Source organism: Lactuca serriola, chromosome 1 (assembly GCF_051521515.1).
Source record: "Lactuca serriola cultivar US96UC23 chromosome 1, Lser_US96UC23_V15, whole genome shotgun sequence".
Classification (NCBI taxonomy): Eukaryota; Viridiplantae; Streptophyta; class Magnoliopsida; order Asterales; family Asteraceae; genus Lactuca; species Lactuca serriola.
This window is the reverse complement of record NC_136408.1, coordinates 64,526,129-64,598,217: the sequence shown is the minus strand read 5'-3', so window position 1 is coordinate 64,598,217 and position 72,089 is coordinate 64,526,129. Positions and strand designations below refer to the sequence as shown.

The 72,089-nt window shown below is 36.6% G+C and overlaps 1 protein-coding gene and 1 pseudogene across 1 annotated transcript; one reads left to right on the top strand and one right to left on the bottom strand.

Moving 5' to 3' along the window:
* Nucleotides 1–4,420: 4,420 nt before the first annotated feature.
* LOC145056450 (putative pectinesterase 14) lies at nt 4,421–6,159 on the bottom strand. Its single transcript, XM_079004199.1, has 5 exons — nt 5,786–6,159; nt 5,529–5,700; nt 5,225–5,431; nt 4,910–5,154; nt 4,421–4,565 (listed from the first exon to the last, which is right to left on the bottom strand). Exons 1-5 carry the CDS (start codon nt 6,157–6,159, stop codon nt 4,421–4,423), a joined length of 1,143 nt encoding a protein of 380 aa, XP_078860325.1.
* Nucleotides 6,160–52,668: 46,509 nt separating this feature from the next.
* LOC145056434 (uncharacterized) lies at nt 52,669–54,678 on the top strand (annotated as a pseudogene).
* The last annotated feature ends 17,411 nt before the right edge of the window (nt 54,679–72,089 follow it).

Genomic DNA, 72,089 nt, shown 5'->3' with positions numbered 1-72,089 from the left:
ACTAAAGGCCAAGACATCCAGGCGGCCCAAATAGACTAAGGTCTTGCGAGGCAGTATGGTCAATCCAAAGGCCCTGAGAGCGGTCCAAATGGTTTGTAGGCCTGCGAGGCGGTCCAGTCATGCTGAAGGCTCATGTATGCATGTTGTTGTTTGTATGGTCGTGTGTGGTATTTTTGGGGAACTCACTAAGCTTTGACTTACAGTTTCAATTTGTTGTCAGGTACTTCAGAGGACCAGAGGGAGGCAAAGGTGTGATTGTGCACATTCCTTCGGATTCTATGTTATTGGATTTTGCGATACCCTAATTTATGACTTATACTTTTAAAACAATGCTTTGTAAACAATTATGGTGTTTGGGTTGTTTTTGAAAAATGAAAAATTTACTCTGATTTTTAGGATGTTACAAAACTGAACTAGTGTTCTTTTATAACAAGCATACATGGTTTACAATCTTTTTGTATTGGATTTTCTCAAAAAAATTTTGCTACAACCCTTTTGTGATAATCCAAGGGTACCTCTAGATGATTTCTCAATATCGTAACTCCTAATGTAAAATAGGCGTCACCAAGATCTTCGATCTTGAATTTCTTTGTCAAATGTTTTTGGTTTCATGAAATAAAGTTATATATTTACTAGCGAGAAGAATAAAACTGACATATAATACCATAAACACATAGTTATTCTCACTTAACTTGTGATATACACAATCAATTATAACAAATATATATATGAGGTAATGACTAGGCGAAACTTATGATATTAGAAAACAAGCTTGAGACCATAGATGGATTCCTATAAATTGAAAACTTGCCGTAAATCTTTGATATCATGACATAATGTTTCCTGGTTAAGCTATATGAATCATTTCATCAGCATCTCCATTTAGAAACACATTATGTCCATCTGACTTAACTATAGATCAAAATGAAAAATTTACTCTGATTTTTGGAATGTTACAAGACTGAACTAGTCTTCTTTTATAACAAGCATATCTCATGGTTTACTATCTTTTTATATTGTATTTGCTCAAAATTTGTTTGCAACAACTCTCTTGTGACAATCCAAGGGTTCCTCAAGATGATTTCTCAATATCATAACTCCTAATGTAAAATAGTGTCACCAAGATCTTCGATCTTGAATTTGTATGTCAATTTTTTTTGGTTTCGTGAAATAAAGCTATATATTTACCAGCGAGAAGAATATAATTGACATATAATACCATAAAAGCATATTTATTCTCACTTAACTTATGATATACACAATAAATTATAACATTTACTAAAATATATGAGGTAATGACTAGGTGAAACTTATGATATTGGAAAACAAACTTGAGACCATAGATGGATTTCTATAAATTGCAAACTGGCCGTAAATCTTAAATATAATGACACAATGTTTTGTTGTTAAGCTATATGAATCATTTCGTCAACAACTCCATTTAGAAATACATTATGTCCGTCTGGTTTAACTATAGATCAAAATGAAAATTTTACTCTGATTTTTGGGATGTTACAAGACTAAACTAGTCTTCTTTTATAACTAGCATATCTCATGGTTTACTATCTTTTTATATTGGATTTGCCCAATTCGTTTGCAACAACTCTTTTGTGACAATCCAAGGGTACATCTAGATGATTTCTCAATATCATAACTCCTAATGTAAAATAGGTGTAACCAAGATCTTCGATCTTGAATTTCTTTGTCAAATTTTTTTGGTTTCGTGAAATAAAGCTATATATTTACTAGTGAGAAGTATATAATTGAAATATAATACCATAAACACATATTTATTCTCACTTAACTTGTGATATACACATTCAATTATAACATTTAAAAAATATATGAGGTAATGGCTAGGTGAAACTTATGATATTGGAAAATAATCTTGAGACCATAGATGGATTTCTATAAACTACAAACTGGCCGTAAATCTTCGATATCATGACATAATGTTTTTTGGTTAAGCTATATGAATCATTTCATCAACATCTCCTTTTAGAAACACATTATGTCCGTCTGATTTAACTATAGATCAAAAAGAGGTATAAGTTCCATTAGCATTCCAAAAGAGTCTTTCAATGATATCATATTTAAGGCCTCTTTCCTTCATTTTGACTTAATCCCTTTGAGATTAGACGGTTCTTATATATCTCAATGTTACCATTTAAATACCTTTTGGATTTAGAGATCCATTAGAAACCAATAGGTTTCTTACTCGTTGGCAACTGCATGACATCCCAATCATCATCTTCTGTTACTGACTTCATTTCACCATAAATGACATTAATCCATTATTGAGAGTTAAAACAACACATTGCTTGATGAAAGTTGATTGGATCATCATTCATTACGCTAATCTCATCCTCATGTTCTTGGATTAAAATGACACAATCATATAAAATGGTTTTTTTCCACGCCATATTGGATCTACTGAATGACATACCTTAAGGTTGTTAATGTTGATTTTATAGTTGGTGCTTCATAAAAATCTTAATGGCTCTTGCTTAGGGACAATGTTAGGAATGTTTTCCTCTAAAATTGTGTCTTGAGCGACTATAAGTACAACACCCTAGTACAAAACTATAACGATAAAACCTCGGTAACCTAAAATAGCATATTCTTCTTAAATAATGAACAACTATATGTATGAAACATTCGCCATCGACTATAGTTATCAAACATTTGTCACCAAAATAATGTATTCTTCTCTAAAACAACACCTCTAATGTTTTATTCTTCTACAAACTCAACATTTTTAAGGAATCTTACATTTCATATTTAAAAAAAATTAAAGAGACAAGGGATTATAGAACTTGTAGCTCCGAAGGGTAATAAAATAATATACCAACCAACAATTCTTAAGTCTAGTTTCTCCATATATGGCTTATTATAAGTCCTAGCTTCGGCTGGACAACCTGAATATGTAATTATATAATGCTTGGTCTTTTATTATTAGTTCAAAGATTGTAAATGAATTTTGTAGCTATTGTATTTAGGGCTTCTCTCAAAAGAGACTCTAGTAAGAAATAAAGATTAATCATATTTCATATCATATCTTTAAATGTTGGGTTTCGTTGTTCAACTACAACATTCCTTTAGGTCTGGCTAACATGTTTATCATACATCCACATTATTCACCATGGTCAACCTTAATTTTCTTTCCATATTGTAAGATTCTTCTCACTCATCACATAAATATTATTCGCTTGGCTAGATATGTTTGACAAGTATCAGTAAATACTAAATCCATAAACGAAATATAAAAAAACAAATATATCCCCATTAAAATTTTATTTTATATTAATGTATCTCAAATTATCTAAGACAACATTAATCAACAATCTTTTCCGGAAAAAAAACATTAAAACTCTTAAAGGAGAGAAGCCCAAATGCTCCAATGATCTTTTTATGTGGGATTTGACAAGACTAGAAGGAAACTCTATATTATTTCTCTACCAACCAATAAGGACACTCATTAAGTGTTTTGCCTTTGACGTGGGAATTGAGAAATATTAGAAGGAAACTTATGGCCCAATTGATTGTTGTCTAGGAAAGTGCTTTTGGAAAAATGTTGTCTGGAAAAGTTTAACGACTGGGAAAGAAACCATGATGTTTGATTGAACATTTGATGAACTGTGCTAAATGATAAAAAATGTTCATTCAACCAGAAAGATATGGTTTTGGGGCTTTTTGGGAAAGAGATATCTTACCGGGAAAGACCTTTTTTATGTAAATCAACCAGTCTTTTCAGCCCACTCAGCTAGAATAATCTCCTTGGACCTGGAAAGATGTCTATCAAAAGGGGCTTTATGCTATATCCTGACCATAAAATAAGTCCATGCAATATGTGTTTTACCTTTTATTTAGTACTTTCAAAATTAGAAGGAAAGTCTTTGGTGCTTTTCTAACTAACAAGTGCATTCCATATGCATGTTACCTTTCAGATGATTAATTAACAAGTGATTTTTAATGAGATGGTTTGCAGGACGTACCCTTAATTATATAAATAGTTTTCATATTTGAGTATGCTACAAGTAACTTTTTTATTATTTAAATAGTTGATGTACATCATAACTATTACACAGTTATTTTTGATTCGATGCTAAATCTAGTTCTTTGATGCTAACATTTTTTCATTAATGTTATATTAAAGGAAAAAAAAATTGTATTACTCTTTTTCATTATGTTATATCAAAGAAAAATAAAGGATATGGAACATCTTATGGAATTTAAAGTACTCATACTTTTTCAGTTTTCATTTTCTTTGTATTAGAAACGATATCTTCTCACAGTAACTTATGAACATGTGATAAAAGACATTCATTAATCTGATAGATTTTGACTTCATACAAGCTTCTCGCAAATCATGTCAAGGAATGCCATGTTTTTGAATTTTTGTTTTTGAATGTTCTTACTACTATTTAATCCACGTACTTCCATCAACATAAGAGATATCCATGAACGGAGCTGCTTCAGCTTTGGTCAGTTTCTTTGCGTATTTAACCCTAAGAAGGTTTACTGCTCCTGGACCAGAGCACCCATACTCTCCAAAGTAAACTAACCTGGAAACACATTTAAACATTAGACAAGAAATGTTAGTAACATTGACCAGTTACATAAAATACAAATGTCGTAGTAGAATAATAAAATGTAGTGTTATATTGCACTTTTTGATGGTTGAACAATAGAATCACCAAATATCGTAGTATAATAATAAAATGTAGTGTTACATAAAATACAAATGTCATAGTTGATATGGATCTTTGAGGATTTCAAATTAATGTGAGAATGCATGCATGCAAATAAGCATGTAACATAGATGGTTAACATGAGAATGCATGCACGCAAAGAAAATTTGAACTTTTATGATTGAAGTAAGGGGTAGAAAGACTAAAATAGCCATAACTGATCTCTTTTGGGGTCTCTCCAGTCATTCCAGCCATCTGGAGTAATAACTGCAGACATGAAAGTGTTTAAGTAGACGATAGTTGAATATACACCCCAAGCCCTTCCAAGCCACACCTTGCCACTTCCTCCTATCTTATAGTTCACAAAAGAAAACCCCGTTTTCTCTTTAGTTGAGGCTCTTTGTTGTGCTGCTATTGCTCCAATGGCCTTAGCACCACTGGGTACCGAGTTAATCTCACAATCCTGAAAGAAAAAGGTGGTTAAAAACATATACTTCTCTTTATCTAGGTTTTCTTGAAAGAGTGATAATTACTTGGTAGAGTGATCTAGCATTCCCAAAGATAAAATCTACCGTTCCTTCAATGTGACATTTTTTAAAATAATGCCTTCCTTCAGCATCGTTAAGAGTGTCCTGAAATCCAAAAAACCCGCAGTTATAGAAAGCTGATTGATCTCCTCTGACTCTCAGTGCTACAGCTTGTCCTCCAATTGCACCGGGCGCTGGACGAGGAGCTGTGTTCTTTGCCATTCGAGAACAAAGCAGCAAGCATGTCAATATTCAATGGAAAAAATATGTTATTTTTTGAACTTTCGTATGTATGAGTTACTTGCATTACCTTAAAGCCAATGTCGTAAGCAATGAAATTTTTAGCATCAATGCAAACTGTGTAGCTGTAGATAGTGCCTTTAGATGAAGCTGCAGTGTCATTCCAAGCTATCGTTGTCTTTTGAGAACCTTGACCTTGAATTATCAAATTGATTTTCTTTACGCCCACCAACACTTTCTCCCTGCCATAACAATAACATGTTTGGTTTTTACATGTGTTCAACACAACTTATAAGTCAAGTAGATTGCATGATCATGAAACATTACTTGTATGTGCCTGCATCAAGAATGATTAGTGTTGGTTTCGGGCTATTATCAGGAACAGCGGCCACTGCCTTCTGTAATGTATTGAACTTCCCACAACCATTTTGATCAACAGTCAAGACAAGCTCAACTTTGTATTTTGCTACGAGTGCAGACTTCCACTTACTGGCATCACAAGTGACCCCACTCCTCGTCAGACCGAGACTTTTTCCTATAAAAGAGAAGAACTCATAAATTCCGCTTTGCTCAAAGATCCTTTTGATAAATATGACTTCAATGCCCGTTATAGAGATATTAGTGGTGTAAAAGGAGAGTACAAAGGAAAGGAGAGCAATGGCCGTAACAGACGACCAAAACCATAATCTGTTGGTATTCATGGCATTGGATTAAAGGATTGCGGTACTTTGCCCATAACTATGAGAGTTTTATTTTGTATTAGTAGGCTTGTTTCTAAAAGGCGGTTAGTTTGATAATGCGTTGTAATAGGTTGGTTTTAAGTGGGACCCATCACCTTTATCATTTCTTACCGTGTATTGCAAAACAGAAAAATATATTTTCATGATAAATTAAATATCTTATTATATTTTATTCCTACTTATCTTCATACAATATCAAATCTTGACATGTGTCACATTTAATGAAATTGATAATATTTTAGTCCGCTTATCACTATTTAATATGAGTAAGAGGATAGTAAGAATAAAATATAGGAGGATTTTTGATCTCTCTGTTTTCATTTATAACTCTTACATGTTACAATTTTAGCTCTTCAAAAAAAAAAATTATCTCATTTTTATTTGTTTCTTTGATTATTAAATGACTCAAATTTTATCCCCAATAAAATTCAATATTTTCAGCCAAATGATACATTACATGACTTGAATCAATTTATATGACGTTTTTTCAACTCCAATATATGCATAGCAAAAATCTTTAAATTCCTTGTACCCCATTTTATGTCTAACAATATTTGAATTAGTAAAATTTAATGGATGATCTAGAGTCATAGTGATAAATATACCAAAATCTACCAGCATAATAAATTATAAGATAAAAAAAACAAATCAGTATACATGCTACATGTGATATTTATTATTAAATACATGAACGATATATAGATAATAATACTTACCTTGTTATGGATAATGAAAAGAAGAAAGAAATAACGCACAATCAAATATTATGAGATAATTTATTTAGCTTGAAGGGATAATAAACAAAATTTATAATACAAAAAGTGAATTGATTTGAAAGGTAATTCAGTTATTTGTATTTGTTTGAGTTTTCAAAAACAATGAAAATTGGGTCAACAAAAATCCGAACCCGACTTGACCCAAACTTGAATAGGAAAAATAGGGTCGGTTATAATCGGGTCTAAAGCTGAAATTGGGTTTATCTTGTCAACCCAAATAACCCGTAATATAGGGTCGAGTTTCGAGTTTACATAATTTCGTATAATCGGTTTCGGGATAACCCGGTTAACCCTTTTAAGCCTATAATTAATAACCCTGCTTGTAGTGTATAATGTTGTTTCAGCTTATATATTCACATTCACTTGTCATTCATGCAAAAGGAATAAGCCTAATCATAAACCCTCACAAGTTATTCTTTTGTCACCGAGTTCTCTATCCTCTTCAAGAAGATCACAATAAGAATAAGAAACTGACAAAATTTATGTAATTATAGTAACTTTTATTGTGTAAAAAATGACCACAAAATAACTAATTACAAGTTAAAGCAATGAAATTTTATTTTGACCATAAAATAACTTTTATTGTGTCAAACACCACTGTTAATGTTAACAGAGAGCAGGCCAAACTAACCAAATATAATTTCTGCTATTCAAGTATTCAACCCTTTTGGAAATGTATTGCACGATTGCATATACAAACTCCACAAACTCCACAAACAAAATGAACTTTTTAATATTTTACACTTTCGATCCCTATACTTATAAGTTATTTGCTAAAATAACAAATTTATTTTGTTTCATATTTAACTTGACTAATCCGACCCGGATAACCCGAACTCTAACAGGGTCGGGTTTATGGTTAATTTTTTAAGATGAAAAACTCGACTAATGTGACTTGATTAATCTGAAACCCGATATGGTTGACCCGATTAACAACCCTAGGTCTACAAAAGAGTCTGCTTTTGTAGTTGTGTTATCATGAACAGTGAGATAAGCATACTAACAAAAATATATTTTGAACTATTTCAGATAAGCATAACAACAAAAATTACCTTTAGAAATAGATTTAACGAATGAATCATTTCAAACGGTATATTAATCTCCAACATTTTGGATTATACACATCGGCATTTCAGATTAAAAATTTTCTAAAACTAAATGATATCTAAAAAAACTACCATAAATTTATGATTTAGTGTTTAACTGTATTTTTAAGCTTAATTTATAATATAATATAATTTTCAATTGATTTTTTAATTCTGTGATTTTTAATATATTCAACATTTGTATATGTTTGAAGGTATTTGTAACATATATTTAATGATATAACTTATTAAAAATAATACATAAATTATAATTATATATTTTAGAATAAGTTAATCTATATGTGAGATATAATAAAGGTAAAAAAATAATTTATGTGATAATAAAAGATGTAAACAAAGATAAAATAAAAATTGGAGGGCTAATATTAACATATAAAGAGTTAGAAATGAAATGTATTCAAATTCTCTAGAATGAATTGATCTCGTTGAAGAAAATGGTACTTTATCAAAACTAATCTATTTGTACAATAACCTATTTGTATGATTGACACTTTTTATAAAAACTCAAATAAAGTTGGGTCAATAGAAAAGTTTACTTTTGTAGTTGTTATGGTGAACATTAACATAAGCAAATTGATAAAAATATATTTTGAACTAGAAAAGATTCTTCGGCGTTGTCGGGGTCAGAAGGTACTGTTTTATAAAGTAAAATAGCATGTTGAAATGCATTGAGATAATCTAGTAAATGAAGATAAACAATGTCATCTAGTTAATAAGTAAGAAATCTAAATCATTATTTCTTGCAATAAATGAGGAAAATAAAGAAATGGTCTCACAAATTGAACTTTATTGTCATGTATGATAGCGGTCAGAAAACCAATTTGGAAAATATATACGGTTGCTTTTTGTCTATTAATGTGAGGGTAATTTGGTCTTTTCAGGTAGTAGGGACTGAATTTTTCACCATGGGTAAACCATATGGACCATTTATGTAATTTTGGTGGTGGTGATGGTGGTCGTGATGGCACATGGTGGGTGGGTTTATGATATTGGGTGGATATTTTCTAATAAATAAAAGATTAATTTAAAACCAAAAAGAGAGTGTTAAATCTGGTAATCATAGGGACCAATCGTGTAATTTTGTCTAACAATAATAATGATGATGATGAGAGACCATTTCTGCCCAAAAGACTAAATACTAATAATATGTAAGAAAATATGAGGGTTATGAAAAACTCAAACCAAAATGAAAGGGTTGTTTGTGAACAAAAACATAAAAGTGAAGGGTCAATATTGTAAGTTAGAGGGTCAATATTGTAAGTTAGAGGAACAAAATTGACAAAAAAAGATATCACTTGTTAAAATCTTTCATAACTTTAATATATATATATATATATATATATATATATATATATATATATATATATATATATATATATATATTATACATTTTGGAAATAAGATTATCGAAAAAAAATTGCACTAAGAAATATATTTAACTGATGACCCACTTCAAACAGTACATTAATTTTAGACTTTATATTTTGTGCATTTCAGACAAAAGAATTCCTCATATTTACGAATAGACGATAATTAAAGAAAATACTACCCTTATAAATGTTATGATTTAGTGTTTAACATAATTTGTAACTATGCGTTTAACTTATATTATAATATTATTTTTAATTGATCTTTTAAGACATTGTAATATGTTCAATATTAATATTTATTTGAAGGTATTCATAAGTTCTATTTAATGATATAAAAATAATACATAACTTGTAATTATATAATTTGGAATAAGTTAGTCTATATGTGAGATATAATAAAGTTAAAAAAGATTAATTATTCAATAATGAAAGATATAAACTAAGAAAAAGATAAAAGTTTAAGGGCTAATATTTTAACATATAAGAGGTTAAAAATGAAATATATTCAAATTCTCCAGAATGAATTGATCCGGAAAGAAGAAAATGATGAACCATTTCTCAAACCAACCTATTTCTAAAAAACTTTATCAAATTAACCAACCTATTTCTACAATTGTCACAGTTTGTTTTTACAACACTTTATCAAACTAATATATTTCTACAATCGCCATTTTACATACATATATGTGTATATATTCCATTTGATATAGATTACAAGATCTGACCACTTAATTCCGAATATAAAATCCATATCTTATTATAACAAATAAAATGAGGAGTTTTTTTTACCATAATATAGTAGTTAGAGAAAGTGGTACTTTTAAATACTTTTAAATTTATTTACTATTTAGTTGTATATATAATATTATTAAAATAATAACAAAAGAAATCCTCTTAAACGCAAACCACCCGCAATCCTTATCACCTGTAAACAACCAGCGTTCCTTAGCATCATTATAAACTCCCCATTTACCGGTCCATGGGTGCACATGCATGTGCAAACTCCTTTGCCATATCGTTGAATGGTTGAAGTCGTCGTAGGTCCTGCTACGGCTATGTTGGGTGACCTGTGGGAGTCCTTCTTGGGTCCGAGAAGATGAATGACACTCACAAAGTTTAATTCACCCTAAGGTTGAGACGTGTTTACAGGATTTAGTTTTTCGTTCTCACAAGCAGTCGACCCTTTAGGCATTTTGCCAGTGTGGGGACTTAGAGAACACCTGTTGCACAACCATCGGCCACCGTCAACTTCCTTTTGCTCCACCGACCATGCCATGGTTCTTTTTCTCCGTCCTCTTTCACTCCTTCGTCGTATTCCATAATCTGACTGTTGCACCGATCGATTGCTTGCCCAGTGGAGTGATCTTCTTGATGGGTTTGAGCCATAAGAACTTTCCTATGTGCACATGCAAACCCTAATGCTTGGATCTAGGTTTCTCTAATTGAACATGCAATGTATCCAAGTCTTATATTGATAGATCTAGTGTAAACATTCAAATCATGACATATGAAATCAGATCTAAAAGAATACCTTGAGTTGTTTGCTTGAATCTTCTTGTCTTTGGAGCTTAGAGTCACAATTGTCACTCCTCTAATGGCTTACAAATACCAACTAGCAAGAGGATGATAATAGAGAGAGAGGAGGGTGAGAAAATCGGCTCTAGGGTTTCTTGAGATGAATGAGTGCCGATTTCCTCCACCCAATGGGTCTATATATACTATGAGCTACTAGGGTTACACCTTAAACCCTAATTGAATAACTTAGGCCCTAAGCAATCCAATAATCCCTATAGACCAGGCCTTGGACGATTTTAGGTTTCTCCAAACCCTAAAATCGTCCACCCTCTTATCCATAAAGATTCATAGCCCAAAATACAAATATCACACATTTGACAGTTTATGCCCCTTTATTCAATTAACCTCTTTAAGTCACCAAATTAATTCCTAATTAATTTATGACTTATTTTAATCAAATAATAATATTATTATTCCTTATATTATTCTCATAATATATTAATAATATTTCTTCTCTCATTACAAATCATCCTGTCAAGTTGCTATGGTGAAGGCAACCCAAAAGGACTATGCTCAACCGGGTCAAATAATTGCCTAGTATAGTTACAGCCTTAGACACTATTCCAACAGTCTCCCACTTGGATAAGTCCAATAACTATCTACATAAGCACAATCCGATTAGCAACCATAGCTCTCAAAGATGCTGTCAAACTCTGATCTTATCAGTCATGTCCTTTAGATAAGGGATCGTATAGTCCTCTGTTCAGATATCATGCGGACACAATCATAGTCCAGCGTTTAGTTTCTCGATCTCAGATTTATTCGACATAGAACTTAATCGAACACATCAATTCAGTTCTGACCGGGCCCGACACATAAGTCAAATCAAATCATCGAGCGGCCGAGATATCGCTTTTACCCTCTTAGGATAAAAGTAACAGATAAACTTCGACTTATATGCATTTACTTATTTGTCAATCAATCACACACAACAATGTGTTTTATAACATCAATTTACTGATGCGGTTTTGCATCATCAATGTACAACCAATTAACAAATAATAAACCATATATCTAGGTTCTAAGACCATATGATATTATCATCTTGCGATCACTTACAATATACATATGTACCTTAAAGTGATTCCAGCAAACGCGGGTTTGTTCCAATGCTCAAAACTAGTTCATAAGCACTCATGAACGTTGTAGTAAACCTTTTCTATGTCTAATACCATTTAGACAATCTACATACCAATTCATGACAATCTTCTTTCATATCTACTTCCAACATATGAACGATTGTGGACCATTTGAATAATTCGATTATTCTTAATAACTCAATTATTCAGGAAGTCAAAACATGCAAAGTGAAACAATAGTTAAACAATTAACATAAGACAGTAACTTTACCTATAAATAATACTCCTTTATTTAATCATCAAATGTCAATTACATTTATCTATTATAAGTTTCTAAAACTATTTAATCTAAACTAATATCATCCTTCAGCCCAATACTCCTAGCATGCTGCATGTGCTTAACCCTACTCAGTCCCTTCGTAAGCGGATCTACTGGGTTATCTTCTGATGATATCCTCTTAACCATGAGATGTCCCTCTTTTACTCGATGTCTAATAAAGTGATATTTTCTGTCGATATGACGAGATCTACCATGATCCCTCGGTTCCTTGGTCAAGGCAACCGCTCCTTCATTATCATAGAAAATTTCCATAGGCTCCTTTATGGCAGGTACAACTCCAAGATCACCAATGAAGTTCTTCAACCATATTGCCTCCTTCGATGCTTCGCTTGCTGCAATGTACTCTGATTTGCACATTGAATCAGCTACGGTTTCCTGTTTGGAACTTTTCCAAGTTACTGCTCCTCCATTAAGGGTAAAGACCCAGCCCGACTATGAACGGTAGTTGTCCCTGTCGGTCTGAAAGCTGGCGTCACTATAACCTCGCACCTTTAAGTCATCACTCCCTCCGAGGACTAAAAACCATTCATTGGTCCTCCGAAGGTACTTAAGGATATTCTTGACCGCAATCCAATGGGCTCTGCCAGGGTTCCCTTGATATCTACTGACCATGCTCAAAGCAAAGGCTACATCAGGGCGAGTACAAGTCATAGCATACATGATTGAGCGAACTGCGGAAGCGTAAGGTATTCGGCTCATTTCTGCTATCTCGGCTTCGGTACTCGGACTTTGAGTCTTACTCAATTTGGCATTACTTTGTATCGGTAATTCTCCCTTCTTCGAATTCTCCATACTAAAACGTTTCAGTACTTTATCTAAGTAAGTGTTCTGACTAAGTCCTATTAGTCTCTTATTTCGTTCTCTCACTATCCTTATTCCCAAGATATAGGAAGCCTCTCCGAGGTCCTTCATAGCGAAGCACTTCCCGAGCCAGGACTTAACCTCCTGCAGTGTCGGGACGTCGTTTCCTATGAGTAGTATGTCATCGACATACAAAACGAGGAAGCTGACTCTACTCCCACTGGCTTTGACATATACACATGATTCATCTTCACTTCGTACAAATCCAAACTCTTTGACTTTTTCATCGAAGCAAAGATTCCATCTGCGAGACGCTTGTTTAAGCCCATAAATGGACTTTTCAAGTTTGCACACTCTATTTGGATGCTTTGTATTAACAAAACCCTCTGGCTGAGCCATGTACACATCCTCAGCCAACTTCCCAATAAGGAAAGCAGTCTTGACATCCATCTATCATATTTCATAATCATGAAATGCAGCTATGGCCAGCATCACCCTAATAGACTTTATTTTCGCAACTGGTGAGAAGGTCTCATCATAGTCAACTCCGGGAGTTTGAGTAAAGCCTTTCGCAACCAATCAAGCCTTATATGTGTGTACATTCCCATCCACGTCGGTCTTCTTCTTGAAGATCCATTTGCACCCAACGGTCTTAAGTCCGGGCACATTATCAACCAAATTCCAAACTTGGTTGTCATACATGGATTGAATCTCGCTGTCCATTGCCTCTTTCCATTTTGCAGACTCCGGGCCTGCCATGGCTTCCTTATAGCTATTAGGTTCATCTAGATTTATTAGTGTACCATCACTAATATACGTGTCCCCTTCGGTAGTAATATGAAAACCATAAAACTGGGGTTGAACTCTAACTCTTTCGGAACGTCTAAGAGGTAAGGACTCGTCAATTGGTTCAATCGGAGTTTCCTCCTCGGGTTGAGTGCCAGCGGTCGAGGTTCCTTCATCACTCGATTCTTTAATCTCTTCAAGTTCGATCTGCCTCCTACTGTCTCCTTGGCTTATGAGTTCTCGCTCTCGGAAAACCCCTCCCCTCGCAACGAAGACAACATTGTCATTCGGTCTATAGAAAAGATATCTAAAGGATTTCTGTGGGTAGCCGATGAAAATACATCGCTCACTACGAGGTTCGAGCTTGTCGTGAGTATCTCGTCTTACGAAAGCCTCGCAACCCCAAACCTTGATATGTGCCAATGAGGGAGCTTTCCCCGTCCACATCTCGTGAGGTGTTTTGGCAACCTTCTTAGTAGGGACTCGGTTAAGGATATGGGCGGCAGTCTCTAAGGCATACCCCCAGAATGAGATAGGTAGTGAAGCACGAATCATCATAGAACGAACCATGTCTAACAAGGTTCGATTATGCCTTTCTGCCACACCATTCAACTGCGGTGTCCTAGGTGGCGTCAATTGCGAAACTATTCCACATTCTTTGAGATAGTCGTGGAATTCAAGACTTAGGTACTCTCCTCCTCGATCGGATTGAAGCATCTTGATTTTCCTGCCCAATTGATTCTCCACTTCATGTTTGAATTCTTTGAACTTTTCAAACGTTTCTAACATGTGCTTGATTAAGTAAATATACCCATATCTACTATAATCATCGGTGAAAGTCACATAGAAGCGGTTCGCATCCTTTGTGGTGGATCTAAAGGGTCCACATACATCGGTATGTATGAGATCCAATAAACCCTCACCCCTCTCACAAGTACTAGTGAAGGGTGACTTGGTCATCTTTCCAAGCAAACAAGATTCACACGTGTCATCTTCCCTAAGGTCGAATGACTCCAACACTCCATCCTTTTGGAGTTGGGCTATGCGTTTCTTGTTGACATGTCCAAGACGACAATGCCACAAACATGCTTTATCCATACTATTGGAAGAATCCATGCATAAAACATCATTTACTAGGTTATCTACAATCATAATAGTCTCATAAATTCCATTACAAGGCATTGCTTCAAAATATAAAACACCATTTAGATAAGCATAAATCAAACCATTCTCATTATTAAACGAATATCTAAATCCTTGTCTAAACAAACCATGAAATGAAATGATGTTTCTTGCCATATCTGGCGAGTAGCAATAATTATTCAAATCTAAACTTAATCCATTACTAAGCACTAAATAATACACTCCAATCTTGGTGACAGGCGACAATCTTCTGTTTCCCATGATTAGATTTATTCTTCCATGCTCCACATCCCTATTTCTTCTTAGTCCCTGCAATTCAGAACAAATGTGGTAACCACACCCGGTATCAAGAACCCAAGAAATAGCATGAGACGAATCATTAGATTTTATTGTGTAAATACCTGCGAAAGACGGCTTGATCTTTCCATCCTTGATGGCTTGCAGATATTCTGGGCAGCTTCTCTTCCAATGCCCTATTTTGTGGCAATGGTGGCACTCTGCCTTCTTTGGGTTAGGGTTGGGTTTAGCCAGATCAACCTTGGTCCCACTAGAAGAGGAACCATCTCGGGACTTTCCCTTGCGGTGGCTCTTTGACGGAGCCTTCCTCTTTTTTCCTCTTCCCTGCCCTATAGCCAAAACAGGAGCAGCGGTTGGATTTGGAGTTTGTGCAACAGACTTGTCCTTAAGGTTGCTCTCAGCAACCCTTAGGAGCCCTTGGAGCTTGCTTAGGGTGACCTCTTCCTTGTTCATGTGGTAGGTCATCCTAAATTGGTTGTAACAGGGAGGCAAGGAGTGAAGGACCATGTCGATAGCCAAGTCTTCCCCAAAGTCGACATTCAACTTGCGAAGACGATCGACATACCTTTGCATCTTTTGCGAGTGAACGGTTAGAGATTCTCCATTACCCATTTTAGTAGTGATCATGTTAGTGAAGATCTCGTAACGTTCCTGCCTCGCGTTTTGATGGTATCTCTCCAATAAGTCTTGATGCATCTCGTACGGATACATGTCCTCATAGGAATTTTGGAATTCGGCGTTCATTGTGGCTATCATGATGCAATGAACCTTCGTTGCATCACGCTCATGAGTCTCAAAAGCAGTCATTTCAGACGGAGTAGCGATTTCTGGATTGATCTTTTCGAGCTTCTCGTCAAGGACATACTCCTTGTCCTCGTAGCGAGCAATCGTGCGAATGTATCTTATCCATTCGCTAAAGTTCGTTCCATCGAAAGTCACCTTTTGGCAAAGGCTCATTAACGTGAACGAGCTAGCAGCAGCGTTGTTTGCGTTCGACATCTACAAGTAGAAAAGGACAAAGTTGATTAGAATTGAATCCCTAATTATCACCCAATATGAAAAATAAGGGCTAGGATCCAACAACATTATTTCCATATTAGAAAAGGGATGCCGTAATCCAACATGCAAACAATTTGAAGGTAAGTGAATAACGATTCACTATTTCTCCACCATGAAAACATAACCTTAAGTTTTAAATGCATTTAGAATTCCTAGATTTCGATGAGATTCATTGAACTTTTCAATGACATGTTTAAATCTCGATATTCCCCTCTTGTTTGTGACTGGGATGCCGAGGATCACAAAGTGGGTGTGAATAACCATGCAAATCTACATGGTGCCTTCATTGTTACAATCACCTATTCGATGTGCCGGTAAACCACACACGCTCCACCAAACTATGATAAACAATAAATCACCCTTTGCCACCTTTTCTTAGAACCAATTAGTGTGCCGGTAAACCACACACGCTCCACTAACTTCTTAGCAAGGATGCAAAGTGTAATTTCATGGGTTTGGATCAATTCACTTTTCCTAAAGTGACTAGGATTAGGAATTTGAAAAACATGTAGTTACTTTGTATTTTAATATTATACTTTTAATGAGGAGATAGGGTTGCCCTATCCTACCCGTTCGGCTAACGACCCTCCACCGATCAAGCAAGCGGTGGGTGTGAGTGTACACCCATTAAGCGTCATTTTATAGGCAGCAACCTTATACCTACCTTATAGACCGACTTCGTGAATGAGACCTACTAACGGTAAGACTAGCATTTTAATTTTATATATATATATATATATATATATATATATATATATATATATATATATTAAGATTGTAATTATATAATAGTATAGGGTTGAATTTTAAACTTGTAAAATTCTAGGGTTTGAAATTTAAATTGTCCAAATTAAACTTTTAATCACAAAACTTAAATTTCAAAACTTGAGGACAAGTTTTAAACTTTTCAAAACATAAGGGATCAAATAAAAAATAATTTAAATTAACCATTTAATCTCATAATTATCCATATTTGATTTATTTAAATGTTTCTTGCAAAACAGTTTACCAATTTAATTAAAATAATCAATTAATATCATATAAGGAAATTACTATTCAATTAATTGGTAATTATCTTTTGTTAGGTCAAGAATATACTCACATATATGTTAAAATTCGAATTTTATTGACCCATAAAGATTAAGGCAAGTTTCCATAAGAAAAACAGCAAGAAATCTCGAAACTAGCTCCATCTGACGCTCGAACTCGCCGAGTACCACAATGGACACGCCGAGTTGAGGCCTACTCGCCGAGTTCACCATGGAACTTGTCGAGTTCATCAGGCAGATGGACAATCGAATTTTGCAATCAACAAGCAATCAACCAATGCATCAATTCAATAGAAACCAATCAAGGCTCTGATACCACTGATGGGTTTGAGCCATAAGAACTTTCATGTGTGCACATGCAAACCGTAATGCTTGGATCTAGGTTTCTCTAATTGAACATGCAATGTATCCAAGTCTTATATTGATAGATCTAGTGTAAACATTCAAATCATGACATATGAAATCAGATCTAAAAGCATACCTTGAGTTGCTTGTTTGAATCTTCTTATCTTTGGATCTTAGAGTCACAATTGTCACTCCTCTAATGGCTTACAAACACCAACTAGCAAGAGGATGATAATAGAGAGAGAGAGGAGGGTGAGAAAATCGGCTCTAGGGTTTTTTTGAGATGCATGAGTGCCGATTTCCTCCACCCAATGGGTCTATATATACTATGAGCTACTAGGGTTACACCTTAAACCCTAATTGAATAACTTAGGCCCTAAGCAATCCAATAATCCCTATAGACTACGCCTTGGATGATTTCTAGGTTTCTCCAAACCCTAAAATCGTCCACCCTCTTATCCATAAAGATTCATAGCCAAAATACAACTATCACACATTTGACAGTTTATGCCCCTTTATTCAATTAACCTCTTTAAGTCACCAAATTAATTCCTAATTAATTTATGACTTATTTTAATTAAATAATAATATTATTATTCCTTATATTATTCTCATAATATATTGATAATATTTCTTCTCTCATTATAAATCATCCTGTCAAGTTGCTATGGTGAAGGCAACCCAAAAGGACCATGCTCAACCGGGTCTAATAATTGCCTAATATAGTTACAGCCTTAGACACTATTACAACACTTCTTAGGTAAAACCAGAAACCTTTGACCGACTTCTGCTCCATCATTGTGCACATTGCCATGATACCAATTTACCTAATTTAACTCTCATTTACATCTTATGAAGCAATCTCCTGGGATTTAGTTATATTTGACAAGTCCCTTAGATTTCTCGGGATTTTGTGAAATCATATTGTATCAAGTTTTAAAACTATAAGTTCGAGGAAACAGAGCATTGAATGGTATGCCATGACTGGTTAAGTATGTGATAAACATACCATAAATTATATGTGTAGTAAATTATGAGAATATACAAAGAAATGGAGGTTTAAAAACTGGGTCGGAGTATGATAGTAGTGTAAAAAACTCAAAAAATTTAGCATGCTCTATAATAAGCACTGTTGTAAAAATCCCGACTAGGTCCCGATTAATCTCCGATTAATCCATTGGCGCTACTCGACCGATTAGAGGGTGCCTAAAGATTAATCCTTGCATACATAATGAGTGAAACATTATAAAACAATGAAACTTTAACATTTTGAAGAAGTTTTATCTCAATGGAAACTATTTGAGACATGATTAGTGTTGTATTAATCATATTAACCTATTTTGTTATCATATTAGTGTTATTTACGAACTTTGATATGATATTAGTCATATTTATTTTTTTAAAATTCAACAAATTAGCAATTAATGGTACCCGATTAATCCCCCGATTATTCTCCGCCTAGCCAATTAATCCCTTGACCCCAGTCCACCGACTAGCTAACGTAGAACGTTTTTTCCATCCTTGATAATAAGCTAAATGAAACCTAGAAATAGAAGTAAAAGTTGCAGGTGTGTTTAAGAAGATTAAGTGGCGCTCCAGTGAATTTCATGGAAAAAACGAGAAACGATGGAACCAAAAGAAAAAAAGGAATTTGTTTTTTTTTTCTTAACATAAATTTGGTGGGAATCACAACTAAAGTTTAAAAACCAATTTAACTATCTTTTTGAAAATATTTTTGAAAGTACAAGATAATGGTAAATATTTTTTTAAAACACCACACTCGTGTACAAAACTCTAAAATTAGACAAACAACAAAAAGGTAGTGACTTATTAGCACTCTAAAAATCTCGAAGGAAGTTGGAATACCAAAGGAAAAGTAAACGAGACTATAACACTTCCAAATTTATGATCATTTTAAAAAATTTTAATTTTGTTTATTTTAAAAAAATATATTTTTTGTTGCGGAATTGGTCTAAAAAATATTATTTCAATGCGGGATAATATTAACATTATACATTTCCGAAGAAACATTCTATACTGATATACTTTCAAAACTTTGGATTTCATAACTGATACAAACATAAGCATAAAAACACATTACATTAAATTACACTAATGATCTACATCTCCTTTAATCTCTTAGTGTAATGTATCTTCGTATCAATACCTGTGATACAAATTAACTGAGTGGGCCAGGTTGGGAAACTTGGTGAGATACATATGGTTTACAAGCGGAAACTGATTCGTATACAACAAATTTTTTTCATACACAACAATTTGTGCATTAAACTATTGTGTTGTACAACTCCATAAAACATAAATTGTTGTGTATGGAAAAAAATTGTTGTGTACGGATAACTTCCCTTTTTAACCCACAATATTATAATCTTTAATTATATATTCTTCATCATTCAAATTACCCCGTTACCCTAAAGCAAAATGACTTTTATCATATCATCATATCAAAACCATAGCCACCAACATCGCACAAGACAATCCATTTTGAGCCTCTCCATTACATCAAGACCACAATCCATGTATTTGTGTCTAAATCCTAATTACCCCAAGTCCTAAATACTTACGATCTTCATAAACATTGTAACATCCGGATTCCCAGGTATATTATATTATTCATTATTTTGAGTTTGGGGAGGAACTCGGCGAGTTGATGCTTAGACTCGCCGAGTAGGATCGCGAGTTCATATCCAGATTAGTGACCGGACTCGACGAGTCGACTCGTAGACTCGGCGAGTCCACACTGTTAAGTGAAACCCTAGTTCTTGGGTTTGGGACCTATTTAAAGGCCCTTATATTCTTCAGTTGCGGCTACGAGACCCTAGATAGAGACCCTAAGAGAGCTAGAGAGTTTGTGAGAAAGGAGAGGCCATTTTTGATCCTTGTGTTGGTGTTCTTGCAAGAAGAAGGTGACCAAGGTAAGAGGGAGCTGAAGAGGGTGCTATTCTGTAGATTTCAGAGCCCAGGGACTTCATATTTGAGGTATAGATTCGATCCTTCTTCAGTTTTGGTGTTAACCCTTGGAGTTAGGGTTTTCTAGACCCTTTTAGAGGCTCGAATTGATGAGCATTTGGTCCCTTCTCGTATTATGGCTTTTGATCTAGATCCAAAGAGGTCTAGAGACCTTAACCCTTTGATCTTTATGATTCATATTGGGAGACATGAGCTTAGGATGTCATATTTGAGGTCATTTCTTCAAATAGAGTCTTTGGGCCTTTGCATGAGCACCAAGTTCTAAACTTTACGTGATTATCATGCTTGGTAAGGTCAGATCTATGGATTAGAGGAACAGATCTGACCTCAGGAGGTCATTTGAGTTTGAGCATGGCATGAACTCACCGAGTCCAAGAACGGACTCGACGAGTAGGAGTAGGTTCCCCGTAAATCACACAGTTGGTGACTCGCTGAGTTGGGGAAATGAGTCGGTGAGTCAGAGGGGATCTAGAGGACTTGAGTTCACGACTGAACTCACCGAGTCAAGAGCCGAACTCGACGAGTTAGGACTGGTTGTCCTGCGATTCACGATCAGTGATGATTTGAAGAGTGGAGGGTTGACTCAGTAAGTCAAGTGAGGATCAGGAGTGTGAAGGATACGCATGGACTCGCCGAGTCACATTTGTGCACTCAACGAGTCTGGTCAAGGTTTAACCGTTGACTTTTGTTGACTTTTAGGGATTGGTCAACAATTGGACTTGTGGACCGTTTGAAGGGTAAAATAGTCTTTTAGCCTTCTTAGAGGACATGAGAGAGAGTCTAGCCTAGCCTGGAGAGCCGTTATTAATTGAGACGATTGTTTATGTTTTAGGCAGAGGCTATGTAACAACCCAAAGTTGTTCATCGCCTAAAACCCATTCTACCTGTATAACTCGCCGTATATCAATCGTTCCGATGTCGTTTTTGGATTAAATTAATTAAACTTATATGTTTAATTGATGCTAATGAGTGTCCAAACCTATTAGGAACTCACGAAATTAGCCCAAAATGCTTATTCCAAAAAATTTAGAAACGTCCCCGCCGAGTTACGGAAACTTAATTGGGTGCGACCAAAAGCCCCGTTTAGTGCCGGTATCGGGTAGAATTCCATCGTGTCCAAGTTTTGGGACCTATTTAAACGTGTTCAAGCTTTCATTTGAAGCTTTTGCTTCATCTCTCTACTCTCTCTCTAACCTCTCTCCTAAATCCAAGTTTAAGGGTCCAAATCTCAAGTTTAAGGCTTCTAATCACCAAGGTACCTTCCTTAACTCATTGTGTATCATATTTGACCTTCAAATTCGAGATTTAATCATGAAATGGGACATTACATATGAGTTTACGGCCCAGGAAGGTGCCTAGGCCGTAAACACTAAGTTAAAAGGGGTTTTAAGCCCTTAAACCCTTCCTAGACTCAAACAAGGCTTAGATATGACTTTTAAAATAATGTTATTTGCCTTAGAACATCATGAACATAATTTTTGAGGAGTAAATAGGAGTTTACGGCCAAGGCTCATGCTTAGGCCGTAAACCCCTCAAATATAGAGAGTAAACTCCTTTTAACATGTCAAAATGCCTTGAAACTCAACCAATAGCCTTGTGGTAAATCCTAGGACCATCTAAAAATAGTTTGGGGGTCTTAAACATATCAAAATGCAACATATAAGAGTTTACGGCCATAGCTCATACCCTTAGGCCATAAACTCCCAAATATGTGTTAAATGATGCCCTAAAATCACCCTAAGGCTTGGAAAAATTACTAGAATCACATGTGATTGTCCTAAGTGTCCTAAATCAATTATTCAAGACCATGAGAGAGTTTATGGCCGTAAACTCCAAGTTTACAGCCGTGAACTCCCTTAAACATGGTATAAGTCCCCTTAATTCCTTCCAAGGCATTTTAGAAATCCATTCCAATATTCCCCAAGTCCAAACAAGCCATTAAACACTCAAAATTACACCAACATGAGTTCACGGCCGTGAACTCATGTATGTATGTGTTTTATGGTTGTAAACTCCTTAAAATGTTTACCCTTGGGGAGTAAACTCAAATCCCAAGTCCCTAGTATCATTACACGTCCGTAGATGTCACCCGGGTCACTCCAAACACTCGTTTTGAGGTGTTTAATCTCATTGGAGTATAATGTTCCATATAATTAGTGATTGTAAATCTAATTAGATATATATATGGACATTATTTCATTTTACATAGGGACATCGCGAGTAATCAGGCCCCGAACCGACGTTTAGTGTCCGAAATTGTCGCATTTCCGAGTTCGGTGAGTTCATACCCCTACCCTTTTTCCGTGTTTTCAATGGTTTTTCAATGTTTTCAGGGGGGAATACAAGCAAAAAGTACAAGTGTATTTTGTACTTAAACTGATTTTCAACTCAATGGTTTTACTTACTAAATGTCTTGATTTCCAAAGATTTGTGATAACTGATGTTTCGAATTGCAGGTTAAATATAGATTTCTTTTAAAAGTGTTATAACTATATTCTCTTTGAATAAGAAGTCATACTAATCATATTTAAGATCAATACGAATACGAATACGAATACGAATACGAATACGAATACGAATACGAATACGAATACGAATACGAATACGAATACGAATACGAATACGAATGTAACCTAGTACGAATACGAATACGAATGTAACCTAGTACGAATAAGAATACGAATGCGAATACTAATACGAATACGAATACGACTACGAATACGAGTATGACTACGAATACGAATACGATTACGAATGCGAATACGAATGCGAAATGACGCCTTTGGTTGACACTAAGACTTCGAATATACAGTTAGTGTACCCCTTGAGTGTCACCAGAGTTTCGAATTGAATGCGAAAATATGCCTCTGGACCTCTACTGAGTTTCGAATATATCCGCCTCAGAATGTCGACAGGGCTTCGAATATACAATTAATGTACTCTTTTGGAACTCAACAGAACTTCAAAAATACTGTAATGTACGCTTCTGTGTGATTCCAAATATTCGAAAATACAACTAAGTTAGTAGATAATAGTTATTCGAATGTAGAATAACTAAGGGTTTAGAACACGCAACTAATACTACTCACATGGTAATTACTAGTACTTCGAAATCAGACCAAAGAACCAACCACCACACATAGGAAAATATGGGATTTTCCTGGGATAACATAACAACCAGTAACGAAATTAGATACAAATAGGCAACTCAACACATAGGAAAATATGGGATTTTCCTGGGTAGCTCATCAACTCATAAACGGATAAAGTAACAAACGAATAACTAAAACTATAAGGAAAATATGGGATTTTCCTGGAATGACATAACCAACCGTTTTCGAAATTGTAACAAAGGATAACCAAACTGTTTTCATAAGAAAATATGGGATTTTCTTGAACAACAACTTTTTCAGAAAGCAAAGGAAACTCGTTCTTTTCAAAACTAAACCGCTTATGAACTCACCAGCTTTATGCTGATTTTCAAACTGCTTGTATTCTCAGGTCAGCGATAGATAGGTACATCGCAACCTTTTGAAGAAGACGGAGCGTTCCGAAGACTCGTCTTTACTTTTGTTCATATTACATATGTAAAACACTTGTACAACTTTACTTTCAAACAGATGTAAACAATATTATGTAATGTAATGTTTTGTGATTACTGCTTTACTATGTGCATTGGATTTGATACTCAACGTGGAGTCAACCCCGGAAATGTTTCCGCCTTTGGTTTTCGGGGTGTGACAGGCTAGATCAGTGTATACGCGAGCGATCCGAGGTGAGTCTTCTCACTATACCTTACCTTGATTGGTAATTAGAGTTATGGGACAGAGTTATTGCATGCTATTTATGTGATGTGTTGCACTGCAATATTTCTATATGATTTATGATGTGTGTATATCAGAGTTAGAATCGAAAGGTTCACAGAGCTAGGACCAGAGGGTCCACACAGTTAGGGCCCAAGGGCCCACAGAGTTATAGCCTCGAGTGGCTAGTATGTGTTATGTGTGGTATTTTGGGGAACTCACTAAGCTTCGTGCTTACAGTGTTTTGTGTTATGTGTTTCAAGTACTAGTGAGGATCACGGGAAGGCGTCGGCATGATCAGTACACACACACGTGGAGTTTTATATATGTTATGATCTTGGGATTTTGACTTATGTTTGGATACATGAAACAATGAGTTTTATAATATTGTCAAATAAAGTGTTTTTAAAATGTGAAAATTTGTTGAAATTTTACGGTGTTACAAACGTTTTCCACTGATTTTGAACAACACTCATTTTATGCATCCCTCCGAATCTATCTCCAGTAAACTTTCTTAACGCTAATGTATTTTTGGTTAAGCTCCGAAACATACATATGGAAGATATAACCTAGAAAGAAAAATTACAATATAAAATAACTTGGCAAATTGCCTTATTCTTCGCTTCTTCAAAATCTTCATACTTTGATAGCTCTTATTCACTCAACAACTTTGCAACTTTTTTTTCTATTTACTTTTATTTTTATTTTCATTTTTTTAAAAAAATTTTCACATTTTTCTCTCGAACTAAAAACCCTAAAAAGAAAAACATATATTCTTACACAAGGGAACTTAACTTCAACATTTATTGGTTATAGGTATTAGTCTAAAGTGCAATGACTACATAAGTTATCCTAGACACATTTTAAGTACACAATGATAAACATATTATGTCCCTCTAACTAAGCAAGTCTGCGTTTTTGTCCTATGATTTTACTAAGACTGGGAAGCCACAAATACACTAGAACATATATTAGCTCAATTAAGTATCAAAGTTCGCTTCAGATCGTCCCAAACAACACTAGCAACCTATGTCTCAACATAACAATATAATTTTTTTAACTAGATTCAATTTTAGATTATTGTTTCAAAATTTTCTAATAATTTCTTAAATCCTAGTCATTTTAATTTTTATCATCAGTAAGCTTGCATTCCTAAATTCAACCCCCTAAAATACCCTACACTTGTATTTTTCTTACCCTCAAGCAAAATTGATTTTTATCATATAATCACATCAAAACCCTATTCACCAACATCGCACAAGAAAATTCATTTTGATCATCTCCATTACATCAACACTGCAATGCATATATTTGTTTCTAAATCCTAATTACCTCCTAGTCCTAAATACTTACAATCCTCATAAACGCTTCCCATTTATTTTGAACAACAATCATTTTATGCATCCCTCCAAATCCATCCCCATAATACTTTCTTAACCTCAAGGTATTTTTGGTTAAGCTCCCAAGCATACATATGGAAAAAATAATCTAGAAAGAAAAATTACAATATAAAATAATGTAACATACCAAAAATTTCAACAAATTTAAACCTTTCAAGACAACCCATTTACTAATAAAAGTGTTTACAAAACCATCGTTTCCAAAACATGATTTACAATATGAGTCTTTCAATATCTAATCAGTTATAAAACCAAGGATGTGTACGGTTACGCCTTGCCACAACCATCTGAAACACCTGAAATAATAAACTGGAACTGTAAGCACAAAGCTTAGTGAATTCCCCCAAAGTACCACCACATACACATAACAAACAAATCACATGCACAAATACTCATGCCTGGCCCAATCAGACTCAGGCTGGAATGCCAGGCATGTTTACGATGTGCTTAATCATCCTCGAGATGGAATACCCTTGTATCATAAACGTGTTTGCTCCAATCAACCATTGGGTTGGACTACCAAAAATGTAAGGTCCAATCAACCATCGGGTTGGATTACCCCCGACCTGTTGACTGACGTACAAAGTAGTCCGGTCTCACCATATACCATAAGAATAATGTCGAGTCCAATTAACCATCGGGTTGGAATACCCCAGGCCCAGTCAATCATAGGGTCCAATCATCATTGGGATGGAATACCCTAGATTGGAATGCTAATATATACATAACTCGGTTGCAGTCAGACATCGGGTTGGAATACCCTCGGTATGTTGTCTCATACACAAAGCAGTAAAGCGTCAATCACCAACCAAATATGTGCACATATACAGATAAACATATAATCAATCAGCAGACAATTAGGTAGATCTACAAATCACTAAGCATAACATCATACCATCACATATCAGGATATCTAATCCAATGGGTCGGCCTTCGTGCCTTCAACCTGTAAGTACAGTGAGGAAGACTCACCTCAATCCATTGATAATCAAGTAACTCCTCGGACCGCCGAATAAGATAACCTCACGCCAACTAACTATAAATACAATCTTCATCAATAGTTAACCCGATAACCCAAAATACCCTTAGGTCAAACTTGGTCAACCCTAGTAAAAGTCAAAGTCAACGGTCATGGTCCAAAAGTCAATATTTCTACCCAGCGGAGTACACTATACGTACCAAGAGAGTACGCCCAGTGTACTATGATGTTGACCAATAGCGGGGCGATGACCGCGTATGCGCAGTGTACCACCAGGTATGCCCATCGTACTCAGCCTAGTCCCAAAACTGCATTAAGAGCTTATTCCATTAAGTTATTACATCCAAAACTCAGATCCAAGCACAAAATGATGTACTATGTCAGAAAGTTTCCAACTTTATGACTTTGCATGGCTATAAAGTGCTTAATGTCCAAAACCATAAGTTCTTAACCCACTTAGACATCATAACTCTTGCATGGAAGGGATAGAAGGGCCAAGATCACATTATTATAGTTCATAATAGCTTAACAATGGATAAAGTTTCCAACTTTATCCATTAGAATGGTCCCAACAAACAAGATCTAGTCTTTAAGCCTTAAAGGGACCCAAAAGTTCATCTTTTTCAACTTAATCCATTAAGTATAAGTCTCCAACTTTCAGATCTGAATCAAAATGACGTTTAGATGGATAAAGTTTCCAACCTTATCCATAACAAGGTCACAAACTTTCAAGATCTAAACTTTATGCACTAAAATGACCAAAAGCTCATAACATCCAAAACTAGTTAGATCTAACAAATGCATCATCAAGATTCAAAGTTTATACCTCTAGAAGATAGATCAAAGTGAACAAAGTGCAGATCTACAAGATCTAATGCAACCAACACTTCTCCAAGAAGTTCCTTCTTCTCCAAGGTGCACCATGCATACTCCAAAGCACTCAAAAACACCTTCTTTTAGCACACAAGGATCAACTAGGGTTAGGGTTTCATGGAAGGGGTGGAGTCTGAGAATGGAGTGGGTTTGGGGGGTTAAGGAGCTTAAATAGGGCTCAAACAACGAAAATAATATTTGGGCACTAATTGCGTATGCCCAACGTACCCAGGCTGCCTCAATACGCCCAACATACTCATCACAACCCAAAACCAACCAAACTTCAAACAGGCATAACTTCTTCGTTCTAACTCCAATTTTGACGTTCTTTATATCCACAGAAAGCTAATGAGAATCTCTACACTTCTATCAACTCATACTTTCCTTAAAACTTTCCGAACAAAAATCCAAAATTCATACAAGCCCGAGCTGACACTTTACCGAAATACCCCTTGGCGCCAAAACACAGACCGAACTATCAGATCATCCAAATCACATTACCCACACCCAAATGGGTCTAAATCTCTTTTTCTTAAAGGACTTAAGCCTGATGATACTCGGTCTTCGGGTCACCACCCCTACATAGGAAACGATTCAGAATAGGGCGTTACGAATAATTTGGCAAATTGATTTATTCTTCACTTCTTCGAAATCTTCATACTTTGATAGCTCTTATTCATTCAACAACTTTGCAGGTTTTTTTTTTTACTTTTTCTATTTATTTATTTTTATTTTTTCTTTATTTTTTGCACAAAATTTTCACTTTTTTTTAAAATTTTTCCACTTTTTTCTCTCAAACTAAAAACCCTAAAAACAAAAACATATGCTTACACAAAGGAACTTAACTTCAACCTTTATTCGTTAAAGGTACTAGTATAAAGTGCAATGACTACATAAGTTCTCCTAGATACATTTCAAGTACACGATGCTAAACATATTATGTACCTCAAACTAAGCAAGTCTACGTTTTTGTCACATGCTTTCTTAGACTAAGAAGCCACAAATAGAGTAGAACATATATTGTCTCAATTAAGCATCAAAGCTTGCATCAGATCATCTCACACAACACTAGCAACCTAGGTCTCAACATAAAAATATAAAAAAAACTTAACTCGATTCAATTTTAGATTATTGTTTCAAATCTTTCTAATGATTTCTTAAATCCTAGCTAGATTATAAAAAAAAAGCTTGCATTCCAAAATTCAACCGCTACCCCACACTTAATTGATGAAATGTCCCCATTGCATTCTTAAGTAGTTAAAGAACATAAAAATAAAAAGGAGAAATTGGAACACTCCTATATTGGATAGTAGTGGCGAGATCGAATTTGAAAGTTGTTTGATCGACATCTCGTATAATAGCTGGAAACAGTACTTCTAGCATCTTCTTGCGTGAATGTAAATGTGTCGGCTATAAATAAACCAAAGAACCATCTTCTAGAAGTGTGTTGAACCTCATCCATGACATGGGAAAGCAGCTCCACATCGTGGTGTCGAGTAAGAAGTGGTCATGTTCGTTAAAAATAAAAACGTCACGACGTGGTCTAAGGATGCCACAACATGGTGCTAGATCTTCAAGAATTTTTGATCGTGATAAACTCAAATCCCACGGTGTGATCTAGTGATACCACGATGTGTTGAATTCTCAGAAGGTCTTCTAGATGTAGAATTTTGCATCTTTTTCTTCTTAATGGCTTAGGACCATTCTCAACCTTTTTGTTTTGTAAAATTCTTCAAAAACGCTTCTTTTCATCTAGCAGGAACCCCACACTTATTAAAAAAATATAGTATTAAATAATAATCTTCTAAAAATCTCTCGGGTTTGTCATCAATTAAGCTCCTTCACTGCTTCACTTTTATACTACAAAATAAGATCAAAAGACTAGAGAAACACATGATTATTCGGTAAAAATAAATAAATAAAAATGAAAACAAAAACTAAAAAGTGTTGGGCTTATAGTGTTGCGTCATGGGCTCGGTCCTTAGCCCAATTTTGTAGCCGGTTTGGGCCTGTCCAACCATGCATTATTTTACTCTAGGGTTTTAGTCTTTAAGGTGCATGCATGCATCCTTAGTTAGTAATGCTTTTATTATTTTCTCTTATCAAAGTATTGTAAACCCTAGCTCGCCTCTACAGTGGAAGTTTTTTATCGAGCTCTGCTGAGGCGTGACTATATTTGAATCATAAGCTTCATATTGATTCCATACTGTGTTCTTAATCGTATTGTGTTTGAATTCTTTGTTCTTTATGAATATACCTGTGAAAGATCTAAACGATATAGAGCTTTATTCTCATTAATTGGTATCAAAGCAGGAGGCTGTGTAATTCATACACATCTCTTCTATTGAAGAAATTATTAGGGTTTTTCCGCATTGATTGATATTAATTGAGTCGTCATTCCATATTGGCGTATCTCATTATTTGTCGATCTCACTCTAACGATAAATTACAAGTCTGATCTTAAACAGGTTATCGATCAAACTTCATCACAATGTCTATGGATGATTCGCAAACCAATCCAATCAACATCTCCAACAATATTGGATCAACAACAAGGATTCCAATCTTATACACTCAGGATTATGAAGTTTGGACGCACCACTTCGAAGATTATGTGATCGACTCAAAGGATAATGGGTACTTGATCTGGGAAGCAATCCCAGTTGGTCCGTTTGCTCACTCAAGTACTTCAAAGATTGTTAAAACTCAAAAAGAGTACAATCAGCTTGTGAATGATGTGAGAGACATTCCTCAAGACGAGAAAGAGAAGTTTCAATGCAACATCAAAGCTTTAAGAATGATTAGGTTTGCTTTACATTCGGATACGTTTCGATTGGTGAGTTCATGTGCTACAGCAAAAGAGATATGGGATAGGTTAAAAGAATTGTATTCCACTGATGAAGATCTGGAACATTCAATTCAAACCTTGTTGCTTTTTGAATTTGGTGATTTCAAACAGAAGCCTGAAGAGAAACTCATTCAGGCCTTTGATCGGTTTAATCATCTTCTCAGTAAGATGATAAAGAACGAGATCGAAAGGAAAGTTATTGAACAGAAGGTTACCTTCATGAACGGTCTTAGACCCGAAAGGATGGAAGTTGTGTCCACGGTGAAGGCACACGAACAGTTCAAATCATACTCTCTGGCAAAACTGGTGGGAATTTTGAAGTCCCATGAAAGTGCGTTGTCAAAGGAAACGAACGTGGTTTCTAGTTTGGGGTCATTAGCTCTTGTTTCAAAAGGAAAAAGTGATTTTGAAGAAGAAGAGGAATTGGATCTTGCTGACTATGATCTAACTGGTGAAGAGTATGCCCTGATGGTTTCCAATCCAAGAAAGTTTATTAAAAGAAAGTTCCTAGCCAACAAGAACCGAAACTGGCAGGGAAGTTATAGTTCCGAGAAAGTGAAGGAGGAACCGAAGATGAGTTCAAAGTCAGAAGAATCCAAGAAGGAGACGAAGATTGGTGGTGACTCAAGCTTTGATTGCAATTATTGTGGAGGCAAGAATCACTTTGCCAAAGAATGCATGCTGAAGAAAAAGGCAAAGAAGGTTGATGAGGATGGTGAGGAAGCGAACCTCTTGAGACGATTGGAGGAGATCAAGAAAAGAAAATCAGCAGCTAACAATAACACCATGAATGCTTTGATTGTATAGGATACAGGTGACAATGATGAATTTGGTGGAGTGCAGGTGTGGTCCATAGATTCAGAGGACGAAGAAGTGAGAAAGCCGACTCATGAGAAGGAGCGAGAGGACAGATGTTTCACTGCGAAACCTGTTAGTGCACAGATCAACGAATGTGATGAGTTGATCAGGAAGGTACAAAATATTCTTATCTCTCTGAAAATTCCTATTACTAACTATGAAAAAGAACTGAATAGCTTAAAATCTAAATTTTCTAGTATAAGTAGTAGTCTTACCCAAACTCGTGTCACAAACTGTAACCTGACTGATCAAATTAGCAGGATATTGTCGGAGAGTGAGGAGAGGAGAATGTGGATTGAGCACAAGGAGAAAGAGATAATTAGGTCTAGGGATGAGTCGATCTATTTGCAACGAGACAATCTTAAGCTTTTAAAACAACGAAACATTTTTTGTTTAAATGCGAACATACTTTATTTTAATATCACTCAATTGCATCTCGATTGTGAAATAGGAAAGAAGATACATCACATGATTTTACCATTCCTTGAGTTAAAGGAGGATGAAGTCGATGCTAAAGCTTAGAACTATGAAAATGTTGTATCTTCTGATGAAGTCTCTCCCGCCTACAAAATTGGTCTTGACAAAATAGAGTCCTACATAAAGTCAAAAGACCATAAGGACATGCTCAAAAATCTGTTAGTCGAAAATGCTAAATTGAAGTTAAGAACTGAAACTATACATAAATTTGACTCGTTGAATGCCAAAATTTTTCAAAAGCGAACCCGAACCAAACAAAAATCAGATCTCTGAAAACTACATTGAGTTCACTCGCTCATCGACAGACAAGACCAAAATTCTCAAGAGAAGAGCTGTTGTACATCAAAAGGTTCAAACCACTCCAAATCAAGTCTACACAGTTCAGGGAGTCACTCCTCAACAAACAGCAGAACTGACAGCAATGGTAAAAGAAGATAATGCAAATGGATGTGAGGAGTTCTTCTGGTCAGCGCCAATAGATAACGTTGATGAAAAAAAGGCCTATCTCATAAAACCTCATGGAGAGTAAAGTGTAGGTACGTGCCAGAACCACTTAATGAACCTACAACATATGATGTGCCAAGCACAAGTGGCACCAAAACATCTTCGGGCGAACCAACAATAATGTCCAGTGAGACGTGTTCGTCAAAGAGCGAAAGCCATGCTCATGTATCGAAGAAAAAGGCCAATATTCATAAAAATCCAAAACAGGTGGCAGAACGAAAACACCAACGAAATCTGAGATACAAGAAGAATCTCTCAAAAAGAAAACAGTTTTGGTGATCTCAGAATCCTCATTACGTAAAGTAAGAAAAAGACACATAAGTCACGAGGAGAACCAACAAGCAACCGAAAGGAAGGTTTCGGTCCTTGGCATGAAAGCAACCAAAAGGAGGGTTTCGGTCCACAGCAGGTAAGCAACCGAAAGAAAGGTTTCGTTCTTCAGCATGAATGCAACCAAAAGGAAAGTTTCGGTCCTCAGCATGAAAGCAACCGAAAGAAAGGTTTTGGTCCTCAACGAGTAAGCAACCGAAGGAAAGGTTTCGGTCCTCAACATAATAGCAGCCGAAAGGATGGGTTCAGTCCCAAGTTCAATCAGACGAACAGAAGGGAAGAGTGCTCCCGTTCTCAACCAAGGAAGAGTGATAATCGACGATCTAATATCGCTTCTAAACCCTATTCTTCTCATTCTCATTCTAATTCTTATCCTTCAAAAGATTCAAAGGGGAAAGGAAAGCTCTTTCCAGAAGACAACAAATGCCCGAAAGAGATCCAAAAGCATGCAGACGTCAAAATTTCAAATCCTACGTCTAATGAATCTAAGCCAAACAAAATCAAAGTTTTACAATAAAGGGAAAAGATGAAACAACTCTAATAAAAAGAACTTATATGGTTGATGTTTCACTTACTATCCCCTGTCCTATAAAAGGCTCACAAGGACCCAAGAAACTTTGGGTTCCTAAATTTGCTTGATATTTTGCAGGTTATACGTGACGAGCAGTTTGACGAAGATTGGTACATTGATAGTGGCTGCTCGCGTCACATGACAGGTTGAAGGGAAGAACTGAGGGAGTTTCGGTCTCTCAAGGATGGTGAAACAGTGAAGTACGACAACAATTCGTTTGGAACTATTAAAGGCTATGGAATGATTACGAATGGTGATTTCTCAATAAGAAAGGTCGCATACGTTGAAGGATTGCAACACAACCTCATAAGCTTATCACAGCTAGTTGTTGGGACCGAATTGAAGGTCTCGTTTGATGATGAAGGCTCAGAGATAGTCGAAAAGAAGTCAAATAACATATTGCTAAAGTCGAAGCGAAAGGGGAAATGTACCCTTTAAACCTCAATCCAATTCGAGGGAAACCATCAGTTTGCTTGCTAACGAAGGCTCACTCAGACGAAAGCTGGTTATGGCATCGAAGGCTCTCTCATCTCAATTTCAAGGATATCAACAAGCTGGTATTGGGAGATCATGTTAGAGGTCTTCCAGTTCTCAAATTCGACAAAGAACATCTATGTGTAGCTTGTGAAACGGGAAAGCAAAGTCGACAAAGTCATCCTTCTATTATCAGCACAAAGGTGATAGAACCATTGCAGCTATTACATATCGATCTATGTGGTCCCTCCTCTATTGAAAGCATTGGTGGGAACAAGTACATTCTTGTCATATTTGACGACTTCTCTCGCTTCACATGGATATTCTTATTGATGCAAAAATCAGAGGCAACTTCTAAGCTCAAGCTCTTCATAAAGCAAGTAGAGGTTCAACTGAGAAAAGTGGTTTGTAACGTAAGAGGTGACAATGGCTTGGAATTCAAGAACAAGTATTTCGAAGATTTGCTGGCTGAGAAAGGAACGACTCATAATTTCTCGGCTCCATATACTCCACAACAGAATGGAATCGTTGAAAGGCGAAACCGATCTCTGTGCGAAGCGGCTCGAACTATGCTAACCTTCACTTCCTTGCCTTTATGTTTCTGGGCTGATGCTATTGCCGTTGCTTGTTACACTCAGAATAGATCATACCTAAACAAGCGATTCTGTATCACTCCTTACGAGATCTTGAACAACCGCAAGCCTAATATGAAGTTCTTTTAGGTGTTCGGTTCAAGATGCTTCGTTTTCGACTGAAAGGAGAATCGAAACAAGTTTGATGCTAAGGCTGATGAAGGGATCTTTTTGGGCTACTCTTTGCACTCGAAGGCGTATAGAGTTCTGAATAAACGCTCAAAGAAGATTGAAGAGAGATACTACGTCACTTTTGATGACAATTATGTCAAGAAGTTGAAGACACCTGAAGGTGCAATGCAGGAAATTTTTCCAAAGTCTAGTCAAGTTAGTGTACCTATCTCAAATCTTTTCGAGCAATATATGCTTCTCTTCGATGAACCTGAAAAAGCTATTGATTCTGAATCCAAGGTTGAAGATAACAAAGTCAACAGTTTGAAGCAAATTATCGACGATGTTGCACAGAAGATGGCTGCTGATCAACCAAAGGCAACCAAAAGGCGTGACTCAAGCGAACCTTCTGGTGACCGACCTTCTGTCCACAGGAGGGTTCGTCTCTACCAAAGGATGAAGGTTCTTCATTTCAGGGAGAGAATTCAACGTCACAATCGTCTAGCTCAACCGAAAGTCCAAACGAAGGGGAATCTTCAGAAAAGATTTTAACTCGATCACAGGTCAAAGCGAAACAAGCTGCACTATTCTCTCAAGTAGAATTTTGCATGTTCAACTCTTTTGTCTCTAAAGTTAAACCAAAGACTGTGAATTCGGCTCTTGACCATTCTGATTGGGTTCAAGCCATGCAAGACGAGCTGAACGAGTTCGAAAGAAACAAAGTATGGCGTTTAATTCCAACTCCAAAGGATGCTTCGGTTATCGGTCTCAAATGGGTATTCAGAAATAAGTTGGATAAGGAGGGGAATGTGATTCGTAACAAGGCTTGGTTGGTTGTAAAAGGATACTGCCAAGAGGAAGGTATAGATTATGAAGAGACCTTCGCTTCAGTTGCAAGATTAGATTCGGTTCGAATCTTTCTTGCTTATTCTGAACACAAAAACTTTGAAGTCTATCAAATGGACATAAAGAGTGCCTTTCTCAATGGAGAACTTGAAGAGACTGTGTACGTTGAGCAACCGCCAGGCTTCGTGAATGAGAAGCATCCAGATCACTGCTACATTCTAGACAAAGCAGTATATGGCCTGAAGCAGGCTCCCAGAGCATGGTATGAAACTCTCAATTGATTCTTAAAATTGTCAAAATTTAAACAAGGTTTGGTTGACCCAACCTTCTTTCGTAAGAGAGAGGGTAACCACCTTATGATAGTCCAAATTTATGTTGATGACATCATCTTCAGCTCCACGAATCCTAGCTAACAGCTGAATTCAGGAAGTTGATGGAAACTAAGTTTGAGATGAGCTCAATAGGTCCAATTAACTTTTTCCTTGGCTTAAATATTAGACAGGGACCCGAAGGCATTTTTATCAATTAGGAGGCATATACAAAGACATTGCTTGCCAAGTTTGACATGATGGGAGACTCCAAAGTAAAAGTTCCTATGGCTTTTGGGACTAAGCTTACACCATCTTTATAGAAGCCAACCGCTGACATGACGCATTATCGTCAGATGATTGGGTCACTAATGTATCTCACAGCCAGCAGGCCAGACATCATGTTCTCAGTCTGCTATTGTGCCCGATTCCAAGCTAACCCACGCGAACCTCACATGCTAGTCGCAAAAAACATCTTTCGCTATCTGAAGCGAACTTCCTCTCTCGGTCTATGGTATCCAGCCAACTCAGGTTTCTTTGTCCAAGCGTTCTCAGATGCTGACTTAGGTGGTTGTGGATTGGATCGTAAAAGCACTACTGGAGGATGCCAATTTCTTGATGGTAAATTGGTTAGCTGGCAATCAAAGAAACAACCATGTGTTTCTCTCTCCACGGCTGAAGCTGAATACATAGCCGCTGCCTCATGCACATCTCAGGTTGTTTGGATACAGAGGCAACTTCGAGACTATGGGCTGAACATGAAGAAAATCCCACTATATTACGACTCCTAAAGTGCAACTAGGATTTGTCATAACCCAGTGCAACACTCGAAGACAAAGCACATAGCACTGCGGTATCACTTCATCAAAGATCATGTGGAAGATGGTAACGTGGAGATTCACTTTGTTAGAACCACTGATCAACTAGCAGATATATTCACTAAGGCTTTAACTGAAGCAAGTTTTAACAAGATCTTACAAATAAAGGAATGATGGAAGCAGAATCAGTACCAAAATCGCCTTCGCTTCATTAAAGGTAAGAAGCGAAATAGAGCGAACGCTCGGTCTATTTCGGGTTCGGTCCTTCTGAACTTGTTCGCTTCTTTTTCATTAAAAAGGATTTCGGTTGTATTCATTTGTATACTCTTTTCCATTCACATTTGTATGTTTTTCTTTTCATTTTTTTCATTTCATAAAATCCAAAAATATTTTTCCTTTTGTTTCATTAAAATTTTTCCACAAAATACAAAAATATTTTTTCTTTTTCTTTATTTTAATTTATTTTATTTTTCTCATGCTTTTCTCTGTATACATGCTACTCTCAATGGTGAAGCTCAAGCAGGTATAAATTATTTTCTTTGAATTAATTTAGTGTCCCTAGATGCATGATGTTGCATGTTGACCAAAGCCTCTACAGATTCTTAGTGAAGCCTTAATAACATGATATATACAAATCATGTTTTCCCAACTTAGGCTGTTACATTCACTCTAATCGTGAGCTACCTTACTTTTCTCATATTGAGTTTAGAGTTTTCTGATCGGTCCTTCTTTTATAGCAGAGGTACATTCGCTTCTTATACCACCTATATCATTTTTCTTCGTTACACTTCATCTCACTAATGTAACCCTTGAGACTCTCAGCACTTACCACTGAGGTTTATGGTTATACAAAAATCTATGTTAATGATCTTAGTCTCGTGTCACTATGTACCAAGTGAAGCCCATAATTCAAAACCCTTAATGCATTGACGGTGAACCATTACCATAATAAAGTTCTTGAGTGAAATCTCTTTTTATTTTGAGCGATCCTTCTAAAACTGTCTATCACCAAGATTTTTCTTCCCCAAGGATCCAATTATAATTTTTTTGAGATTTCTCAATTGTCAACAAGTCACTGAATATGTTTCCCACCTACTAGTTTAACAAGCCACATTGGTCTCACAAGTACTTCGTTCAGTTTCGGTCTTATATAAAGTACCAAAATCATGAATTGAAGCGAAAGCCACCCTTTATAGCTTTAATTAAAAAGATGCCTTTCAATACTTCTTAACAAGTACTTGATCGTTATTTAACGGGAAGCCACACAAGAACTTTGAAGTCTATCTTGACTTTGAAGGAAGAGATTCGTGCCCGGAATCAGTCGCTTTATGTCTTCACAGACATCACAAATGCCCATAAAAAGTTTGCTTTATTTCTTTATCATTCACACTCTATGCACAAAAATCTTTGATTATCCAAAAATTTGGTTCTATTAACGATGAGCTAATTTTTACAGCTTCATTTCTAAAATCGCATTGTGGTGATCAATAAAGATAAAGGTGATGACAGTTCATGTAAATTATGGGGGTGACGTTTCGGATAAAGTTCTTGGATGAGTCAGCAATTATCCAATCTATTTGATGATTTGCAAAAGGTACTTTCTATGGAAAGGCGCGTAAAAGTGAAACGTCCTTTCTCTCACATGCGTCATCATCAGGGCTGCCAACTGTTCAATCCATCACGTCAGGAACGGTTTCACATAAAGCCAAGATTTCAGCCGGAAATTTCTCTCTCTTACTCTTACGTATAAAAGGATTTGTCACGCTCCACTTTACTCTTTTATCACTTACAAATCCTCACAAAGAAAAGGGCGATCTCTCTCACTGTTCATCATCTTCTTCTCAAGCTTCATGAATGGCGGACTCATCTTCTGTTCAAGATACCTCTGCTCACTCCAACCTTCTTACCATCAAGACACAACAAAACCTCATCATTAACCTTACACCCTTCGTCTATGAACCCTACATGATGTACGACGTCGAATGTCTCAAGTGCTCTCCTCTTGTTGTTGCTCTTACAAAGGTGGAAGTGGTTCCCATGAATTTCCTCTCACACATCTATTCAACCGCTTATTATGACAAGGTCGCTGAAGGGATTCACTTTGAAATTCACAACGAGAAGACCTCCATCTCCAAGAATCGCTTATGTGCCCTAATTGGTCTTGCTCACGAACCCACTTTGGTAAACCCTGACTCCATTACTACTGCTCAACTGTTCTCCATGTTCTACCAAACGGGGTACACAGAAACCCTAACCACCGTTACCAAATTTAAAAAGTCTTGCCTTCCCCCCACAATGGAACGGCCTCTTCACTCTTCTATTCAAGGGTCTCTCAGAGCATAGCGCCGGTTCAGACGGAGCAAGCAAGTCATTTATGACTATGATCTATGGGTTGTATAATGGTGTTACTATGGACTTTGGGGCAGTCATATGGCAACAACTGGTTCAGAGTTTATCTTCTTCTTCTCGACATTCTGAGATCTCATTTGCTAGGTATTGGACCATTATCACAAAGTGGGTGATGGATCGTCTTCACGTTCCAATCATGGCAGATTCCCTTCTTTCATCTATCACAACCTTTCACACAACGAAGATCATCGTCACAGATCCTTCCAAGTATCTCTTCATTGGGTCGATTCCTGAAACTATGTATGCCTGCGTATCTAAGGCAAGCAAAGTCATTCAAGAATACAAGAAACTTTCTTCTTCGGGCCTAAGGGAACTCACCCCTTCTATGATTCGCTCTATCGAGGAAGCTGACAAGCCTGCCAAGAGGGGAAAGAAACCAGAAACACAAAAGGAGGTGAGAGTCACTAAACCAGCTAAGGGACAAACTCCCAAGAAGCGAAAGTCCGACAAAACTGCTCCTTCACAGCCTAAGCAGAAGAAGCTGAAAAAGTCAGCCAGGAGACTCATTCTTCAATCTTCTAGCGATTCGGATTTTGAGTATGTTCCTCCTGGCAACAAACCTACTACTCCAATAGAATTAGAGAGCAAAAGCTCTGATGAGGAGGCTTCGGTTCCTGGTGATACACCGCCTCGATCGCCAACACCAGAATTATCTGTTCGGTCCCAAGCACCTCCTCCTCCACCTGTTTCTATACCTGTCTCCATCCTTCCTATTTTTCCTGTCAGTACATCTCAACCATCCTCTACCATTCCCATTTCTGCACCCATCTTCACTGAGGCTATTACTACCACCACTATTGGAGTTCGAACCAACGTATCTGATACGGGGGCTTGTTCTTCAGCACCCAATCCTCCTATCCCTACCGAACTTCCTGTAACCACCGAACCACCATCACCTACCCCATCTACCGAAACCAACACCATTCTTGGAGGCGAGGACTTGGAGTTTGATTCAACTTACTTCAGTCCCTATCGCGTCCAAAGTGATGATGACGACGATGCTCCAGTCACCAAGCGCCATCTCAAGGCTGTTTCTAATAAGCTTGATCAGCTACTTTTCTCCTCCTCCACTAGTTCTTATTCCAAAGCTGCTCTAAAAGCTTTGTTCTCATTGGTTGTTAAAGAACATGATGCCTCTCTCTCTGCCGCAACAAAGGCTATTGATGCCTCTATATCTCAGTGTCAGAAGGCCTCGACGAAAGAATGCAACGCAGCGACCATAAAAGTCGATAAACTAAATTCTGAGGCTCAGCTATTCCTCGATTCTTTGCAAGCTGCTGCTCAAAAGAACTCTCAGATAGTGAATGCTTCGGTTGATAATCTCCAGCGGTCTCTTGAAAATGAAAGGACCAATCTTGAAGCCGCTCGAAAGGCCATTGAAGCTGCCAATGCCAACCTTCACGCTAATGTCAATGATCGTCTGACTCAGCTGGAAGCCGAACTGGCTGTTGAAAATCGCATTATGGATGAGCTTGACAAACGTACTTCTGAGCTTAAAATTCAAAATCTTAAGCTTCGTTCTACCACAACTGAGCTTAATGATTTAAAGTATGAAAGAGAGGTAATTCGAAGCTCCGTGGGTGATGTTCATTCCATTTTGTTACATCTTCTTGACGCCCATGACTCCATTCTGACTACATCCATCATACGCCATTTGGCTGAAAAACTCAGACCTGCGTTGGATATCCTAAGTCAGATTGAGGGTGTTTCGGTGACTTCTGTCCAACCGAAACAAGGGGAGAACAGGAAAAGGTTACAACTCAACCTCCTCCCGAACCCAAATCAATAGCTACACCGAAGGATAATGTAGCTTCGGTCAGCAAAAGGGATAAGAAGAAGAAGAAGAAAATTGGTGAAGATGATACAGATGATGATGATGAATTTGAAGATATCTTGGGTGAAAATCCCTCTAAGCCTTTTCAGAAAACAAAACTTTTTGAAAAAGAGCTTGCAGAAAAGATCAAGAAGGAAACGATTGAGTTGGAGAAGAAGCTAAAAGAAAAAGAGCTCCTGGAGAAAAAGAAGTCCATTTTTCCAGAATGGACCATTGATTCGCTCCAAAAAGATGCTATAGATGAACCGAGTACTCATTGGCTCGAACCTGTTATGTCGTTCGGCCTTGAAAACTCGAAGGATGCGTAGTTTGATATGCTAATCACTCGAAAGGAATTTATCTGTCATTGCTTCAACTCAACTGCTGCCATTCCCTCTCTGGACCCAAAGGTGGATCGGGATTTGTTGGAGTTTTACCTGGAATTCGCTCAGCCATAGTACTTGACCTGGAGTTCACAAAAGATTACTATTGTCAAAGTATTGAAGCCTTATTCAACGGGAAAATTTGTCAATGTCAAGTTTAAAGTGACCTGAGGCTCTGAAGGCTCGGTTCATAATTTTTCCCTGGCTGGTCTACCAAACCTTAACCCTCATGAGTGGATACTCCTCAACAACATTTTGTTGTTTAATCCTCAGGAGTATCAGCCGATTATTGACCATGTCAAGCGAATGCTCGTTTGTTACATTCATGAAGTAGCAAAGATGGATCAAGAAATCGCATCTTCTATTCACAAGCGAACCACGATCAAACCAATGGGAAGAGTTGGCGATATAAACACAATGATCAAGGGCAAAATTGACACAAAATATCACACTATGATGTTTCTTAGTGGCGAAGGTCAAAAATGCCTATTTGATCTTATTGACAAGCACCTGTTCTCAACTGCTTTCTTGGAGCATATTTTGGAGATCATTCAAAGGTGTAATCAGAATTCTACAGCCGACAAGAAGTTGTTTACTGACATGCTGAGATGGTATATTCAATTTCGGTAGACTCTTCTTGCTATCATTCCTCGGCTGTTCAAAGCTGTGAAAACTGTGAAGCCTACTCAACTGAAATAATCTCGTGCCTCATTTGACGCAAAGGGGGAGATTGTTGGGCTTATAGTGTTGTGTCATGGGCTCGGTCCTTAGCCCAATTTTGTAGCCGGTTTGGGCATGACCAACCGTGCATTATTTTACTCTAGGGTTTTAGTATTTAAGCTGCATGCATGCATCCTTAGTTAGTAGCACTTTTATTATTTTCTTTTATCAAAGTATTGTAAACCCTAGATCGCCTCTAGAGTGGAAGTTCTTTATCGAGCTTTGCTGAGGCGTGACTATATTTGAATCATAAGCTTCATATTGATTCCATACTGTGTTCTTAATCGTATTGTGTTTGAATTGTTTGTTCTTTATCAATATACCTGTGAAGGTCTAAACGATCTAGAGATTTATTCTCATCAAAAAGTAATCAAAAGAAAATGAAAAATCAAACTCTTAAAGCATCGGTTTGCCTCCCGATAAGCGCTTCTTTTTTAGGAGTCGTGAGCCAGACTCCTTCTTACTCTACGTTGTTGTGGTTGGGAGTGGGTTCTCCCTTTGCTCCTTTTGCTCTTTTTGTTCCTTCCATCTTCTTTTGTATGCTTGTACCCTTCGTATATACGCCTTCTTTGAGTTTTCTTTTTTCCTTTTCATCGGTGTTTTATGTATGTTTTTGTTTCACCCCTTGCTTTGTCCTTTCATCTTTGTAATCTTTCCATCTTCTTTATGCTCTCTTTATCCAACCCCATTTTGGTAATGATAGGCCCCTCTATTTCCTCATCCATCTCCTTGTCATTTTTCTCCCAAATATCGCCCGAATTGCATTTTATGTTTGTCACTTGCCTCTTCCACTTGAACCTTTGGTGTAGTGAATGCAAAAACCTCAAACATCATAAGAATTGAAGCTCTTGGTTTTCAACATTTTATGTTTTCCACTTTAGGCTTCTCCCATGCTTTCAACTCTCCCTCCATCAATTTCCCAACCTCATTTAGCTCGTTAAGATGTTCTTCCTCCAAAGCATTCACCCTAACACTTCATCTCTTAGCTTGTCATAACTCACTTTTTGATTCATCTCAAAAGTTATTTCTTCATCTTCTACACGAAGTGTGAGCTTTTAGTCATGGATGTCAACGAGTGCTCTTGCGGTACTATGTAGAATTCTTCTATATCTCTTCAAATCTTAAGCTCTAATCATTTGCTGACCTTCTCCAAGGTTTCCAGAGGGTTTTATTCGTAATCTATTGGATTAGGTGTCTAAGCCTATAACTATAATTGGTATGAACTTGATTTGATAGTAGCATGGTCCTTTTGGGTTGCCTTCACCATAGCAACTTGACAGGATGACTTTTGGGGAAAGAGGTTAATAAATGATTTGTTAATGTATTATAAGAATAATATATTAATTAGAAATCATATTATTTAATTAGTATTTAATCAGAAATTAATTTTGGGATTAAAGGAACTGATTAAAAGAACGGACACTGATTTTCAAAATCATTGATAGTTGCAAAGTTAGGCTGATGGACTCCTTATGGATGGGGTGGACGAAATCTATAGGAGGCCATATAGAATTTCGTCCAAGGCTTCTAGAGTAGGAGGTCCATGGACTGCTTAAGGCCTAAGCAAGGAAATTAGGGTTTCCACCTGAAAACCGTAGCAACCTCAGCTATATAAGGAACCCCTAGCATATGATTTTCGGCCCCATGCTTTCTTGGAGAACCCTGGCCGAATTTCTGAAGAGTTACATCCTCTCTCATTTCATCCCCTGCTTGTGGTGTTTGTGAATCCATTAGAGGTGCAACACTTAAGGCACTAAGCTTTCAAGAGTCAATATCTAAAAAGGAATTCTTGTTATTACTACATAGCAAGCATGGTAATCTTCTAACACTAGTTTTCATATGGATTTCGAAATTGTATGCTAATATTAGGGTTATTGCTTTGGAATTTCTATCTGCGTGTATAACTAGTGAAAAACTTAGATCCCAAGCAATTAGGGTTGCATGATCACATATGAATGTAGATATGCTCATAATCTATCAGTGGTATGAGGGACTAGGATGTTTTTTAGTTGTATTTGATGCAATAGTGATCCGTTCAAAACAGAAGCAAAATAGAATTCACATTCTATACGAAAAACTCGACGAGTTCTATGATGAAATCGACAAGTTGGGTGAATTCAACGAGTTCATGGCTTGCATCAATGAGTTGACTCGTCTGTTAGCTGATTTTTCAATTTTCAAATCTTGTTTGGATTAGGATAATTACCATAATTCGTTTTTAATGCCTTAAATTGAATTTTCTGCATGGCGATCTAATTTCCTTATCAAATAAGATTGATTTGATCAAATTTTAAGATAATAACAAAATTATTTTATTAATTTAATTATTTAAAATTTGATCTAGTAATTTTGAAAAGCTTCAAATTACACCCTTTAGTTATGAATTTAAAATTTAATTAAAAGTTTAATTTTGAAATATTAAATTCTAAAACCCTAATATTTTAAAATTTTAAAATACAACCTTATAATATTATAATATTAAAAGTTTAATTTATATATATATATATATATATATATATATATATATATATATATATATATGTATGTATAAGATGAGTCAGTCTTACCGTTAGTAGGCCTCATTCACGAACCCGATCTATAAGGGGGTATAAGGAAACTGCCTATAAAATGGCGGTTGAATGGGTGTCCACTCTCACCTACCGCTTCCTTGATTGGTGGAGGTTCGTTAGCCGAACAGGTAGGATATGACATTAATTCTCTCATTAATAAGTATAATGATAAATATAAAGTAACTAAATGTTTTTTTTTATAAATTCCTAATCTTAGTTACTTTAGGAAAATGTGAATTTGATGCTAATCTATGAAATTGCACATTGCACTTTGTCAAGTCGTTAGTGGAACGTGTGTTGTTAACTGACACACTAACTTGGACTAAAAAGGGTGGCAATTGGTATCTCGTAAATTATCATATATCAATGGAGCGTGTGTGGTTAACCGGCACAATGCTTACGTGGTAAATGACATCGAGTGTATCAAGCTAATTTGCATGGTTATTCACACTTTGTTTGTGATCCTCGGTATCCCAGTCACAAACTTGAAGGGTGTAATTGAGATTAAACATGCCATTGAAAAGTTCAATGAGTCTTAAAGGATCTAGGAATTTCATTCAAAACCTAATTCATTTAAATTTCGTTTTTCGTGGTGAAATTGTTAAATCGTCATTTACCTACCTTCAAATAATTACAATTGGATTATGGCATCCATCTTTTCAATTGTGAATTATTGCGTGGGGTCCCAGCCTTAATATTTCATTTGGGTGTTATATTAAGGATTTCCTATCTAATCTAAAACTTGTTCCTTTTTTCTTTTTAGATGCCTGGATCAAACAATGCTTCTAGCTCAGACTCCAACAAGTCCTCAAGCTCCTTCTCGCTCTTGAACATTTGCGCGAGGATCACATTCGATGGATCCAACTTCAATGATTGGACCAGAAACATCCGAATGGCCTTGAGATACGCAGAAAAGGAATACGTCCTCAAAAAAGAGCTAAAAGAGATAGATGAATCAACCGCTAATCCTGAAGAAATAGCTGAGTATAGGGATCACGAAAAGGACACAACTAAAGTTTCGTGTATTATAGTGGCCACTATGACTCCTAAGCTACAACGGTTCTATGAGGACTATTGGCCTTACGAGATGTGTCAGGACTTGATGGAAAAGTACCATCAAAGAGCACATCAAGAGAGATATGAGATAGTCACCTTATTTATAAAAACCAAGATAAAGGATGAAGAGTTCATCACGAACCACCTGCAAAGGATGTAGAGATATGTAGATCGGTTGCTCAAGCTTAATGTGAAATTTGATGAAGAGTTGGCTATTGAGATAGTCTTACACTCTTTGCCTCCTTGTTATGATCAGTTCAAGATGACTTATCATCTGAGCAAAGAGGAAGTCACATTGAGCAAACTTCAAGGTTTGTTAAGAACTGCTGAAAGTGGATTGAAAGGTAAAAGTGTTGAATCCACTCTTGCTGCTGCTCCAGTCCTGACAATTGGACAAGGTAAAGGGAAAAAGAGGAAAGCTCCCTCAAAGAACTAGAAGGGAAAGTCTCATGATGGATCTTCTTTAAGTGGATCCAAAGGAAAAAGTGGTTTTGCCATCCTTCGTCAGATCCAATGAAGCAACGTGCTTCTACTACCATGAAAAGGGGCATTGGAAGAGAAGCTATACCCCAAATACTTTCAGGACATCAAAGATGGGAAGATAAAGCCCACCTTTGCAGATATTTATACTATTCGGTCTAAAAACTCATCACATTCTAGTTCTTAGGTCCATGATACAGGATGTGGTTTTCACATTTGTTCTAATTTGTAGGGACTAAGATGAAGTAAGGATGTGGAGCATGGGGAGATGAACCTGATAATGGGAAATAGGAAGTCGTCTCCTGTTACCAAGATCGGAGTTTACTCTTTAGTTCTTAGTAGTGGGTTAGGTTTAGATTTGAATGATTGTTGCTACTCGTTAGAAATGACAAGGAATATTATTTCTTTTCATGGTTTGTACAGACAAGGTTTCATATTTTCATTTAATAATGAAATTTGTTCTATTATTGCTTATTATAGTGGTTTATTTTATTTTGAAGCATTTCCTTGTAATGGTGTATCTGAAACTCAGATGATTGTAGATAACTTAGGATATAATGTGTTGCATATTGATTTGTCTAATGATTTAGACAATGCATGCTTGTGGCATTGTCATCGTGGACATGTCAACAAGAAGCACATTGCCCAACTCCAAAAGGATGGAGCATTGGAGTCATTTGACCTTAGGTCAGATGACACGTGCAAATCTTCTTTGCTTGGGAAGATGACTAAATCACCTTTCATTGGTTCTTGTGAAAGAGGTGAAGGATTGTTGGATCTCATACACACAGATGTGTGTGGGCCCTTCAGATCCACCACAAGGGATGCAAATTGATTTTATGTGACTTTTACCAATGATTATAGCAGATATGGAGATGTCTATTTAATCAAGCACAAGTCAGAAACCTTTGAAAAGTTCAAAAATTTTAAACATGAAGTCTAAAATCAATTCGGCAGGAAGATAAAGATGTTCAGATCCAATAGGGGTGGTGAGTATCATAGTATCGAGTTCCATGACTATCTTAAGGAATGTAATATTGTTTCACAACTAACACCTCATAGGACACCACAACTTAATAGTGTGGTCGAGAGGCATAATCAGATGAAGAAGTTATGAATTTCTAACGAAGTTTTCCTGTCCCGGCCTACTAAAAATAATATAATAAAAATAAAGTCAAAACTAGCCGATGGAGTCTAAACAAAAGTTGTAGAGCTTAGTCTCACCTACGCGTGGATATAAAGAACATCAAAACGGAGCTCGTATGCAGAAGTTATGAATTTCTAAAGTTTATAAATAAATAAAAAAATAAATTCAGAAGCTTATCCGAAATCGTGACTCCTCCTGATCTGATCCGAAAGGTACGCCCAACGTACTAGGTGTATGATGTGCGTACGTGGAAGTTACGCGCAATGTACTGCTTCCTCCTGCGGTCCGAAGAAGAGCCACGTTCCACCACCCGAAGTTCACCACCTGGAGGCCTGATCCGAACTACACCCCGCGTAGAGCTTCGTACGCCCAGCGTACGTGCGAGGTTCAGCCTCTAGTAAAGGCATGCGAGGGATGCCGATCTTTTTTGCTAAATATCTTTTCTCTCTCCCATTTTACCTTGTTTTACGTGCAATAAATACCCCTGAAGCCCCGGTATCAATCCCGACACCCGAAGCAAGTCCCGAAGCCCCGAAGATCCCGAGAAAAATAGTTTTCTAGCCGAAACTCTGCCTGCGTGAAGCCCAGTTTTGGATAAAACGTCCTGGTTTTATTGGAAAATATTATTTTAAGAAATGAGGTGTTGTCCGATCATCGTCTTACCAAGTGAGTGTGTAGTCACTTTCTTCTAACACATAAATATGAAGTATTTGCTATGAAGTACGTGCTATGTGTTTATATATTGTTTTTTTATTTGAGAGGAGTGTGGAATGGATGTTTTATATAGTTTTTAAAATGAGTTAAACTGTATAGGTATTTTTATATCTACAAATATGTTGGGTAGAACATGGGTAGATGGAATAGTTGGTGTGTGATGAGAGATGGTATGAGTAAACCCTGGTGACTATACGACGTAGTGCCTATTGTGTAAACCCTGGCGACTATGCGACGTAGTGCCTATTGTGTAAATCCTAGTGACTATGAGACGTAGTGCCTATTGTGTAAACCCTGGTGACTATGAGACGTAGTTCCTATTGTATAAACCCTGGCGATTATGTGACGTAGTGTCTGTTGTATAAGCTGTGGTAACAAATGGACTTTGTGCCAATATCTTACGTCAATCCATAGGAACGAATGAATGAAGGATAATTGACTCTTAGTAAAGCTTTAAGAAACAGAAGGAAATAATGGGGATGGGTAATTTGGGTTAATTGTCTGATGATTAAGTATAATATAATATCTTACTGTGGGTTGATAACGTTATATGCTCACCAGGCTCCCAAGCCTGACCCATTCAGTTTTTTTGCATTACAGGTAATGAAGCAAGAGTATAAGTTGGTGGACTTGATGAGAGATTTTGGATTATAGATCAGTAGTTATAAATATCTATTGTAAGGTCTATTTTATACTGTTTATGCTTTTGGTCTGTATTGGAACATGACATCTCGAGATTTTGTTATTTAATGAAAATATATTTCTTTGATAAATTCTTATCACATTTTGTTTTGGGAACAAATTCTGCAGCAGATTTCTTTAAACGATTACTCTGATTTTAAAACAAAGCATAAACAAATCGGTCTTTTCTGGCCGTGAAAAATGGGGATATCATAGTTGGTATCAGAGCATTAGTTTAAGCGAACTAGGAATTTGTAGGATTTCTAGACTTAAACTTAGAATGTTAAGTGAAGATTATGAGATGAATGTCTGCCATAATTTAGACACAAGCACTAATATATTTTAGGAAAGATGTATAAAATGCTTTTATTTGTTAAATGCTATATGTTTGCCGTATATGATATTGTTTGTTCGGATCTATGGTTTGTTGCCGACCGGATCTCAAAACCTTATGTGTTTAGGATTCTAAGCGTACGACTACGATATTAGAACTAGCATGTAAACGTTTCGGGGTCATAAGGATGATTTGAATATCTATCGTGAGTGAGGATCTAAATTCACCTTATTCAGAGTATAGATCAAAAATGGAAAGTAAAAGAAGCGGAGTTGTAAACGCAAACGAAAACAGGAATCAAGCACCTGTGATTGAACCAGTCGTTGTCGAAGCAAGCACCTGAGCCAATGACAATGGCTGGTGTACAAATGATGATTCAAATAATGTTGGATTGTCATATGGAAGAAACGAGACATATACTTAGGCAGAATCGTGAAGAACTGTCAATTCAAGTTGAGGTGCCTGAAGTGAATGGAGGGCAGTCAGAGGGAGGGAACTTCAGTAGGTTAACCGGTCAAGCTGACTCACCATTAGTTCGACAGAACTATATGAATGGAGGAAGTGACGGACATGGACGCAAGTACAAGGATTTCATGGAATCCAAACCACCGTGTCTAGCTGGAAGCCTGACACCAGTGGAAGTTATGGACTGGATCTCCGAGATGGAGACGATGTTTGAAAGTTATGAATGTAGCAACAGACAGGAGACCGCTCTTGCAATTCCTCTGTTAAAATCTGGAGTGCTGAGCTGGTGGAAGCTATTGGCTGGTTCGATGCCCAATAGAGAAGCTAGCAAGATATATTGGGAAGATTTTGTGGTGCAACTAAAGATGCAATACTACTCTGAGCAGGATCTTCTGGAAATCAATAATGAGTTCCAGAATCTGAAAAGGGGAAGGTTGAGCGTCACTGAATACACTACTAGTTTTACGGAGAAAATGAAGCTTGTTCCCTACCTACTTCCAACGGAACTTTCCAAGGTCAACAAGTTTTCCCTCGGATTACCAGCGGACTTTGGTCCGATAGTCAAGCAAGCGACCACTCTGAAAGCCGCCATTTGGGCTTCTAGGAATGTCGAGACTTAGATAAGAGAGAAAGGTCTGGAGAGAGCTGAAGTTGGAGAGAAAAGGAAGCATGAGGGATCTTCAGTGATCAACAAAGAAAGCAACTTCTCGAAATCTGGGGGAAGAGATGAAGCTAAGTGGTGCGAGAAGTGTAAAAAGAAACACTTCGAGATGTGTAGCGAGGAGATGACTTGCTACAAATGTGGAAAGACAGGGCATTACGCCAACAAGTGTGCATCCAAAAAAAAGGTGTGCTACGTGTGTAACGAAGAAGGGCATGTTTCTAAAGACTGCCCAAAGAAAAACACACCGCCACCGCCAAGGGCATTCCACATGATCCTCGATGAAGCAGACAATCACGCGAGGAATCAAGGTTGAGAATTTTATATCCAAAGACCAAGTTATGAAGTAGAAAGGTGAATAGTAACTTGTGGTTTAGCCTATTAGAGGCATAGTATAGGGTGAACTTGAACCTTAGTGTAATCGTTTCAAGAAATAATATAAACCCTGGTTTTGATATCTATGTGATATTTATGGTTTTAATATCTGATGTGTTAAATGATTGTGTGATTTATGTATGGTGACTTGGTTAGACTGAGAGACAATACTTGGGACGAGTATGAGTAGGCAGTGTTGCAAAAATCGGATTACTCGGCCGAGTACTCGGCCGAGTACTCGGAATCGGGCATCTACTGAGGCGAGAAGTGTCGAATCGGCCAAAAAAAATCGGATTGAGTAAAAGTCGGTCAAAACTCGGTCAAACCCGGTCAAAACTCGGTCAACCTCGCTCCAACTCGGGATACTCGGTCAACAAGTCAAACTCAGTCAATAAATTCAAAGTCGGTCAACGAGGGCAAAAATTGACAACCCAATAAAACTTATATTTGACTTTAAGAAAAATAACCCTAAACCCCAAAAAACAAGCGGCATTCCAAAATTGGTTCCCCCCCATCTTTTCTACAACTACGACCGATCCTCTCTCGTCTTTCTCTTCGAATCGTGAATCGTGATGATACCAGGGCACCAGGCTACCAGCGAATAGCGATACCAGTCAATGAATATCGATGTTGTGTTCCTGACTTCCACTCTTCCTGCGTCGTGATTGATTTCAACCTAAGTCGTGAATCGCGATCGAGGTTCTTTCTCTCCTACTCTCACTGTATGTCGCTGTGTTGATGATTTGATTTCTTCTTCAAGAACTCATTTTTTTTGTATTTAAGTTTGTGTATCTATCCATGTTTCTCATTTTTCCTGTTTCTTCAAGAACCCGATTTTGGATTTCTATATCTACTGTTACAGTGTTATTCTATCTCGATGTGGATTTCAGATTTCTTCATCAAGAACTCCTATAATGTCCTACACTCCTACTGTTAATGTATTTCATCTATCTTGCTGTGTATTAGTGTATTACATCAAGAACTCTCTCCCTGTTTCTCATTTTTACATTAAGAGTTAAGATTGTCGGTTTTTGTGTATCAGTGTACTTATTTCGTGAAAATCATTACTGTTATGGTGTGTATGTATTTAGTATTTTAGTGTATTTCGTGATTTCTCTACAAGTGGCAGTGTATTTCGTATTTTACTGTTATGGTGTGTATGTATTTCACAGTTTCAGTTTGTATGTATTTTTTCCCTGTTTTCTGTGTACAAGACTTATATTAGTTGTATATTATTTTGTTTTATCACTTTCTGTGTATCACTTTCTGTGTAATAGAATATTTCATCTATCTTGCTGTGTAGCAGTGTAAATGTGTAATTGGTATTATTCTGTTTTATCACTTACTGTTATGGTGTGTATGTAATATGATTGTATGTTATTTTGTTTTATCACTTTGTTTGACAATATGATATTATTTTGTTTTCTGAAAAAATGCGTGTGTTTTAGACTCACTAACTCACTTTGTGTTAGATATATTTCTAACCGAAGTAATGACATCAACCACAACAACCCCGTCTACGGGATCAACTGCAGCTCAAGAGAATCTTAAACGCAAATCAAATGATCCTGGATGGGAATATGCATTGTGTGTGAATCCCAAGAAACTGGAGCGAGTGAAATGCATTTTATGTAATAAAGAGATGGGCGGGGGAATCAATAGACTAAAACAACATATTGCACAAATTAAGGGAAATGTTTCTTCATGCCCAAAGGCCACAAAAAATGACCAAATAAAATGTAGAGATGCTCTTCTTGATAACCGAAATAAAAAGAAGGGGAAGGTAGATGAAAATGAGTCTTTAAGAGCACAAGTGAATATTAGAAGTAGTGAGAATGAAACCATTACCATCGATGATGATTTGATGGAAGATTCATTTGGCTCTATGAAGGCTAAACGTTCTTTTGGGCCTATGGATCGGTTTCCAAACACCATCAACCCCCAAGATGTTTCAAACATGGGAAAGAGAAAACAAGAAAATATGTCAAATGCTATTCGTAAGGAACACATGGTTCGTGTGAAAGAATATATTTGTAGATGGGCCTATGAATGTGCCATTCCTTTTCATGCCTTTGAAAAGGATAGCTTCAAAATTATGTTGGAGGCGGTTGGCTAATTTGGACGTGGGGCACCACCTCCAACTAGATATGAGATGGGAGAAACATATTTAAAGAAATAAGTAGAAAGAACAATAAATTTGTTGACACCGTACAAAGATGAATGGAAATCTAATGGATGCTCAATAATGACGGACGCATGGTCCGATAGAAAGAGAAGGAGCATCATGAACTTATGTGTTAATTCAAAGATGGGGACTGGTTTTTTGTCATCTAAAGAATCATCGGATGAAGCTCACACAAGTGAACACATACATGAGTATGTTGAAAGTTGCATCAAAGAAGTTGGCCCCGAGAATGTGGTACAAATTGTGACCGACAATGCATCAAATAATATGGGAGCGGCCAAGTTGTTAAAGGAAAAAAGACCAACTATTTTTTGGACATCTTGTGCAACACATACCCTCAATCTTATGCTTGAAGGTATTAATTTTAATTGTGCTAATTTTATAATTTAGTGTTTTTTATTAATTTTGAATAATATTATTAACGTTTTATTTATTTTAAAAGGTATTGGTGGGCTACCTAGGTATAAGAAAATTCTCAACCATGCAAAAACACTCACGGTGTTTATTTATGCTCATCATAAAACTTTGGCCATGATGAGACACTTTACCAAGAAAAGAGATATTGTGCGACCGGGAGTCACGAGATTTGCTTCCGCATTTCTTACTTTGCAAAGTTTGGCCGATAAAAAGGCCCAACTAAAACAAATGTTTACAAGCGATGAATGGGAATCATGTAGACTTAGCAACACCGTTAAAGGGAAAGCCGCATATGACACGGTGGTAAATGCCACATTTTGGACCGGTATAGCATTATGTTTAAAGGTTTTTGCCCCTTTGGTCAAAGTTCTTCGGATGGTTGATGCGGATCGAAAGCCATCAATGGGTTTTGTATATGGTGAGATTCAAAATGCGAAACAAGAAATTATTAATGCTTTGGGAAACAATAAAAAAGCGTATGAGCCTATTATGGATATCATTTCGAAAAAGATGAAAGGTAGGCTTGATACACCCCTACATTTGACGGCTTACCTTTTAAATCCATATTATCTTTATAAGAATCCGGAGATCCAAAATGATATTGATGTGACCGATGCGATTGTTGATTTTGTCGATACAATATATCCGGGAGATCATTCTTTGCAAAACCATATTGTGATGGTTGAGTTGCCGGTTTACATGGGTAAACAAGAAAAATTTAGTCGAGAAATTGCAATTAAAGGATGTGAGGTGAACAACGACAAATTTGATCCGGGTAATATATTTTAAATTGTATTTATTTTATAAATTTCAAAAATAATAAATTTAACAATGTTTTTTTTCAACTTGTAGCGAATTGGTGGGTAGCTTATGGTGCCTCAACTCCACAATTGAGAAAGATTGCTACAAGGATACTTTCTTTAACAACTAGTTCTTCGGGGTGTGAAAGAAATTGGAGCACTTTTGAAGGGGTTGGTAGTTTACTAAATTTTAATTTTTATTTTTAAGTAGTTTATTCAAAACTTGTATATTTATCAAACTTTTTTTTGCTTATTTAATTTTGTAGGTACATACAAAGAAAAGAAATAGATTAGAGACGTCTAAATTGAACAATCTTGTTTTTGTTCAATTTAATGCAAATTTGATGGAAAATAACAAGAAAAGGAAGACTAAGGATATGGAAGTACTTTTAGCAAAAGATGCAAGTGAGGCTCAAGAATGGATTGTCGAAAATGATGTATCGTTGGATGAAGTTGAGCCCGATGAAGCTATGGGTGACGAGGAGTTTTTACAAAATCGTAGAAGTTCTAGATTGAGAGAACTTGATGAGGAAGAATTTGTGTCGGAGGATGAGGAAGAACTAAATGAAGATGTTGAATATGAATCGGATGGAGTTAACATCAACGAACAAATCGGAGCTACATTGGAAGAGGAAGATTAAATGATTAATCTAAATATATAATATTAAAGAATGGTGTCTATTTTTGAAACAATTTAACATTTGAAAATGTATCTTTTGTTGGTATTCACCTAATTTTGTAATGAATTTACATTAACTAGTATTTTAAATTATGATCTTTGACATGTATAATTTCATTTAAAATATTTTTCTACATGATTTACCGTATCCGAGTACTCCCCGAGTACTCCCCGAGTAATCCGAGTACTCGCTACTCCCCCCTCGGCCGAGCAGGTACCGAGTAGCGAGTTCTCCAACCTTGTGAGTAGGTGTGAATAGTAGTAAAGATCTATACTACTGGAAGCACAAGACTCACGCTTGGATCAGGGAAAGTCACAAGGTTACCAAGAATCTAGTGATTGGTCTCGTTTTATTCAAGTATGTCGTTACCATCATTTCGCTAACGACTAATGAGATGATTGTTATTCCGAACCTAATGTTCATATCAAATTGAGTCCGACTACGATGAGTTTGTTACGTGGTTCCAAGAACCGAGTTCGATGTAGCATTTGACTTAAGTTAGAAGATTGAAATCAATGTGAACGATAGCATCACGCTCGTTGTTAGAGAAGTTTGTAGCTAGAGATGCTACATGCTAAAATATGATTATATCACATTAGATTATGAGGGAAGGTATATTCCATTATGTAATTTGACTCTAAGAGGCTTGAGTCTAAACGTTGCTTCATACGACGAGAGGTCGTTAGAACACGACCCATCGGTCTGTTACGATAGAAAAAGGAAAGTACTTATCCTAAGAAGAAGAAGAATTCCTCAATAAGGATTTATAATGTAACTCGTAGGTTACGATTGAAAGTCCAACATAGTACGAAGAGCAGGTGCAAGATTGAGCATCGCCTGCGGTCAAGAAGTCTAAGGGTTAGATACTCATTCGAAGAAACATAGAAGTTATGGTTATTACTTATGATGGAAAGATAACATATGGAATCATTATACAAACCCTATTTTTGTTGATGATTTCGGGACGTAATCATCTTAAGGGGGAGATAATTATAGCGCCCGTAGATCCGGGCTAGTCAATTTAGAGACGATAAGCATCAAAGTGACTTTTTGATAAAAGATTATTTAGAATGAATAATATTAACTAGGTTGTAGTGGTCATGACAAGGATTCCAAATATATAAAGAATGCCGAAATCCGAGTTATAACGAAGAAGTTATGACCTGTCGAAGTTTCGTGACAGAACCGGTACGAAACTGCATGACATAAATAGTGAATTTATGATAGAGCGATATTTTGCCTTAGTGATCTAAACAAAAATTATAAAATACGTTAAACCGTGAGCGTGTATAGAAAGAACGTCGAAATCTGACTTCGTATGAGGCAGTTATGATTTTTCGAAGTTTCGACTTAGCAGTATGCAGCCCAAAGTTCGAATATGAGATCGAGCGATTTCTAGCCAAAACAATCTAAACGAGAATCGAAGATCTCGTCGATAGTATCCGAACGGTGAAAAGACAAACGAAAACGGACGTCAGATGAAGAAGTTATGAATTTCTAATGAAGTTTTCCTGTCCCGGCCTAATAAAAATAAGTTCAAAATTAGCCGACGGAGTCTAAACGAAAGTTGTAGAGCTTAGTCTCACCTACGCGTGGATATAAAGAACGTCAAAAACAGAGCTCGTATGCAGAAGTTATGAATTTTTGAATTTTTAAAATAAATAAAAATATAAATTCAGAAGCTTATCTGAGATCATGACTCCTCTTGATTTGATCTGAAGCGCACGCCCAACGTACTAGGTGTACGCCCTGCGTACGAGGAAGTTACGCGCAACATACTACTGCCTCCTACGGTCCGAAGAAGAGCCATGTTCCACCACCCGAAGTTCGCCAACTGGAAGCCTGATCCGAACTACGCCCCGCGTAGAGCTTCGTACGCCCAGCATACGTGCAAGGTTCAGCCTCTATAAAAGGCATGCGAGGGCTGCCGATCTTTTTTGACAAATATATTTTCTCTCTCCCGTTTTACCTCGTTTTACGTGCAAGAAATACCCCCGAAGCCACGATATCAATCCCGACACCCGAAGCAAGTCCCGAAGATCCCGAGAAAAATAGTTTGCTAGCTGAAACTCTGCCCGCGTGAAGCCCCGTTTTGGAGAAAAGGTCTCGGTTTTATCCGAAAAGATTATTTTAAGAGACGAGGTGTTGTCCGATAATCGTCTTACCAAGTGAGTGTGTAGTTACTTTCTTCTAACACATAAATATGAAGTAATTTCCATGAAATACGTGCTATGTGTTTATATATTGTTTGTTTATTTGAGAGGAGTATGGAATGGATGTTTTATATAGTTTTTAAAATGAGTTAAAATGTATAGTTATTTTTATATCTACAAATATGTTGGGTAGATGGAATAGTTGGTGTGTGATGATAGATGGTATGAGTAAACCCAGGTGACTATGCGACGTAGTGCCTATTGTGTAAACCCTGGAAACTATGCGACGTAGTGCCTATTGTGTAAACCCTGGAAACTATGCGACGTGGTGCCTATTGTGTAAACCCTGGCGACTATGCGACGTAGTGCCTATTGTGTAAACCCTAGTAACTATGAGACGTAGTTCCTATTGTGTAAACCTTGGTGACTATGAGACGTAGTGCCTATTGTATAAACCCTGGCAACTATGTGACGTAGTGCATGTTGTATAAACTGTGGTAGCAAATGGACTTTGTGCCAATCCCTTAGGTCAATCCTTAGGAACGAATGAATGAAGGATAATTGACTCTTAGGGTAAAGCTTTAAGAAACATAATTAGATAATGGGGATGGGTAATTTGGGTTGATTGTCTGATGATTAAATATAATATACTATCTTACTGTGGGTTGAAAACCCTATATGCTCACCAGGCTCCCAAGCCTGATCCATTCAGTTTTCTTTGCATTACAGGTAATGACGCAAGAGTATAAGTTGGTGGACATGACGAGAGATTTTGGATTATAGATCAATAGTTATAAATATATGTTGTAAGGTCTATTTTATACTGTTTATGCTTTTGGTCTGTATCGGAACTTGACATCCCGAAATTTTGTTATTTAATGAAAATACATTTCTTTAAAGAAATGCTTTGATAAATTTGTATCACATTTTGTTTTGGGAACAAATTCCGTAACAGATTTCTTTAAATGATTACTCTGATTTTAAAACAAAGCATAAACAAATCAGTCTTTTTTGGTCGTGAAAAATAGGGATGTCACACCATCTGATCGGCTGTCACTTGAGCCTGATCGCCGATGTCCCCGATTCTTCAAATCACGACCGAAAGAGCGCGGCCAGCGGGTCCTCCCTGACGAAGGTCGTGGAATCTTTGCTCCATCCCATATGGAGGTGGTTGTTGATGATGCCTTCTCCATCTCTCGATGTCATGAGCCCATGGAGGCATAGGTCCATAGGGTCCCAGATGATGTGGGGGTACCCTATTGATTTAAGGAGGGTCGATGACTTCGGATTCAGCGTCCAACACATCATCCTCTTCTTCTTCTTCATTGATGTCATCTTTCTCGAGTTCTTACATGGGTTCTTCCTCGGGGTCTTCCTCGGTCCACCGTCCATTTCCCTGATTAGGGAAATAGGGATTGCCTGGCAAATGAAATCCTGCCATGTCGTCTGTACGATAATAGGGCATAAGAAGAGTGTAGAAAATTTTCGAAGCGAAAAAATATTCCTATAGTATTTTTAATTGGTTAGGTTTGGTTCTTAAAATTTTGGGATAGTGAATTGAGAAGTTGTAGACTTGTTGCACACCACTACCACTCCCAAACACATGTTGGTCATATCTCAAATAAATATAGTTGATCAGGCTATATTTATCCCAAATATGATTACATAACTGTCCAGGTTTGACTGTAGTGTTCAACCCTTGAGTTCTTTTGTTTTGATCTTGTTATGATATGGTTCTAGCAAGTATGTTTACTTTTAACCAGAGTGTGTTTTAGTCCCATTGTATTTATAGTTGTATATCTTGTATGGATAGATATACTAGTTCACTATAAACAATGCTTTGATACTAATCTGTCACACCCCCGAACCAGGCGACGGAAACGTCTGGAGGCGGGTGAATTCATTGTGCAGTATCATAACAATTGAGTATAAATGAAACATAGCAAATCCAAACATCATACATCAATATATCAAACTTACATTGTTTTATATCATGTTTATGTTTTTGAATTACATAAAAGAAACAATGGTGAGTAAGTTCCAAAATACATCAAAATAATTTAGCATCCGCGGCTCACAAACCTGCTTACTGATTTCCTGATACTACAAGTCGTTTGAAAAGTGTAAACATAAAATATGTTGGTGAGTTCATAAGCAGTTGTATAAAAATCTGTGTCAGTTGGAAAAACCTGAAAATCCAATATTTTCTTATCAAAATAGTTTTAATTCTAGTTTTAAATCAAGTATAGGTTGCTTGTGTGTGTGCTAGTTTATCGTTTTCGAATTTGTATACAATTGTGTTCCCTAGAAAATCCTATTTTTTCTGAATATGTAAGATAGTAGTATTAAAACCCTAATACTTTTGTAATAAAAGTTTCATTTAAAGTATCCAAACAAACGTTAATATATTCGAAAGGTGTAACATATGTTTATTTCTAAACAATTCTCTGTTATATTCTAAGTGAGTCGTTGTCTTGGCGTTTCTCAGGCGCCCGCGTTTGATTAAAGACATTTGTCACCCTAGATTGGTTGGTCTAGCTGTAGCGAACAACGAATGTGCGGGGTGTCAACCCCGTATAGATCTATAAACAAATCTCGTTCTCCCTCCAGGAGACTCTGGTTATAACTCTTTACAGGACTTTTTGTGTACACTAATATATCTATATTTAGGTATTGTGGAGATTCGTCTGACTAGAATACTAACAGGTTTTTGAGCAAATCATGATAATACATTATTTATTAAATAAATAATAATAGTTATACTCGTTGACTAGATTTATCGTTTTCGTTTATTGAGGATAATCCATTTGGAATCATATTTATAAAAAATGACCAACTATTATCGGTATTGGCAAAAATGACCCTTCCTTTTATAAAGTATCAAATAAGACTCATATTTGCCAAAAGTTGTCATAAGTAGCCAAAAACTTGGTGAAACGTGTAAAAAGGGCCCATTTCTTCTAAAATGCTCATTTTAGGCTTATATTTATGAAAATGTTCAAAAAGGCCCTTGTTTATCCAAAATTTCACTTTTGGTCCTTTAAAAATTGAGATATTCAATAATTCCCCAAACTTATCCTATAGTCCAAAAATAATCTTTATATTTTCATATGGCCGAAAATGGTCCCTCACAAGTATTATTATTTCCATTTTCTAACCACTTTCAAATATTTTGTTCATCAATTTGGTTTTGAGCAAATTTTTAGGAAACCCTTTCGAGTTTTTGTCATAAAACCTGTAATATCATATATTGTAAACATACTAGTTTTGAAACTTTCCATCATTTGAGTATTATGGTTTAACCACTTAAATCATCCCAAATTTTCGAACTCAAGAAACTATTTCACATGGAATTTTCAAAGATATAACACACATAGAACTTAGTATACATGTCTAACAAGCAAGAATGACTAGATTTAAACCAAACCTTGACTTGTATCCTCCCCCAAAACCATGAAAAACATCAAAAAGAGGGGTATGAAGCTCACCTTGGGTAGTAGATAGTGTGGGTGAAGAAATGGGAGGAGGAGTTAGAGCCTAGAACACTTGAAGTGTGGGGCGATCCTCTTGAGAATTTTTCTGGTATAAGACTATAAACACATAAATTTATGTGTGACTTGGAGTTTAAAATAGCTAATTGTATATCTCATTTGCTAAGCATGAATTTCTTACCAAGACTAGGAAGAATGGTGAAGAAATGGCTTCTGGAGTTCTTGGTTGATTTCTTGAGAGAGTCAACAAAAGGTTTACAGAATGCAAAATGTGAGTTGTGGAATGAGGGAATGGGGTTCACGGTCTCTAATATGGGATAAGGAGTTGATAAGATGTTTACTTTGGTTACTGTCGGATAATGCATGAATAATTGAGTTTGTATTGGATATCTACGCATTACAACTTGCATCCACCGTGAACACCATTGAATTGGAAGAGGTTCATAGTCCAAATGGACCATAAACTATGGTTTACACTCAAAAGGGAGTTATCTAGGGTAGTTTACAGTCAAAAAGGTATCATGGGGGGGGGGGGGTTACGGCCTAAAGCTTGCCTAGAATGGTGTTTATGGTCAAAGCTTGAATTATTAAATGTGTTTACGCCCAAGACACCTCCTAGGAAGGTGTTCACGGCCTAAAGGTGCTTCTTTAAGTTGGTCACGGCCAACCTTTAATGTTTTAAGGAGGTTCACGGACAAAGTGATTTCTAGGATAGTGTTCATGGCCTAGGTGGGTATGATTTTTCATATACTTGTTTATGTGATCATTTTTGACATAGCTTAAACTTATTGTTTCCATCAACTTAAGAGGCTTTAGGGTAGTATAATTCTCAAAAACAGTACATTATCAAGATATAATACTAGCATAGATACAAATATTACATATACAGGACTCCTTTGGCTTGGTTTCTAGACTTGGAAATTTCCAGTTGTGACAATTTCCTATGATTACACAACCAACTTTTATATCATTAGATTTTTGCACCCTTTAGTTACTAAGTACTATTTCCTCTATGAATTCACAACAAAATATCGCATTGTCATAAGTCTATCCATTATTTGTCTCTTTGCCGAATCCAGATTAGCAGTAATACACAAAATTAGTACTCAAATTGTACTTGAGTCTGCCAGGTCACGTTATCAGTTTGCTCAACTTGGAAGCTCTAAATATTTTATCCTTGGTTCATTTGTGCCACTCGTAATTCCAAGCATCACATGTTCTTCTTACTTACCCTAAAGAGTGGTGTGAGCTCTTTTACATTGCATCCTCACACTTCTATATCCAACGTACCATTTACCCCTTAAAATAAATGAGGGAATTTCTTTTAAGGTCAAATCACCCTACGATTCTTATACTATAGTAGTTCGTATTTCTAACCCATCCATGGAAATTTAAAAAAAAAATCCTTTACTCGTCATCGTCTTCTTGACAGTCCGTTGTAACAAACATCAAGTGTTCATTATTTCCCATATAGTGTTAGTACTATAACATATTTGATGTTTAATTTGCATTCTTCAACATTCCATTAAGTGAAATTGTCTTCCTCTTTGGCCGATCCTAGAACATATTCTACTTACTGGTCCTTCATCATCATTTTATCACATCGTGGAGTCTTATTTTGCATGGATGTATGACATGGAAGATTGTTCTAGAAGATGGTACATGGCGGAATATGTTTGGTTGTCACCTTTCATGGGCCTATGGGCCAATAGGCTTGGTCCATTATGGTTTTAGGTCTGATCCCTTAAGTATAAATAGGGATGCATGCTAGGTTATTTTGTATGCTGAATTCTAGACACATAAGTGAATCTCTATGAAAATTATACTTGGAACCTCTATTTGAGAACTATAAAATAAAGAATACTCCCCTCCTACCCATAGATGTAGGTCACCTTGACCGAACCACATAAATGTTGTATCGTGTGTGCTTTTATTTTTGCAAGTTATCTTCTTTACTTCCAAAAATAACATTATGCATGAAGAGAAGAATGAAAGGGAATATTAGAATAGATAAGTAAAATTGCAACGTCCCGATTTTCAACCAAAAAATTTCATTTTTATTTATTTAAATATATCATATTGTAATTAACATTATGCGGAAACATGTTGTGAATGCACGTGTCTACAGTCAAACCTTGCCCTTCTCACGAATGGATGAAGTCACTTCTAAGCATTTATAAACAACTAGGAAAGCTCTAGGCTTAGTGAGTTCCCCAAAAGACCATATACCATAGTACATATACATGCATACATAGAATGTCTCATGATCTGCCAATAATACGCGTATTTACAGCATATACGCCTTTTTGATAACATGAGTCTATGTGTACTTACGACCTATATGCCATTTCGTTCACACATGGGCCTATAGGCTCCCAACCTCTTTAACCATTCCACCATCATCTCCTAGCTAATTCTCTAATTACAAAAATTATGCACATAGAGAATCTACTTTAGATGCTACTAGTACAGACGTAATTATACTTTCTACTCTACATAAAGACTATTCTATAAGCTCTATTTTATTACTTCGCTATCATAACATACATGGACATGTATTGTAATACATAGTATTGTGAGATAACTCACCTAGAAAGTTTCCCAGAAGATTAACAGCTTTCTAGGCGATCCTATTGGTGGTTACCGCGCCTAAAGAGTATTAACATGTAATACTATACTTATTAGTCCCTATGGGAACCTGGTACTGTAAGGTTAGACATTTCACTAATTCCAATGAATAATGAGAGTTCTATAAAATAAGGATCATTCAGGGAAAATAGTTGGGAGTTAGGAGTATTTCGACATATAACCTTTCTGAAATCCAACAACCAAGTCAACATGAACATTCTAGACACATCTCTCATAAGGAAATCAATCAATATTATAACTTGGAGTTATTGACGAATCCAACCATTATAGGTTCCTAATAATTATCATAATTACAAAAATAAGCTATCCTAAAAGCTTAGTAAGCATATCAGCACTTATATAGGTTTCTAGCAAAAACCGGGATTTATGTTGATAGGACTCTAACCCGAGAGCTTCTAATTCTCGAGCCCTCTAATCCTCCAGAGCTTCTCTAAACTAAAATACTCCAAAATTCCGAAGAAAAAACCTATTTTGGTGCATAAGAACTAGAGAGTAAGTTTAGAAATGATGTGAGGAAGAATGAGAGGTTTGAAAGCTATTTATAGGCAACATTCCAACATGTGTGCTGTACACGTGGTTGGCTAGGTGATGTGGCTCATATGAAAACGTGACACGTGGTGAGATTTGGGTGTCTTGTCAGTGCGTGTTGCACCTCCTGTCAGAGTGCTCACGCGTATTTTGTAGTTTTTTTTTAAATCATATATTTTCCGTACGAGCTCTGTTTTTGAAGAATTTGGTATCCATACATAGGGATGTTATTCGGGTCGGAACCGAACCGAACCGACCCGAACCCGAATTAACCGAAAACCGAATAAGGGTAATTGTATGAACCGAAAACCGAACCAAATAAGCAATACGGGTTCGGTTCGGTTCGGGTATTATTCGGTTCGGTTCGGTTCTGACCCGAATAACCCAAATAACATGTAGAAGATGATTAAGGAGCCAAATAACACGAATAAACCGAATAACATTTACAATGTGATTATATATATATATATATATATATATATATATATATATATATATTTTATTTTGTATGACTTGAATGGATTTTGATCATAGTAGAAACTAGAAAACAACGATGATGAGACGATTATTTTTTCCAAATGCAAGGGCCGACTTTTTTTCTTATCGTGAATGGACTTTGAAGTTTGAACTTTGAACCGGTGATGATCAATCAATGAGTCCAGGTTATCGTAAGTCGCAAGGGCAGTAGCCGCAACTGTCGATCAAAGAGTAATGTCGCAAGGATGATAAAAACCTCAATCGATCAAAGAGTAATGTTGTCGACTCGTCGATTTGGTGTAATACGAATGATCGAATTCGATTGCGTTGATTTTTTTGGTGTATTACGTGGGTTTTGTTGGGTAACGATTGATAGAAAAGAAGATCGAATAAGCAATCATGTTAGGAAAAAAATGTGACTTTTCATATTTGGTTCGGTCCTTTTGGACCGAATAAGCCCTTATTCGGGTAACCCGAACCGAATAACCCAAAAACCGAATAAGCCATATATAGATACCCAAAAACCGAATCGAATTGCTTATTCGGGTCTAATTCGGTTCGGTCCGGTTCGGTTTTCGGTTCGGTTCGGGTTTTCGGGTCAAATTCTCATCCCTATCCATACATAGTTATTGATGAGATCTACAACTTTCGTTTAGACTCCATTCGTTAACTCTCACTTTATTTTTAAAGTTATATTTTTAACAGACTTAGACTGTTAAAGTCTTTATAAAAATAATAACTTATTCATACAAATTCCATTCTCAACTGTCTTTATATCAACAAAATCATATCGATGAGTTCTTCGAATCTCGTTTATATTGTTTTTCCTAACAATCGACCAATCATGATTTCGGTTTATGTGTCGCATACTGCTATACTAAAACTTCTAAAAATCATAACTTACTCATTTGAATTCAGATTTGGGCTATCTCTATATGTACGCTCTTGGTTTTAAAACTACTATGAATTTCATTGAGATTTCTTAGGCTAATAAGCAACCTATCTAATATTCAATTTTTATGATGCGTTGAGCTGTGTCGGTTTAATCCCAAAACTTTGAAGAAACATAACTTCTTCATATGAAGTTGGATTTACACATTCTATATATCTTTGGAAATCATATTGACGTTTTCTAAATATTTATTATGATTATTTTGGATCAAAATTAATATCTCTACTTTGTATTTTATAATAATTGCTTACTATTATAATCTATAGAAGTAGTAAAAATGGGGTGTTACAACTCTCCCCCACTTACAAAGATTCGTACATGAAATCCTGCTCCTAGCACTCTTAGACGTTATCATATTGGAGTTATCGAGATCAAATCATGATCTAGTTAACATTGTGACATCTACATTTATTGTAGAACTTCATTTTCCACATTTGACGTACTTTTGAGCTCCTCACAAAGTCTTCCAAAACCGGTAACACGTGGGTTTGGACTTTCTGAGTTTATTTTTTTTATGAAGAATGGACACCTTCAGACGTAAAATGTTGAATTGTTCTTTTGACTAGGAACACAATCGACTTGATATAAAGCGATTAATTAAGGAACTTTATTTACAATATCCTAATGGAATCTACTTTTCAGAATTATTTTCCAAAAGAAGATTGTTGTATCCTATAGAATACACATGAACCTAGACTACATTGGTTTCTTTACTTAGTTTAGGGGTTCCATTATCCTGAAGTTTAACCAAAACTACTACAATGGGTTTTACTGACTTGAAAATTCTGGAAACAATACTCTAATATTGGTGACAAACTCATTATAAGACTTGCTTATTTCCCAACCTACTAGATTGTCATGAATATTAAGTCACCATTAACCTTCTCGCAGGGCTCTAACTACTTCACCTATAACAAGGTATTATTATTACTCGCGAATTTTGTTTCTATACCCTCATGATTCATTCGTAATATTAGCCAACGATTGGGTTTCTATGCTTGACCATTTTTGTCATTACCCTTCCTTGATCAAAACAGATCTTTTCATCCTCTACACCAATGAGGTATCTCCACAGCTGGGTCTTTAACTTTTTCTATTGGTGAAATATGCGACATACTGGAATTCTTGTCTAGTAGCTTCTATGTAGCCAAGATAAATCTCATATCCTTGAGGTTACGAACCTATCACGTTCTCTTCGCTGTCTTATCCGCAGCCAGGAATTTGGTAAATTCCTAAATCCTATCTGATTCTTGGGAGGAAAGACCAACCTTTCCTTATGAAGCAAGAAGCTCATAGCTTATGGGTAATCTTAGCAGAAGACTTCCTTTTTCTTTTACCCTAAATAATTAATCCTAAATGAAAAAATTCTATTTACTTGTGTTGCAACCTCCTGGTCCTTGACGTAGAGATCAGAAGTCAAACTTCTCTTCGCACTTTTGTCTTATTGATCGATTCACCCCACTTGGGTTCGACTCAGTATTTGTCACTACTTATCACTGATCAAAGCCCGAGATGGATTTATCTATTCAATTGGTAGCTTCCTTTGACTTTGAAGAAACTAATGTTTGTCATATCCAATTACCTTTGATATTCCAATCAAAGTACTACTTACTTGTGTCCAATACAAGTGATCTTCTCACAGTACAACCAACATAGTATAAGATCATGACAAGCACAATGTTGTTTTGAAAGGTACCAACTGATACTAGTAATAACATAGAGTTAATATTCCATCTTTATTATAACTTCATCATTATACATTTTTTACTTACGATTCTAGCTAAAGTCTAAAAACCTTATTAATCTCTCTGATGCGATCATATTCATGTTGGGGCTTTTCCTTGAGTAAAAGAACAACCAGCTACGAAATGGGGTTCTTCCCTTGCTTCCTCCATCATGAGTTGAAAGGCTCACCCTTTGGCTCTTGGGGCTTCAACTCTGCCCTGCTTTCCATCGGTTATCCATAACGTTGCATGTTCTAGAGCTTCTAATACGCCTGATGGGTTCAGAAGAGGAAAGTTGGCCCTGATGTGACCCATCTGATTGTAGTGGAAATAGATACATACTCTATGTGCTTCTTGTTTATAGTCTTGGCTAAAATATCCCTCTTTTCCGCACTTATAACATATCACATCACGAAAAACTCACTCTTGCAATTTCCCACACTTTTACCAACAAGGTCTTCTCTGTTCTCTAGACTTTGAATCATCATGCTTGAATCTCTTAGCTGTCGGCTGAGATGGAGCTGGATCTTGCCAGTTTTCCTTTCATTGAGTTTCCAACTCAATTTCCCTTCTCCTGGCATGCTCTTGACTTTTTGTTAAGGTCTTGTATTGATTGTTCGAAAATAACTCTCTGATACCAGTCTTGAGCATACTTAACTGTCAAGACATTTTCACTTGCTCCAATGAAGCATATTATGGGCAAAACAAGGCTCTCGTCGAACATCTTGGTGATCTTAGTCACCGATTTAGTGGTTTGTTTTAGTGATAGATATTCTTAAGCGAGTCGCTCCCTTTCTACTGGTGGAACATACTCTGCCTTGAACTTCTCAACAAACTGTTCCTAAGTTATCGCGCTCTTCTCATCAGGTGAATACTTCTTCATAATAAAGTTTGTTAGGTGTGTCAAACCCAACAAATAAAGGGGTACAATATACTCTTTAAGAATCCCACCATATTGCACTAAAAGGTAGTAGAAGGCAAACAGGGTAGATCCACAGAGACACAGGATAATCGGTCTATACCTCTTTGCACAAGGTACTATGTTCACCAACAGTAAAAAGGGAGGGGGTTTAGAATGCAATGATTGAAACAAACAATTAAAAACACAAGTAATCAGCTAAATGAGTGAATTAAATGCAGAATTTGTAAGGACTCCAACTTCATGTATGATAACTTAGCAATGTGATTCAAAGATGACACAATATTCATTCAGTTCTATCTAAGTTGGTACTTGAAAGTGTTAATAAGCTCTAACACTTCCCATTCACAACATTAATTAACCAAAACAAGCTCTTTGCCCTAACCTTACTAACCTAATCTAAACAAGCTCTTAGAATTAGATTTAAAAAACTACATGAAGCTTTATGTGAATGTTCCCAACAACACCCAATACTCCTCATAAGCTCGGGAGTGTAAAAGTGTATGAATAAGATTTACACTAAATTCATTCAATAGAGATCAATTTAATGCTTGTTACTTATTGAATTTCACAAAACAATTACGGATTTTGTAAAAGAGATAACTTGAATGCCCTAACCCTAACTCAAATGGCCAATAAGAACCACAAATAGAATCAAACATTCGATTGAAGCTAAATCAAATTCATTAGATAGAAATTAAGAACAAACATCATGTCATATGATTGAAGTCACTACCAAGAAGTCAAAACATGAAATTGGAGAAACTAGGGTTCTAGCCACACATGGCTAGAACAAGATCACAAGAATAAAAGATGGAAATAATATGCAATTACAACTTATAAATACTAGAAATAATGTTTTCAAATGATTACTGATCAATCCCTTGCAATAACCTTCGAAATCCCCTCTCAAAATGTGCTATAATATGTTCTGTGTGTGTAAAAATGGCCCTCAACCTGTAATATGACAGATACGAAAAACTGCATAAAGTTGGTTTTTGGGTCGAACACGGCCCGTGTTAAAATAGGCTAAACTGACACAGCCCGTGTTCAGCACCAACACGGCCTGTGTTGATTTGCACTAAACTGACACGACCCGTGTTCAGCATGGTCAACAACTCCCATTTTGGTCAGCATGGCCCATGTTGATTTTGCAGTGTAAATCCAACATGGCCCGTGTACCCCTCTGACTCTGAATCCAAACTTGATTTTTCCAAGTTTTCGTTCTTAGCCTGATCATCCCGAAATCTTCACCAATGCTTCCCGGCACCTCCCAAAGCGCATTCCAAGCTTCGGTTTACCTGAAAAAGACATGAAAGTGTGCAAATATGTTTGTTCTAGAGACTAACATGAATATGATGAAATGCAAGAAAAAAGGAAGAACAATTGTGCTAAATAGATGCATGAAAAGGGACTAAAATGTGTGCAACAAGGTGCACAAATTGCACCCAACAAATCTCCCCAAGCTTAGACCTTTCTTGTCCTCAAGAAAGAACAAGAATCAAACGAAACAGGATGATTTGTAGATGGCAAAAAGAAACATAGAACAAAAGGGGGCAGAAAGATCCTAAAGGCTAAGAATGAATGCATGCAATGAAAAACATGAAAAAGAAACATATGTACAAAAGATACTTAAGGAAAAAAAATAAACCAAAGAAAAATTTAAGAACACAAGTAATATTTTTATTTATTTTTATAAATATGGACATATACGATCAGACTCTACATCAATGGGGCTCCAATAATTAATACCTAGGCGACCATCCTGCTACCTTCCACATATCACAAACTCCCAAAGTGAGGAAGACCCTAAGCGGTGTAACCCAATAATCCAATCATAGTTTTATTTAAACTTCATACCTTAAGTAGCTTTATGAGCGAAAATAACACAGTTCGGATCTCATGTCCTTAAGACTAGATGGTCAAGAATCAGAATCGACGCATCCTTAAGAACCCGTCACGACAAATCAGCTTTCGCTGAAACAGTGACCCGAAGGGGCCCAGCTCCTATGCTTTCAATATTTCGAGAGCCACAAGTATCATATCACATAGTTCTTCATTCGCCAGATTTGACATTGAGATGGCTTTGGATTTTATTGAACTTGGATTTGTATCTTCATTCTGAGCTTTGAATTCTTCAATCAACTTTTAAATTTCTGAAAGTTTCTTCGAATTAAGTGCTTGGATTTTTTTTGAATTGGGTACTAGATATGATAGTTGTACCCATTCTTCTTTCTTGACTGTGTGGAACTGATACTTAAGCTCTCTGTTACCTCGAGGGTAACGTGTATTAACAAATAGGTCCATGTTTTGTGGGTCCAGAGTTACCGATAAAGATTCTTTTTAAACATTCAGAAGCAAATCATCCTAAAGTTGTTATTACCGCCCACAAAAACTTTTCAGTATGACATTTTTTTATTATCTAAGGTTGGGGTCTCGAATTACGGTGTTTGGGTCCCCTAGTTATGACAGTTCATTCTACACTTCCGGTAACTATCCGGTCGCTTTGGGCATTTTGTTTTTCATTTGATTTCTTGTTTTCCCACTTCATGGAGCTATCGTATGTAAAGAGTGTCATCATCTCGTAAGTTTTTTTTTTGAAAATGCATGCATGAATATGGATATGAACATGAAAATGCACCTAATGTACAACTCTACCCCTCCCCAAGCTTAAAGATAAGCATCGTCCCCGATGCTTGGAGAGGGCGGAACAACCTATTTAATCATCAGAATGTGGTAGGGGATGGTATTCAAGTTGGGTAAGAGTCTAAAACAGTCACAAGTGCACACATATTGAATTTTAAAGCAAAATATGAACGATTAAAGATATGGAAAGAATTTACCGAATCGTTCTTGGAGCCTTGCAGTTGGTGGTGAGAACATCCTCTTCAACCTCCCCAAGCTTGCCTACATAAAGTATCAAGCCCAAAAGCACCAAACAAATTGTGAAAATTTCGGACCTAGGGGTTCTTGGAAGAGTAAAATTGTTTTGGGGGTGAGTTAAGGGTGAATGGGGTGATAAAAACCGACTTTTAGACTTCAAACACATTTGTTCTGTAGCACGAACACGACCCGTGTTCTTTTAATGTAAAATCACACGACCTGTGTTGGGGGTTTAAAATTCTGAAAATGGTTGAACACGACCCGTGTTCAGTATAAGGCAAAAATGAACATGGGTCGTGTACCCCTCTGACTGCGAAAATGTTTGCCTCGCTTGAACACGACCCGTGTTCAATATAAGGCAAAAAAATGAATACGGGCCGTGTACCCCTCTGTTTTCCACTTCCCTCGTTTTTTGAACCCAAAAATCCCCTCTCATTCAAATGAAAAGGTTTTGCATCCCGGGGTTCGTTTGGTGATTTAAAAAAAACATGCTTAAATGCATTTGAAACATTAAAAAAAACAAAAACTTCAAAGAAATTGAAATGGTTTTAAAGAAATAGACAAAAATACCCTCGGGTTGCCTCCTGGTTAGCTGCCCTTGTTTTAAGTCATTGGCTCGACGTGGCCCCCGAATATGCTTCATTCTAAGTATGTGGTCCTTTCCAACACATCAACCTTCTCGCCACCTCCTTCAATGGAACCTTCAACCTTCCTTTGGCTTTCTTTTTGCACACAAACCAAAAAGGACTTAAACCCTTAATATCGGAGATTTTCCACTCAATCCTTTTTTGGAATTTATTCAGCAGGGTTATCAACTCTTTCTTTTCCTTATTCGATAGTTTATTTGAGTCGATGACTGGTTGCCTCCTGGTTAGCTGCCCTTGTTTTAAGTCATTGGCTCGACGTGGCCCCCGGATATGCTTCATTCTAAGTATGTGGTCCTTTCCAACACATCAACCTTCTCGCCACCTCCTTCAACGGAACCTTCAACCTTCCTTTGGCTTTCTTTTTGCACACAAACCAAAAAGGACTTAAACCCTTAATATCAGAGATTTTCCACTCAATCCTTTTTTGGAATTTATTCAGCAGGGTTATCAACTCTTTCTTTTCCTTATTCGATAGTTTATTTGAGTCGATGACTGGTTGAGTGCTCTCCTTCTCGACATGTATATATTCTTTAGAGGGTCTGGTGGAGTTTTTGCTCCTAAATCTTGTGCTTGTTCCACCGGTGGAAGAAATTTGGCTTTGGTAGTAGGTGGCTTGGGTTCCATATCATCAATCCTCATATGCTTCTTGTTATCAATAAACTCCAAAATCTTCAGCACCTCATTATTCATATCGAACCCCTTTGCAATCTCTTTGGCTTTGTTCCTGTCTAATTTTCGTGACAAAACGAACTCTAGAAATTCGTTCTTAGACAAGTTTAAACCCTTTTTAGTTGAGGGTTGGATCAAATTCACAAGATTGACAGATTGAACATCTGAAGGATCCTTTTTTATTTCATGAACATTGAAGTTCATAACTTCACCATCAAATTCCATACTTAAAGTTCCGTGTAGACATCAATTTTTGTTTTAGAAGTTTTAACAAAAGGTCTACCCAAAAGTATGGAACTTGAACTTAGAGAGTCATCATCTCCCATATCTAAGACATAAAAATCGGCCGGTAAAACAAATTCA

What these genes read in the sequence shown, in the direction of transcription:
- LOC145056450 (XM_079004199.1), bottom strand. Translation starts at nt 6,159, where the DNA reads ATGAATACCAACAGATTATGGTTTTGGTCGTCTGTTACGGCCATTGCT. An exon ending in CTTACGACATTGGCTTTAAG is followed by an intron (nt 5,432 to 5,528) that starts GTAATGCAAGTA and finishes CGAATGGCAAAG; the next exon opens with AACACAGCTCCTCGTCCAGC. An exon ending in AGAGACCCCAAAAGAGATCA is followed by an intron (nt 4,566 to 4,909) that starts GTTATGGCTATT and finishes ATGTGTTTCCAG; the next exon opens with GTTAGTTTACTTTGGAGAGT.